A 72,089-nucleotide genomic window follows, 5' to 3' on the forward strand; every position below is an offset into this window, starting at 1 on the left:
AGCAGAGACCTTCCCTAATTTGGGGAAGAAAACAGGGATCAAAATCCAGGAAGCACAGAGAACCCCTCTCAAAATCAATAAAAATAGGTCAACACCCCGACATCTAATAGTAAAACTTACGAGTCTCAGAGACAAAGAGAAAATCCTGAAAGCAGCTCGGGAGAAGAGATATGTAACCTACAATGGTAGAAACATTAGATTGGCAACAGACCTATCCACAGAGACCTGGCAGGCCAGAAAGGACTGGCAGGATATATTCAGAGCACTAAACGAGAAAAATATGCAGCCAAGAATACTATATCCAGCTAGGCTGTCATTGAAAATAGAAGGAGAGATAAAAAGCTTCCAGGACAAACAAAAACTAAAGGAGTTTGCAAACACATAACCAGCCCTACAAGAAATATTGAAAAGGGGTCCTCTAAGCAAAGAGAGAGCCTAAAAGCAACATAGACCAGAAAGGAACACAGACAATATACAGTAACAGTCACCTGACAGGCAATACGATGGCACTAAATTCCTATCTTTCAATAGTTACCCCGAATGTAAATGGGCTAAATGCCCCAATCAAAAGACACAGGCTATCAGATTGGATTAAAAAACAAGACCCATCGATATGCTGTCTGCAAGAGACTCATTTTAGACCCAAAGACACCCCCAGATGGAAAGTGAGGGGGTGGAAAACCATTTACCATGCTAATGGACACCAAAAGAAAGCTGGGGTGGCAATCCTTATATTAGACAAATTAGATTTTAAACCAAAGACTGTAATAAGAGATGAGGAAGGACACTATATCCTACTTAAAGGGTCTATCCAACAAGAAGATCTAACAATTGTAAATATCTATGCCCCTAACATGGGAGCAGCCAATTATATAAGGCAATTAATAACAAAAGCAAAGAAACACATTGACAACAATACAATAATAGTGGGGGACTTTAACACCCCCCTCACTGAAATGGACAGATCATCTAAGCAAAAGATCAACAAGGAAATAGACTTTAAATGACACACTGGGCCAAATGGACTTCACAGACATATTCAGAACATTCTATCCCAAAGCAACGGAATACACATTCTTCTCTAGTGCGCATGGAACATTCTCCAGAATCAATCACATCCTAGGTCTCAAATCCGATCTCAACCGGTACCAAAATAGGGATCATTCCCTGCCTATTTTCAGACCACAATGCTTTGAAACTAGAACTCAATCACAAGAGGAAAGTCAGAAAGAACTCAAATACATGGAGGCTAAAGAGCATCCTACTAAAGAATGAATGGGTCAACCAGGAAATTAAAGAAGAATTTAAAAAATTCATGGAAACCAATGAAAATGAAAACACAACTGTTCAAAATCTTTCGGATGCAGCAAAGCCAGTCCTAAGAGGAAAGTATATAGCAATACAAGGCTTTCTCAAGAAACAAGAAAGGTCTCAAGTACACAACCTAACCCTCCACCTAAAGGAGCTGGAGAAAGAACAGCAAATAAAGCCTAAACCCAGCAGGAGAAGAGAAATAAAAAAGATCAGAGCAGAAATCAATGAAATAGAAACTAAAAGAACAATAGAACAGATCAACGAAACTAGGAGCTGGGTCTTTGAAAGAATTAACAAGATTGATAAACCCCTGGCCAGACTTATCAAAAAGAAAAGAGAAATGACCCAAATCAACAAAATCATGAATGAAAGAGGAGAGATCACAACCAACACCAAAGAAATACAAACAATTATAAGAACATATTATGAGCAACTCTATGCCAGCAAATTAGATAACCTGGAAGAAAAAATGCATTCCTAGAGATGTATCAACTACCAAAACTGAACCAGGAAGAAATAGAAAACCTGAACAGACCTATAAACACTAAGGAAATTGAAGCAGTCATCAAAAATCTCCCAACAAACAAAAGCCCAGGGCCACATGGCTTCCCAGTGGAATTCTACCAAACATTTCAAGAAGAATTAATACCTATTCTTCTGAAACTGTTCCAAAAAATAGAAATGGAAGGAAAACTTCCAAACTCGTTTATGAGGCCACCATTACCTTGATCCCCAAAACAGACAAAGACCCCATCAAAAAGGAGAATTACAGACCAATATCCTTGATGAACATGGATGCAAAAATTCTCACCAAAATACTAGCCAATAGGATCCAACAGTACATTAAAAGGATTATTCACCACGACCAAGTCAGATTTATCCCTGGGCTGCAAGGTTGGTTCAACATCCGCAAATTGATCAACGTGATACAATACATTAACAAAAGAAAGAACAAGAATCATATGATCCTCTCAATAGATGCAGAAAAAGCATTTGACAAAGTACAGCATCCTTTCTTCATCAAAACTCTTCAGAGTATAGGGATCGAGGGTACATACCTCAATATCATAAAAGCCATCTATGAAAAACCTACAGCGAATATCATTCTCAATGGGGAAAAACTGAGAGCTTTCCCCCTAAGGTCAGGAACACGGCAGGGATGTCCACTATCACCACTGCTATTCAACATAGTATTAGAAGTCCTAGCCACAGCAATCAGACAACAAAAAGAAATCAAAGGCATCCAAATCGGCAAAGAAGAAGTCAAACTCTCACTCTTTGCAGATGATATGATACTTTATGTGGAAAACCCAAAAGACTCCACCCCGAAACTGCTAGAACTCATACAGGAATTCAGTCAAGTGGCAGGATATAAAATCAATGCACAGAAATCAGTGGCATTCCTATACACCAAAAACAAGACAGAAAAAAGAGAATTTAAGGAGTCGATCCCATTTACAATTGCACCCAAAACCATCAGATACCTAGGAATAAATCTAACCAAAGAGGCAAAGGATCTGTACTCAGAAAACTATAAAATACTCATGAAAGAAATTGAGGAAGACACAAAGAAATGGAAAAACGTTCCATGCTCATGGATTGGAAGAACAAATATTGTGAAGATGTCAATGCTACCTAGAGCAATCTACACATTCAGTGCAATCCCCATCAAAATACCATCCACTTTTTTCAAAGAAATGGAACAAATAATCCTAAAATGTGTATGGAACCAGAAAAGACCCCGCATAGCCAGAGGAATGTTGAAAAAGAAAAGCAAAGCTGGCGGCATCACAATTCCGGACTTCCAGCTCTATTACAAAGCTGTCATCATCAAGACAGTATGGTACAGGCATGAAAACAGACACATAGATCAATGGAACAGAAGAGAGAGCCCAGAAATGGACCCTCAACTCTATGGTCAAGTAATCTTCAACAAAGCAGGAAAGAATGTCCAATGGCCAACAGACAGTCTCTTCAACAAATGGTGTTGGGAAAATTGGACAGCCATATGCAGAAGAATGAAACTGGACCATTTCCTTACACCACACACAAAAATAGACTCCAAATGGTTGAAAGACCTCAATGTGAGACAGGAGTCCATCCAAATCCTAAAGGAGAACACAGGCAGCAACCTCTTCGACCTCAGCCACAGCAACTTCTTCCTAGAAACATCGCCAAAGGCAAGGGAAGCAAGGGCAAAAATGAACTATTGGGACTTCATCAAGATAAAAAGCTTTTGCACAGCAAAAGAAACAGTCAACAAAACCAAAAGACAACCAACAGAATGGGAGAAGATATTTGCAAATGACATATCAGATAAAGGGCTAGTATCCAAAATCTATAAAGAACTTATCAAACTCAACACCCTAAGAACAAAGAATCCAATCAAGAAATGGGCGGAAGACATGAACCGACTTTTTTCCAAAGAAGACATCCAAATGGCCAACAGACACATGAAAAAGTGCTCAACATCACTCAGCATCAGGGAAATCCAAATCAAAACCTCAATGAGATAGCACCTCACACCAGTCAGAATGGCTAAAATTAACAAGTCAGGAAATGACAGATGTTGGTGGGGATGCGGAGAAAGGGGAACCCTCCTACACTGTTGGTGGGAATGCAAGCTGGTGCAACCACTCTGGAAAACAGTATGGAGGTTCCTCAAAAAGTTGAAAATAGAGCTACCCTACGATCCACCAATTGCACTACTGGGTATTTACCCCAAAGATACAAATGTAGGGATCCGAAGGGGTACGTGCACCCCGATGTTTATAGCAGCAATGTCCACAATAGCCAAACTGTGGAAAGAGCCAAGTTGTTCGTCGACAGATGAATGGATAAAGAAGATGTGGTATATATATACAATGGAATATTATGCAGCCATCAAAAGGAATGAGATCTTGCCATTTGCAACAACGTGGATGGAACTGGAGGGTATTATGCTGAGCGAAATAAGTCAAACAGAGAAAGACATGTATCATATGACCTCACTGATATGAGGAATTCTTAATCTTGAAAACAAACTGAGGGTTGCTAGAGTGGGGGGTGGGGTGGGAGGGATGGGGTGACTGGGTGATGGACACTGGGGAGGGTATGTGCTCTGGTGAGTGCTGTGAATTGTGCAAGACTGTTGAATCTCAGATCTGTACCTCTGAAACAAATAATGCAATATATGTTAATAAAAGAAAAAAAATAGAAGAAGATAGCAGCAGGGGAAGAATGAAGGGGGGGAAATCGGAGGGGGAGATGAACCATGAGAGACGATGGACTCTGAAAAACAAACTGAGGGTTCTAGAGGGGAGGGTGGTGGGAGGATGGGTTAGCCTGGTGATGGGTATTAAAAAGGGCATGTTCTGCATGGAGCACTCGTTGTTATGCACAAACAATGAATCATGGAACACTACATCAAAAACTAATGATGTAATGTATGGTGATTAACATAACAATAAAAAATTAATAAAAAAAAAAGAAAGAAAAGGAGAGATCACAACCAATACCGAAGAAATACAAACAATTAAAAGAACATATTATGAGCAACTCTATGCCAACGAATTAGGCAATGTGGAAGAAATGGATGCATTCCTAGAGTTGTACAAACTACCAAAACTGAAGCAGGAAGAAATAGAAAATCTGAACAGACCCATAACCAGAAGGAAATTGAAGCAATAATCCAAAACCTCCCAAAATACAAGAGCTTCCCAGGGGAATTCTACCAAACATTATAAAACATTATAAAAAATAATACCTATTCTACTGAAGCTGTTTCAAAAAACAGAAATGGAAATAAAACTTCCAAACTCCATGAGGCCAGCATTACCTTGATCCTAAAACCAGACAAAGACCCCACCAAGAAGGAAAATTACAGACTAATATCCCTGATGAACATGGATGCAAAAATTCTCACCAAAATACTAGCCAATAGGATCCAACAGTACATTAAAAGGATTATTCACCATAACCAGTGGGATTTAATCCTGGGCTGCAAGGGTGGTTCAACACCCACAAATCAATCAATGTGATACACTACATTAGTAAAAGAAAGGGCAAGTACCATATGATCCTCTCAATAGATACAGAAAAAGCATTTGACAAAGTACAGCATCCTTTCTTGATTAAAACTCTTCACAATGTAGAGACAGAAGGAACATACCTCAGTATCATAAAAGCAATATATGAAGAGCACACAATGAATATCATTCTCAAGGGAAAAACTGACAGCTTTTCCCCTAAGGTCAGGAACATGACTGGGCTGTCCACTACAACCACTGCTGTTCAACATACTATTATAAGTCCTAGCCTCAGCAATCAGACAAGAAAAAGAAATAAAAGGCATCTGAATTGGCAAAGAAGATGATAAATTCTCACTCTCTGCAGATGATATGATACTCTATGTGGAAAACCCAAAAGACTCCACCCCAAAATTGCTAGAACTCATACAGGAATTCAGCAAAGTGGCAGGATATAAAATCAATGCACAGAAATCAGTTGCATTTTATACACTAACAGTGAGACAGAAGAAAGAGAAATTAAGGAATCAATTCCATTTACAACTGCACCCAAAACCATAAGATATCTAGGAATAAACCTAACCAAAGAGGCAAAGGATCTGTACTGAGAAAACTATAGAACACTCATGAAAGAAACTGAGGAAGACATAAAGGAATGGAAAAACTTCCATGCTCATGGATTGGAAGAACAAATATTGTTAAAATGTCTATGATCCCTAGAGCAATCTATACATTCAGTGCAATCCCTATCAAAATACCATCAACTTTTTTCACAGAGCTGGAACAAATCATCCTAAAATTTGTATGGAACCAGAAAAGTCCCCGAATAGCCAAAGGAATGTTGAAAAAGAAAAGCAAAGCTGGTGGCATCACAATTCGGACTTCAAGCTGTATTACAAAGTTGTAATCGTCAAGGCATATGGTACTGGCACAAAAACAGACACATAGGTCAATGGAACAGAATAGAGAACTGAGAAATGGACCCTCAACTCTATGGTCAACTAGTCTTAGACAGAGCAGGAAAGAATATCCAGTGGAAAAAAGATAGTCTCTTCAACAAATGGTATTGGGAAAATTGGATGGCCACATGCAGAAGAATGAAACTGGACTATTTCCTTACACCACACACAAAAATAGACTCAAAATGGATGAAAGACCTAAATGTGAGACAGGAATCCATCAAAGTCCTAGAGGAGAACACAGGTAGCAACCTCTGTGACCTCAGCCACAGCAACTTCTTCCTAGACACATCTCCAAATGCAACAGAAACAAAGGCAAAAATGAACTATTGCGACTTCATCAAGATTAAAAGCTTTTGCACAGCAAAGGAAACAGTCAACAAAACCAAAAGACAACCAACAGAATGGGAGACGATATTTGCAAATGACATATCAGATTTCAAAATCTATAAATATCAGACGACAAAATCTATAAAGAACTTATCAAACTCAACACCTAAAGACCAAAAATTCCAGTCAAGAAATGGGCAGAAGACATGAACAAACACTTCTCCAAAGAAGACATACAAATGGCCAACAGACACATGAAAAAATCCTCAACATCACTCGGCATCAGAGAAATACAAATCAAAACCACAATGGGATACCACCTCACATCAGTTAGAATGGCTAAAAATAACAAATCAGGAAAGGACAAATGTCAGTGAGGATGCAGAGAAAGAGGAACCCTCATGCACTGTTGGTGGGAATGCAAGCTGGTGCAGCCACTCTGGAAAACAATATGGAGGTTCCTCAGGAAGTTGAAAATAGAGCTACCCTACGACCCAGCAATTGCACTACTGGGTATTTACCTCAAAGATACAAATGTATTGATCTGAAGGGGCACCTATACCCCAATGTTTATAACAGCAATGTCCACAATAGCCGTACTATGGAAAGAACCCAGATGTCCATTGACAGTTAAATGGATAAAGAAGAGATGGTATATATACACAATGGAATACTACTTAGCCATCAAAAAATGAAATGTTGCCATTAGCAACAAGGTGGATGGAACTAGAGGGTATTATGCTAAGTGAAATAAGTCAATCAGAGAAAGACAATTATCATTTGATCTCACTGATATGTGGAATTTAAGAAACAAAACAGAGGATCATAGTGGAAGGGAGGAAAACATAAAACAAGATGAAATTAGAGAAGGAGACAAACCATAGGAGACTCTTAGTCATAGGAAACAAACTGAGGGTTGCTGGAGGGGAGGGGGGTTGAGGAGATGGGGTAACTGGGTGATGGACACCAAGTGATGTAATAATACTGGGTATTATATAAGACTGATAAATCACTGACCTCTACCTCTGAAACCAATAATATGCTAATTAATGGAATTTAAATTAAAAAAGAAAAGGAAAAAAATAAAATGGTTTAGATAGAAAAAAACAAAAAACAAAACAAAACAAAAACAAAAAGGAAATGTTAGCTTCCCTTGGCTATTAATCCTACCTATTGAGGACCTCTTCTCTTTGCCTCTGAACCCACTTATGCCCACTTCTTATCAACCTGGCTCTCTTTGTGTGTTCTAGATAGATAGAAGAGGTGCAAAACTATAGTACAATCATCAAAACTAAGAAATTAGCCCTTGGTATACTACTTTTAACCAAAGTGTAGAATATACTCAGATTTTGCCTCTTTTCCCACTAAGTCTTTTTCTATTCCAAGATCCCACACTGCATTTACTTGTCATGTCTCCTTAATCTCCTCCAGTTTGCAATAGTCCCTTCAGACTTCCATGTCCTTATTAACTTTGAAGAACACTGGGCTATTGCCTTACTGAATGGCCCTCAATTTGGGAATGTCTAATGTTTTCTCATGATTTCTCATGAAATTTTGCATTATTTGGAAGAATAGCACAGAGGTGATGCTTTTGAGAGTATCTTATCAAGAGGTACATCATGTTGATATGTATTATTGGAGGTACTGACTTTGATAATTTGTCTAAGGTGGTGAATTGTAGGATTTGCCCCTTGAAATGTACTATTTTTCCCTTCATAATTACTAAATATTTCAGGGTAGGAAATCTTAAGACTATGCATATATCCTGTTTTGTCTTCAACTTTTACCTGTTCTTTTAGCTTCCCTCCACAGATTTTGCCTATGGCAATTCCAATGATGATTTTATACTTTTCTCATTCCTTATATATTTATTAATTAGAATTTTCCTCAGGGAATATTTTTTTCATTCCTCCCTCATTTATTCAGTTATTTATATGGACTCATGTATACTTATTCTATTTGGTTTACAATCCATGACTATATTTATTTTGTTGCTCAAGTTGTTCTAGCTTTGGCAATTGAGAGCTCTTTAAGATTAGTCTTTTAGCTCTTTTAATGCACCTCCATTTTAATACAAATTGATCTGGTATTTACAGCTAAGCTATACTGTTCTCCTGTTGGCAGAAACGTTCTTACAAATAACTACTTCAGGCAGTTACTGCACAAACCACAAAATACAAAACATCCCCTCACTCACTAAGTGAATAACTACTACTTCTTTACCAATTTCAACTTAAACTTATTCTTTCCTCCCCTTTCTATAAGACAAGATTTATTGAGATTCCCAATCATAAAATCACCCCTCTTTCCTACTACACCTAGTCTAGAGTGAACCTCCCCTTTCTTAGACTCTCCCCAGAATTACCCAACCAAAGGCCATATCATGTAAGTTCGTTCTAACATCCTTGTACTCAGATACCTCACAGTTCCCTGGAGGTAAGTATTCTCCTTAATTCAATGAATAATAAAGCCAACTTGTTCAACTGCAAATATGTTCCTGCTATCTTTGGGTGAAGGCACTGACAGTCTCATCACTGGTTGAAGGGCATCTGGATTTGTTCCCAATTTTTGGTGATTATGAATAAAGCTGCTGTAAACATTTGCATAGACGTTGTTATATAGACATGTTTCCATTTCTCTTGGGAATATTTCTAGGAGCGGGATATAGTAGGTGTATGTATGTTTAACTTTATAAGGAACTGTCAAACCATTTTCAAAGTGAATGTGCCATTTGACCTTCCCGTCTGCAATGTCTGAGTGTTCCAAAAGCTCACTAGTATTTGGCATAGTGAGTTTAATTTTTCATTTTGGACATTCTTATAAGTATGTAATAGCATCTCAATCTGGTGTTAAGTTGTGCTTGTGTAATTATTCATGATATTGAATATTTTTTCATATGCTTATTTTTCATCTCACATCTTTTGTTAAGTGTCTATTCAAATCTTTCACCAATTTTTAAAATTGGATTATTTGTTTTCTCTTTAGCCTTGAAAATTCTTCCCATATTCTAGATACAAATACTTTCTCAGAAACATAATTTGCAAATATTTTCTCTTACTTTGTGGCTTGTCTTTTCAGTCCCTTACACAAATTAACTTCTGCAATTCTTAAGCTATTTTTATAGTTTTTGCACATATCTGAATAATTGTATTTCTTTAACAAAAACAATCTAGACTAAACATTTACAGAACCCATACCTTCCCAGGATAGTTGTTTTTTGTTGTTGTTGTTGTTGTTGTTTTTAAGTCACAGCCACGGGGTGCCTGGGTGCCTCAGTTGGTTAAGCCTCTGCCTTCAGCTCAGGTCATGATCCCAGGGTCCTGGGATCGAGCCCTGCATCAGGCTCCCTGCTCAGCGAGGAGACTGCTTCTCCCTCACCCTCACCCTCTCCCGTTCCCTCTGCTTATGATCTTTCTCTCTCTGTCAAATAAAATCTTAAAAAAAAAAGTCATAGCCAGAAAAATCAGTGGGGACACCTACGGTGAGAAAAATAAGGATGGAAGTTAGACAGGAATGAAGATTAATAAATTAGTGTAAAATAACCACCACCAACTCAACAACACAACACACCAATGACCTCCAATAGCTTACCATTGCTCTCAGAGGAAAATCCAAATTCACACTGTAGATCTCTCTGCTGTCCTCTGTCACTATTTACAGACATATTACCCTTGATCTTGTCTCTCATACAAGATTAAAGGTGTTGGGGCCTTTCCTCTGGCCTTTAGTTCTGTGTAGAAGACGACATCCCCAAGCCTACTTCTTGCTGTCACTTAATTGTCAGTACTTCTGCCACCTTGTCAGATGCACCTTTCTTGACATCCCAACAAGAAGCACCTGCACCTGCTTTTCACTCCTGTTCACATCATCTTGTTTTGTTAGCTTCATAGTACATATCACCATTTGAAATCTTGTTCCTTTGGTGACCTTCTCATTGTCTTGCTCCCTACATCTATGCTCACCAGAATAATAGCTCCTCAAGAGTAAGGAAGCATGTCTGTTTGAAGCACTATTGCAATCCAGACACAAAACTCAGCACCATCTCATAATAAACACTCAGTAAATATTTTTTAATGAGTAAATAACCGAATGAATGATTAAGTGATTTAAAAACACCCATTATAATGCTGCATCATTTCCTAATTTTCTGAACAGAACTCTAATAACGGATATTAGAATATGCATGTATTAGCTCTTACTAAGAATTGTGAGCATCTACATTCCAAAATTTCAACTGCTCAATTATTCTTGTTGTTAAAGTAATATATTAACCACTGTAGTAATTAAATGAATATATATGATAACATTTTGGTATCTGACTTATTAAGTGCTAGCTTTAAGCAATCCATACATACTATCTGGGTGCATTTTACTTCTTTGAAACATCAAAGTTCCTATTTTCCTTAAGTTTTATGTAGCTGTTCTAGTATAAGAAGCCTTAAAACTCAGCGATCTAAGGTAGTCAGTTAACATTTCATGAATGTATAACAGAGTTGGGATTGAAATTTATTCTTTTGGATCAAGAGATTGAGCCTCTCTTTCAGTCATTCTCTTTGAACTGTTTTAGTTCAGTTCTCTGTAGTGGCAAGTAATTCAAGATAACCAGTTAACTGTGAGGCAAATACATTTGGTATATAAATGCATTTGGGGATACTTTAAACCATATTTTGACAGTGCTGATAAATATTTCCTTTAAAAAACACAATTTGGGGGCGCCTGGGTGGCTCAGTCATTAAGCATCGGCCTTCAGCTCAGATCATGATCCCGGGGTCCTGGGATAGAGCCCCGCATTGGGCTCCCTGCTCAGCAGGTAGCCTGCTTCTCCCTCTCCCACTCCCCCTTGCTTGTGTTCTTTCTCTCACTGTGTCTCTCTCTGTCAAAAAAATAAATAAAATCTTCAAAAATAAAATTTAAAAATAAAATTTAGAAAATAGTTTTAAAAGTTTTCACTAGGGCTCAATGAATTCATTTTTATACCATAAAATTGATAGGCTATCAACATTTGTTCTAAGAAATATGATGTCAATTATTCACTTATTCACTATACATACACACACACATAAAGGCAAAAGGCACCTGGATGCCTGATATTATTTTATACACAGTTTCTTTCTTCTTGTCTAGTTATACCTTCTTTATCTACCGCAATGTAATCTTGTTTGTGACAGAACAAATCCAAAGCTCAATTAGTAAAACTTATGTCGCTGCCTGAACAACCTTGAGGTAATTAATTCACTTCATTCTAATCCTCGTGTCAATGTTAATCTTCATTCAATCTTTGACAACATTGCACATGATCATTTCAATTTGCTGTAGCCCTCTGATCTGGTAATTCCATATTTAGGGTTCTACACTGAGGATTTTTAAAAAGTTGGGAACTAGCATTTAATTTTTTTTTTTTTTAAGATTTTATTTATTTGCGAGAGAGACAATGAGAGACAGAGAGCATGAGAGGGAGGAGGGTCAGAGGGAGAAGCAGACTCCCTGCTGAGCAGGGAGCCTGATGTGGGACTCGATCCCGGGACTCCAGGATCATGACCTGAGCCGAAGGCAGTAGCTTAACCAACTGAGCCACCCAGGCGCCCGGAACTAGCATTTATATACAAGGATATTTATCTCAGTCTTTCTATTTGCTATTGTGAAAAATTAGAAGTAGATGATAAAAATAGCAGTTAATTATGCTTTTTCATACACAAAAATGAAATCAAATGACAAAATTGTATTTTCTTTTTGTTTGTTTGTTTTTTGTTTGTTTGTTTTTTGGCTTCAAACAAAAGACATTTATTCTCTCACAGTTCTGGAGGCTAGAAGTCCAAAATCACTTTCAAACAATTTTTAATGACATAGGAAATACTCATAATATTTTAAGTAAAAAAAAATATCAAAATAAACAGCAAAATGGAATGTGATACAAACCTAATCAGACGGATAATTTGTATATTTAGAATATGAATATATATATATGCATGTATATATACACACATACACAACTTACCAAAAAAATGTTAAAAGTAAATTAAAAATGTTAATACAGTTTTTGCTCTAGATAGTGGGGTTATAAATGATTTTAAAATATTTCTGTTTTGCATATTGCATACTCTGAGTTTTTAATTACTCAGATTTTCTACCTTTAGAATTAAAAATAAAATAACTTTAAGGTTCTCTGAATCACAAAATTAATCCACTGCTCCAGTCTTTACTCATGTCATTGTGGTTTGAATTAGATCTACATAATATGACCTAGTTCATTTCTGGAGATATTTTTAAATACTGATTCCAGGGCCTCATCCCTGATGTAATGAATCACCCTCTTTAGGGATGGAGACTGAGAACCAATGTTTAACTAAGCTCCCAGAGGTTTCGATTAACAAGCTGATTTTTAGAATTGTGATCTAAATAACAGATGCAAATGCCTCATGCCCTAATCATGGAACACCAGTGCTGGCAGGGATATTAGATGCCATCTATTACAGAAACCACAATGTATCAGAAATGGAAATTAAGCCACACAGGTAAATAATCACACAGTTAGGACATCACCCCAGGTCTCCTAATTTCAAATACTCACTGCTTTCAATATCACACATTCTTAAGCCATTTAGTCCATAACTCTTTATAAAAGCATTTATAATTTGGCTCCTTTCCTAAAACAGCAAAGACGTTTGCCCATTTTTTGCAGCCATAAGTGTTCTTTGAAGGATGGAATAGAAACAAAACCTCACAGCATTTCAAGCAGTTCCAGTCATCAGACAGTAATGACTCTTACGAGTGTTGTCTCCTTGAGTCAAACCCAGTTGTCTGGAAGTAAAAAGGCTCTTGCCTACATAGACATTCAAAACACAGTTAAAAGCAAAGTGTGAAATAACTAAAAATGAGCTTCATATATTTAATGTATTATTTATGCCCTATAAAGTGTATTTGTAGAAAAAATTAAAAGCCTCTATCAAAATTAAAATTTTTAAATACTATTTTCTATTTTAACCAATAGTGAATTGAGAGTGACATCCCTGGCCTCTCTGCATTACTTCACTTGCTTTCCATATAAGAAAAGTCTCTCTGATTGGAAAGCTTGGCAGAAGGATGCCTAACAGGCTCACCTCCTGCCCTTCTTTTGGGATCAGATTGCCTGCCTGCTTGCTGAGAGTATTCTTTTTGGTGTTCTATGCCACAGTTGTATAGGTCTGCCAATGTTCTTCATGACTGCATACTGATTCCCTAATATAAAATATAAGATAATATAAAATAAGACTACTTAGCTAAGATACCAAGTTGTATTTTCTAACCTTATCTTTAAAAGCAAAACATATAATATTTTGATCTCCACATATCTGACTACATTTATCTCTCAACTGGTTTTAAGTTGGTTGTGTGATGTAATAATAATATATGTAATATATATATAATATTAATCTAACATTTGATTTTAAGTGTCACTTTTTTTGTATCTCACACTGTATTAAAAAATCATTAGACTCTACTGTGTCTATGTTATTCATTGTTTAATAGACAAAGGACGGCACAGAGGGTGAATAGATACAGAAAGAGCACCTAACACTGACCTGGAGGGTGAGAGAATGTTCTGCAGAAGAAAGAAATCTTAATTAATGGACAGACAAGGGTGAAAGCAAAGGGACTGCATATAATGCAAAGTCTTCAAGGTCCAAAAGATAGTCTCTTCCAAGGAAAGATGGTGGAGCAGGAGGATCCTAAGTTCACCTCATCCCACTGACACACCTAGATAATACCCACATCAGTGTAAATAACCCAGAAAAGACCCAAAGACTGGCAGAACAGACTCTCCACAGCTAAATGTAGAAAAAAGGACACACCCAAAAGGGTAGGAAGGGCAGAGATGCAGTCAGAAATCAAACTGACCTCTGAGACTATCTGAGGGAGGTGAGATATCACAGTTTTTTGAAGGGAGAGGAGCAGACCATACACCAGGCATCCCAGGAACAGGGGACCCACACTAGGAAGACTAATCCTGATAACATCTGGCTTTGAAAACCAGTGGGGCTTAACTTCACAAGTTCTCACAATCTCACAGTTAAGCTCACAGTGGAGCTTAACACCTGGAATTTTAAAAATCAGTGGGCTCTGCTCTGGGAGAGCTGGAGGGCTATAGGAAACTGAGTTCCCACACTTAAAGAGAGAGCATAACAGCCCTGCTGAGAGCATAGAAGCAGCAGTTTGAAAACTGCCTGGGGTATACAGGAAGAAGGTTTATTCATTAATCTCAGAATATGTGGTGGAAGGGCAGGGATCTTTAGGAAATTTCCCTAAAACCAAAAGAGCTGGTGGGTATCATTTCCTCTCCCACTCCCCTGTCTGGATATAGGGATACCTACAAAAAACAGCACAGTACAAACACTCTCCACCTCACATGCTAACAGTATGCCCTGCCCCGACACTCTTCTGCAAACCCACCCTTTCCTACCAGCCCTCAGAAGTTCTCCAAAGCAATTACAGGTCCCATCCTCCCACAGTGGACTAGAACACACCTTGCGAACATGGTATGTCCTATCCCTATGCTCTCCTATGGACATGCCTTCCACAGTTCTCCAAACAACTGAGGGACCAAACCCTGCCCACAACAAGCAAAAAGCCATTGCAGATGTCTGGACTGAAGGCAAATGCAGCTCAGCCACAACAGTAGGGTCACACAATACACATATAGGACACACCCTGGAAGTGCCAGGTTCTGGGGAATAAGGAACGCTGCACTACAGGGCACTACAGGACCTCTTCATTATAGGGCCACTACTTGCAAGAGCAGGAGACTTAGCTGACTTTCCTAACACAGAGAAACATACACAGGGAGTTAGACAAAATGAGGATACAGAGGAATACATCCCAAATGAAAGAAGAGGACAAAAATCACAGCAAGAGACCTAAGGGAAAGGGAGATAAATAATATGCCTGACAGAATTTAAAGTAATGGTCATAAAGATACTCACTGGACTTGAGAAAAGATGGAGGATCTCAGTGAGACCCTCAACAAAGAGACAGAAAACATAAAAAAGAACAATTTGGAGATAAAGAACTCAGTAACTGAAATTAAAAATACACTAGATGTAAAGAATATTAGAGTAGAGGAAGCAGAACAGATGAGAGACCTGGAGGACAGAGTAATGGAAAGCAATCAAGCTGAACAGGAGAGAAAAATAATAATAACAAATGAGAATAGATTAAGGGAACTCAGCTACATCATTAAGCATAATAATATTCACATTATAGGGATCCCAGAAGGAAAAGAGTAGAGAAAAGGGGCAGAACATTTATTTGAAGAAATAATAGCTGAAAATTTCCCAAATCTGGAGAAGGAAACAGAAATCCAGATCCAGGAGACACAAAAAGCCCCAAACAAAATCAATCTAAGAAAGTCCACATCAAGACACATAGTAATTAAAATGGCAAAATCTAGTGATAAAGAAAAAAATTTTAGAGCAGCAAGAGAAAAGAAAATAGTTATATATAAGGGAAACCTCAAAAAGGCTATGAGCTGATTTTTCAGCACAAACTTTGCAGAAGGGGTTGGCATGATATTCAAAGCACTGAAAGAAAAAAAAAATGTTAAAGGAGATTCTTCGAGTGGAAAGGAAAGACCATAATCAGGACTATGAAAAGCAGGAAGCACAAAAGCAGTAAAATTAAGTATATCTATAAAAATAAGTCAAGGGATTCACAAAATAAAAGAATGTAAAAGTATGACACCATATACCTAAAACATGGGGGGAGAGGAGTAAAAATTTAGCTTGTAGAACGGATTCAAATGTAAGCAACCATCAACTTAACATACACTGCTGTATACAAAAGATGTTATATATAAACCTAAAGGTAACCACAAATCAAAAACCAGTAATAAATATGTAAAAAATAAAGAGAAAGTAATCCAAGTATATCACTAAAAAAGACAATAAACCATGAGAGAAGAGAACAAGAGAAGAAAAGAGCAAGAGATGAACTATAAAAAACGATCATAAAACAAGTAACATCATGACAAAAAGTACATACCTATCAATAATTTTCTCTGAATGAAAATGACTAAACACCCCAATTAAAAGACACAGGGTGGCAATATGGAATAAAAAGCAAGACCCATCTACATGCTGTCTGTAAGAGACTCATTTTTTACTTAAAGACACCTGCAAATTGAAAGTGAGGGGATAGAAAAGCCTTTATCATGCAAATGGAAGTTAAGAGAAAGCCAGGATAGCAATATGTATATTGGACAAAATAGACTTTAAAACAAAGACTGTAAGAAGAGGCACTATATAATAAAGAAAACAACCAACAAGAAGTCATAATAATTGTAAATATTTATGCACCCAACATGGGAGCACCCAAATATATAAAACACCTATTATGAAACATGAAGGAAATAACAGTAATACAACAATAATAGGAGATTTTAACATCCCTCTTACATCAATGGATAAATTGTCCAAACAGAAAATCAAAAAGGAAACAGTGGCTTTGAATGACATACTGGCCAGATGGATCTAAAAAATATATTCAGAACATTACATCCTAAAACAGCAAATGAGGGGTACCTGGGTGGCTCAGTCATTAAGCGTCTGCCTTCAGCCCAGGTCATGATCCCAGGGTCCTGGGATCGAGCCCCGCATCGGGCTCCCTGCTCTGCAGGAAGCCTGCTTCTCCCTCTTCTACTCCCCCTGCTTGTGTTCCCTCTCTCGCTGTGTCTCTCTCTGTCAAATAAATAAATATAATCTTTAAAAAAAAAAAAAAAACAGCAAATGAACATTCTTTTCAAGTGCACAGGGAATATTGTCCAGAATAGATCACAAAATAGGCCACAAAACAAGCCTCAACAGATTCAAAAAGACTGAAGTCATGCCATGCATCTTTTCTGACCACAATGCTACAAAACTAGAATCAACCACAAAAAAAAAAAAAAAAAATCTGGAAAGAATACAAATATATGAAGGTTAAATAACGTTACTAAACAATGAATGGGGCAACCAAGAAATCAAAGAGGCAATCAATACATACATGGAGACAAAGGAAAATGAAAACTCAACCGTCCAAAATCTTTGGGATGAAGCAAAAGCTATTGTAAGAAGGAAGTTTATAGCAATACAGGCCTACCTTAAGAAGCAAGAAAAATCTCAAATAAACAACCTAATCTTACACCTAAAGGAGCTGGGAAAAGAAGAACAAACAAAACCCCAAACCAGTAGGATGGATAAAAGATTATAGCATAAATAAATGAAACAGACATCAAAAAGCCAATAGAACAATGACACCAGGAGATGGTTCTTTGAAAAGATCAACAAAATTGATAAACCTCTAGCCAGACTCATAAGAAAGGACTCAAATAAACAAAATCACAAATGAAAGATGAGAAATAACAACTGATACCACAGAAATATAAACAATTGTAAAAGAATATTTTGAAAAATTATATGCCAACCAATAATTGGACAACCTAGAAGAAAGGGATAAATTCCTAGAAACATATAACCTCCCAAAATTGAATGAAGAAGAAGTAGAAAATTTGGGGGCACCTGGGTGGCTCAGTTGGTTAAGCAACTGCCTTCAGCTCAGGTCATGATCCCAGAGTCCCAGGATCGAGTCCTGCATCGGGCTCCCTGCTCAGTGGGGAGTCTGCTTCTCCCTCTAACCCTCTCCCCTCTCAGCTCTCTCTCGCTCCCCCTCTCTCTCAAATAAATAGATAAAATAAATAAAAATAAAAATAAAATAAGTAGAAAATTTGAACAGACCAATAACCATCAATGAAAGTAAATCAGAAATAATAAAAAAAAAAAAAAAAAACTCCCAACAAACAAAAGTCCAGGACCAGATGGCTTCACAGGTAAATTCTACCAAACATTTAAAGAAGAGTTAATACCAAATTGAAAAACCACATAAAGATACCACAAAAAAAAGAGAACTACAGGCCAATATTTCTGATGAACATAGATGCAAAAATTCCTCAACAAAAATTCCTCAACAAAATATTAACAAACCAAATTGAACAATACATTAAAAAATCATTCACCATGACCAAGTGAGATTTATCCCTGGGATGCAAGGGTGGTTCAATATTCCAAATCAATCAATGTAATATATCACATCAATTAAAGAGAGGATAAGAACTATATGATTATTTCAATAAATGCAGAAACAGCATTTGACAAAGTACAACATCCATTCATGATAAAATCCTTAGAGGGAACATACCTCAACATAAAAAAGGTCAAATATGAAAAACTCACAGGTAACATCATACTCAGTGGTGAAAACTGAGATATTTTTCCCCAACATCACGAACAAGACAGGTATGTCTCCTCTCACCACTGTATTCAACACAGTACTGGAAGTCACAGCCACAGCAATCAGACAAGAAAAAGAAATAAAAGGTATCCAAGTGGTAAGGAAGAAGTAAAACTTCCACTATTTGCAGATGACAGATACTGTATGTAGAAAACCTTAAAGTCTCCACCAAAATACTACTAGAACTTATAAGTGAATTCAGTAAAGTCCCAGTATACAAAATCAATATACAGAAGTCTGCTGCATTTCTATACTTTAATAAGTAGCAGAAGGAGAAATTAAGAAAAACAATCCCATTTACAACTGCACCAAAATCAATAAAATACCTAGAAATAAACTCAACCAAGGAGGTGAAAGACCTATACTCTGAAAAATATAAAACACTGATGAGAGAAACTGAAGACAATACAGACAAATGGAAAGATATTCCAACCCCATGGATTGGTAGAATGGATATTGTTAAATGTCCATACTACCCAAAGCAATCTACAGATTTACTGCAATCGCCATCAAAATACCAATAGCATAGAATTAGAATAAATAATCCTAAATTTGTCTGGAACCATAAAAGACCATGAGTAGCCAAAGCAATCTTGAAAAAGAACAACAAAACTCATACTCATACTCATACTCACAATCTCATACTTCAAGTTATATTACAAAGCATAGTAATCAAAACAGTATGGTTCTGGCACACACAAAGGCACAAAGATCAAGTGCACAGAATAGAGAGCCCAGAAATAAACCCATGATTTTATGGTCAATTAATCTTTGACAAAGGAGGCAAGAATATGCATTGGAAGAAAGTCTCTTCAACAAATGGTGCTGGGAAAACTAGGCGGCTACATGCAAAAAAAAAAAAAAAGAAAGAAAGAAAGAAACTGGGTCATTTTCTTACACCATACACAAAAATAAGCTCAAAATGGATTAAAGACCTAAATGTGAGACCTGAATCCATAAAAATCCTAGAAGAGAGCATAAACAGTAATTTCTCTGACATCAGCTGTAGCTACATTTTTCTAAATATGTCTTCTCAGGCAATGGAAACAAAAGCAAAAGTAAACTACTGGGACTACATCAAAATAAAAAAGCTTTTGCACAGCAAAGAGGCCATCAACAAAACAAAAAGACAACCTACTGAATGGGAGAATATATTTGCAAATAATATATCTGATAAGGGGTTAGTATCCAAAATATATAAAGAACTTATACAACTCAACACCAAAAAAACAAATAATCCAATTAAAAATGGGAGAAGACAGGGCACCTGGGTGGCTCAGTCGTTAAGCATCTGCCTTTGGCTCAGGTCATGATCCCAGGGTCCTGGGATCAAGCCCCACATCGGGCTCCCTGCTCAGCAAGAAGCCTGCTTCTCTCTCTCCCACTCCCCCTGCTTGTGTTCCCTCTCTTGCTGTGTCTCTCTCTGTCAAATAAATAAATAAAATCTTTAAAAACTAAATAAATAAAAATGGGAGAGGACATGAACAGATATTTCTCCAAAAAGACATACAGACACGTGGCCACCAGACACGTCAAAAGATGCTCAACATCATAATCATCAGGGAATTGCAAATTAAAACCACAATGCGGTATCACCTCACACCTGTCAGAATAGCTAAAATAAAAAACATGAGAAACAACAAGTGCTGGTGAGAATGTGAAGAAATAGGAATATTTGTGCCCTGTTGGTGGTAATGCAAACTAGTGCAACCATTTCAGAAATACTGAACCTCTACTGGGTAGTTTCTTCAAAAAATTATAAATAGAAATACCATATGATCCAGTAATTCCACTAGCGGTTATTTACCCAAAGAAAATGAAAACAATAATGTGGAAAGATATATATACCCCTATGTTTATAGCCTAATTATTTACAATAGCCAAATTATGGAAGCAACCCGTGTCCATCCATAGATGAATGGATAAACACATATATACACACACACACACACAATGGAATATTACTCAGCCACAACAATGAATGAAATTTGGCCTTTTGCAACAAGATGGATGGATCTAGAGGGTATAATGCTAAGTGAAATAAGTCAGTCAGAGAAAGATGAATACTATACGATTTCATTCATATGTGGAATATAAGAAACAAAACAAATGAACAAAGAAAAAAAGAGACCAACAACAACAAATCCAGACTCTTAAATATAGAGAAGAAACTGGTTGTTACCAGAGAGGATGTGGGTTAGGAGGATGGGTGAAATAGGTGAATGGGATTAAGAGTACACTTATTGTGATGAGCACTGAGAAATGTATAGAATTGTTGAATCACTATATTTTACACCTGAAACTAATATAACACTATAGGTTAATTACACTGGAATTTTAAAAAATTTAAAAATTAAAAATTGTAATTATGAAAAAAAAGTCTGTATGATCATGATATATTGTCTCTGTCTGACGAGATGCTAGAGCAAAAGGGGTCTGGCAAGGGATGAGGATATGGAGAGAAGTAGGGGCTAGACCAAGAAGTAATTTGTGAACCATGTTTAGGAGTTTTAGCTTAAACCCTAGCAGACAGGAAGCCATTAAACATATTTTTTTTTTTTAAGATTTTATTTATTTGACAGAGACAGTGAGAGCAGGAACACAGCAGGGGGAGTGGGAGAGGGAGAGGCAGGCCCCCTGCGGAGCGGGGAGCCCGATGCGGGCCTCGATCCCAGGACCCTGGGATCATGACCTGAGCCGAAGGCAGATGCTTAACGACTGAGCCACCCAGGCGCCCCTGCCATTAAACATATTTTTATGCAAGGTGGTGAAATTATTATATTTGCATTTCATCAAAAAGATCCACTTGGCTAAGGTAAGGAAGAGAAAGAGAAAAAAAAAAAAAAAAAAACCCAACCAGTCCAGTCAGAAGACTGCTGTCTAGGGACGCCTGGGTGGCTCAGTCGGTTAAGCATCTGCCTTCAGCTCAGGTCATGATCTCAGGGTCCTGGGATCCAGCCCCACTCTCTGCTCAGTGGGAAGTCTGCATCTCCCTCTCCCCCCCCACCCTCTGCTCATGCTCTCTCTCTCTTTCTCTCAAGTAAATAAAATCTTCAAAAAAATAAAAATAAAAAATAAAAAGAAGACTGCTGCCTTGGCTGGATAGAGGATGAAGGGGCCCAAACAGGGTGGTAGCAGTGGGATACACAGACATGGAAGGAGTCTTAACACACTTAGGAAGTAAAATTAACAAGGCTTAGGAGACATGGTGAAGTAGTAAAAATGATACCCAGGTTTCTGGATGTATGGGGCCACTATCCATGGAGATGAAACATACAGGAGGATTCCACTGGGAAGAATAGGGTATCGGGGAATTCTGGGAGCTCATGGCTTCTGTTTTGGGTTAAGCTTTAAGTGTCTTTATGACACTTTATTGACTATGACAGAAAAGTACTAGGATATTAATTTCTATTCAGCAATGATCTTTCAAGCAGCTGCTATGTATTACACTCTGTGCTAGACACTGTGGATACAGAATAGGGAGTAAGATAAGGAGATGCAGAATAATAAAATCAGGCATGCTATTTACTTATTTTTTGAGAGAGAGAGAGAGAGAATGGGTAGGCAGGGGCAGAAAGAGAGAGAGAAAGAGAATCTTGAGCAGGGAGCCCAAGGCGGGGCTCTTTCTTACAACCCTGAGATCATGACCTGAGCCGAAATCAAGAGTCAGACACTTAACCTACTGAGCCACCTAAGCACCCCAAAATAAGGCATGCTTTTCATCTGCCCTCAAGATTCTTACGATCTAGGAAGGTTGATATAAGTAGAATGACTAATCACAAGTGTACTGATAAATGCTATAAAAGCTGAAGTATAAAAAGGTGCAGGAGATGTAACCTAATTTGAAGGTGTCAAGCCTCCTTAAAAATTGATATGAAACAAAAAATATATCTTAAATTATAAATAAATGTCATGCCCACTTGTTTTATTTTAAATTTATTTTCATATCATGACCCATCAAACTAGTGAGATATTAAGCTTTGAAAGATGCTATAGTTCATAAGCCTGGTGGCAAGAAACCTAAAGGCATGGGTATGGGTATAAGCTAATTTACTTCCTGTAATTTAACAATTTCCTAAGCTTTTATGTATCAAATGTATTTTTGAATGACTCTTATGAGCCAGTTGTATAATTCTGATGGAGTATCAGAGATGTTATACAAGTAGTTAAGAGATAAGATTGATTGGAGCTAAATTCTTTGAGCTTTGCTTTAGAATTTAAGTCACTGATTTGGTCAGATAGAGACTGTGGAGTCATGGAAAATTTGTGAGCTGGTAATTGTCATGGTCACAGCTCTGACATAGAAAGATTAACTTGCAAAAGCTTTCCTGACAATCACTTACTAGCATTACAGTGTTTTGGTATGTTTTAAAGCTGTATCCATCTCACACTATATAGTCTAATACTGTTCTTGTGGCACGTGGTACAAAATTTTAAGTATAATTATACTTCCACATTCCTTACAAATTTGATCACTGATTTCAGAAAATTTATTAACAGTACTTATCATGAAGGCATATATTTAATTTTATTTCAATATTCATGCAGAGGTCTAATAATAAAATACAACACGGGGTGTGCTGGAAGGGGCTGTTACAAAGTCTTCAAACTTTTCCTCCCCAGTTCAATGCTCATTAGAATTTCAGGCAAAATAATGTGCTTTCTCATTTTATGCCCAGCTAACTAACTAGAGTTCCTCTCTTAAAAAGCACACATAGGACTTTCAAGTCAGTTATAGCACCTCTGTAAACAGGCCAGAGATGATGGGAAAGGTGAAGATTCTGCATTTCTTCATAGTGGCATACAAAGGAATGACTTTCAGGATTTGTCACGAAGTCCTTAAGAGGTCTAGTTCAGAATCTTGAGGACTTATACATGGTGCCAAAGGGCACAAAGTGCAGTAACTTGTTAGTATCAGCAAGGATCAGAGACCTCTCAGACAAGAATGACAGCTGTCAGCACTTTATCAATAATCACATGGGTAGGGTGGAGAAAGTATGGATGTAGTATTAACAGTGAGACTGTATAGGTGAAGAAGACCTGGGAACTTCGGAATCATATAAACCTCATGAAATTCTTGTTCTCTAACTGGGTTAGACCTGACCACTTCTTGACCTAATCCAATGGCCTAGAGGACAATTTAGAGCAAACTTATATCTCTTAACCTCCTGTATTCTTTCTTCTTTTTTTAAAAGATTTATTTATTTATTTCAGAGAGAGAGAGCACTCGAGCATGTGAGCACGGGGAGGGAAAGAGGGAGAGAAACTCAAGCAGACTCTGTGCTGAGTGGGGAGCCAGACACGGGGCTCGATCCCATGACCCGGAGATCATGACCTGCACTGAAATCAAGAGTCAGATGCTTAACCAACTGAGCCACCCAGGTGCCCCTTAACCTCCTATATTCTATATCTAATTATCCAGGACAGGAGAAGACCTGGTTATAGGAAAATTGGCTCTCTAACCATGGGAGTAGGGAGATTTCTATTTTTGTCACCTGTCTTATTCATTTAAATTTTGTACAATGAACTTATTATGCTTCTTTTATAAACAGGGGAGAGATTAATTCATTTAAGATTCCCTCTCTCACTTAGCATATATAAATATCTCAACAGACTCAAAATTATCTACAAGTCACTTAAGGCTACTATAATGTTAATAAATTCCTAGGGAGCAACATTTTATTTTTTGAATAGTACAAAATTAAAACCTGGACAGAGCATACTGTGACTAATACAAATGAAATAACAAGCATTTTGGAGGCATTATTAATAGAATTTTTTACCTTGGAGGGAAAAGAAGAAAAATGCCTGAGAAACAAAATCAAATGGTAGTATACATCATCATCCAGTTGTACTCTCATTTGATTGAAATTCTAAAATTTTGTGTTCTAAAATGTGATAAATTACCTTGCTATCCAGAGACTCACCCAAACTATGCAATGAAACAGTTACTAGACAATGAACTTAAAGATCCATGATTAACAGAAGTGGTTTCTCTGTTTTGAGAAGAGAATGAAAACAGCATAGTTTGTACATTTGTAACAATAATGATATTATTTTTATGAACTTACAAAGGTCTAATCATTATCCCTAGCACAGATTTTAGGCCTCATCTCATTTAATCTTCACTACAATCATATGAAGAGGTTTTTTACCCCCTCCCTATTTTACAGATGTCGAAACCAAGGCTTAAAATGAATGAATAAGTTGCCCAAAGTTACACAAATAGTTAAGGAGTACAAAAGGGTTTTGAACCAAGCTCTGCCTAATTCTTGACCCCATTATCTAAACCACTATTATCACTTAAATGTGTAGAGGGCATTAGTGGATCAAAAAAGTGTAAGTTTATTTACCATTATTTGGGATAAAAAAATCCATAATTAAACTGGTGACATTTCAGTGACTGATAAATTGGAATACCTCTGTAATTTATATGTTTACATATAAAGATATTCATAAATCAATCATTTGCATATGTTCTCTATTCAAGTCACATTTCTTGTGTGACTTATCCTGGTGTTCCATTATTCTTCCATATCTTACAGAACAGCTCAAACCAGGAGTTCTTAAAATTTATTTGGAAACAGACCTGTCTTAAAGTTGTGTAAAGCTCTGGGTGTTCTCCATGAATCCCTAGATATACATACAACATAAAAACACAGTGCTTAGAATATTCCAGGGGGTTCACACCTCCCCTGAAATGAGGGTGAGCATATAACTGCTTTGCCCAGAACAGTCCCAATCTACTACTGTTGCCAGTTTCCCAAATGATGTGAACTCCCTACCTAAAAACTACTCAGGTTAAAAATACATATCCATTCTTCATTTTAATTTTCTTCCTGGTCAAGACTGTGTTTGCCTTTCTTCTCATGTTATTGCTGTCCATTGGTATAAAGTGAAGATGTGAACAATGGACAAACATTAATGAAGGTGAAGAAATAAGTATTTAAGGTCATCACCCTTGTTGCCAGACTCTTCTTCAAAATGTGCCCTTACCTTGTCAATTTTCTGAGAATCTTAATATTATGAGCTGACTTGTGTCCACCCAAAATTTATATGTTGAGTCCTAATCTCCAGCCCCTCAAAATGTGACTGTATTTGGAGATAGGGTCTTTAAAGAGGTAATTAAGTTAAAATAAGGTAATTAGGGTGGATCCTAATCCAAAATGACTTGGTGTCCTTACAAGAAGAGAAAATTTGGACACAGCCTAATGCAGAGAAAAGACAATGTGAAGAAACAAAGATGGAGAAGATACCATCTATAGGAGAAGGAGAGGAGCCTCAGAAGAAACCAACTCTACTAACAACTTAATCTTGGACTTCTCAAAATTGTGAGTAAATAAATTTTTGTTATTTAAATGCCACCCAGTCTGTGATGGCAGCCCCAGCAAACTAATACACTTAACAATTGATCTTTATGTCTCCCACTGTGAATGCAATTATGAAAAATCTTTATTTGTATAACCAAAGCTCAGCACTGAACTAGATAATAAAAATTTGGTAGTTGTATTTTTTTTGCATTAAAGGATGACTATACTTCCCTCATTTCCTAGGCCTCAGATCTTGTACATGATATGATATTGAGCCTGAAGTATTTAAGATTGTAATAAGCATCAGCTGCTGAAATGCTTAATACTACTACAGAGAAAGTGTCATGGAAGGGCATTTTTCAGTGCTAATTTCAAATAGGAAGCAAATTTTTCCCACAAAAGATTTTTAAAGAGGACTATCATCAACCTGTGGGCAGAGGATGCTGGTGAGGGCAGAGAAAACCCAGCTGGCCAAGAGTACAGAGAGAAACAAATTAAGGCTTCATGCAGACATTCTTGACATCAGCCAAAGAGCAGGCAACCAGAATTTTGAAAATTGTATTGGAATGTAGCAAAAACCTTTCTTACAAACTCATCTCAAAAGTTGTGCTAGAAGAAAAATTTGCTGTAGTAATTGTCTTTAGGTAAGTTATCTAAGTATAAACAAAGTTTTGCCCTCTCATAAAGGACTAGCAGATAAACACGGACACCTAGGTAGTATTGAACATGACGATGTCTCTAATTCACAAGAGACTTAAGATAAATCTAGTTCAGTTTGGACATATTTCCTTAATAACACTGGTTAAGGGGTATCATCTAATTTTAAGTGAGGAATAACAGACTTATCACAAAATCCATTATATATCCTTGATGTGCTATTACATATATAACTGAGTTTTGAGTTTTAAATAATATATAATTATCATTAAAGAGGATGGCAAAATTATTTTCAGAAACTCTTCTCACATATTCTTAAAATCCCAAGACACCTTTCAACTATCATAAGAAGATGTCAACATTCTGTATTGACCATGAAGGCTTGTGCCCATATATGGCAAATCAGATAAGTAGACTTCTTCATGGGTTCATATCTTGACAAAGTTTATTTCTGAGTTTGACAGAGAGTTAAAGACTGTGTCGTCTACTGGATACCATACAAAGCTGGTTCCTTGTAAAACAGGGCAATAATCAGGTATTTAGATGACATGTTCAGTGCATAATTTTCACTTTTCTTATATATTTATGATTGTGTAGAAATACATTTACAGAAACACACACATACTTACATAGGAATATGATGCGTTTCAAAGACCTTGACTGAGCAACATTGGCTGCTACATTCTTCTGCCAATTATACATATATTACTACTTTAATCATGGCAAACACATTTGATCTAACCAATTTCTGAAGAATAAGATCCTACACTGAATACAGGAGAAAACCCAATAACTCTGCAAAGAGTTTAGGGCCCATGCTTGCTGCAAAAGAACTTACAATGAGAAAAGGCAGGGGTAAAATCACTAAATGCCTGAATATTCCTCTGTAGAAAGAACCACTGTCAACTTCATAGAGAAATGGCCCTGTATATTATAGAGGTGATTTTAAATAATAAATTTATTTTCCTTAAAGTTAACAAATAACTTTGAGAAGCACAGTTTACTCTCCTGTCTCAGAAAATAATCCCCCTTAATGTGCATCATTGCATATTCTGGCTTCACTTAACGTGTTGTGCTGTTGAACCTTTTTTCAACTTTTCACAGCAGAAGGTCTCTACAGTGGAAAACCTGATCGAGTTTCAGTGCAGTAACCAAGTTCTCCCATTGTGATCATTTCACCTTGTTCCCAGATGCACTTTCAACTCACTTCTAACTGCATACAAAAATCCCACATTTTCTCCCAATACATTTGTGTTTAATCACAATCATGTCATTGTTAGGCCTCTTAAAAAATCCAATTTGTGGTTTCTTTTTAAGTTTCTTACAAATACAGAGAGAATAATAACTTGAATTAACCTTCAAAATATGATTTAAACATTTCTAGAGTACTCTTAGTTTATTTTGTTTTTTTATACATTTGAATGCGACACAATGACATTTTAGACAAAGCTTGAGCAAGCATTTGGGCATAAATATTTTACAGCCAGCCTGAATTTATTAAACATTTCAACTATCTCGACCTTGAAGCTGAGAATTTCCCTGCCCAACATCTTATGAATGTAGTTCTGTGCAAATTTAAGGGAAAATGAGTAACAAATTTTTACCAACAGCCAAAGGAGAAGGAGGAGGTGGAGGAGGATGGGAAAACAGTGACTGACACATATTTTGTATTTATTGCATGCTAAATATTATTCTAAGCATTTATAAATATTAACCCATTCATTCCTCTCAACAGCCCTATGATTCGAGTAACTTCAGTATTCTCCTTTTAGAAATGAGGAAACTGAAGGAAACAAAGGCTTAATAGCTTACCTAAGTTCACAGTAAGAATAGAACCAGAAATCCTCTCTACTCCCAAGAAAATCTCTCTCCAGTGCCCTGAGATATCCTCTCTTCTGCCTCTTCTGACAGGATCTGCTCTTGGGCAAACTCACTTCACTTAGGGTAATGGTAACATCAAATCCCCTTGCTACTAAAAGATCATTAATTGTAGAGTGAATCATAAAGGTAATGAGTTTTTCAAGAAACAAAATAAGAGAAATGGCTAGCAAGTTTTCTTTGACAACAATTTTAAAATAATCTTGGTTTAAGAAAATTTTAAATGTGAAACAGTGTGCAAAAAATGGTGCAAGTCACATTTTGTATTTCCAGATTTGTGAGAAAAATATGGGAAATTGTTGCTCTACTAGTTATTTGAATTAAACTGCCATTTTGATTAATCATGAAATTTCCAATTTCTTAGTACTTATTAAAAAGGGCAGGATAAAATGGCAGAGAAGAGGAAAGGAGGAAGAAAAAGAAGAGGGTAGGAAGAAGAGGAAAACACTCAAGTTCCCAGGGACTTCCCATTTCTGTTGAAAACAATCAAATTACATTATAATTTTCAGCATCATAAAGAAACAATGACAACAGTAACAATATCTGGGAACTATTTTGGTGATGGACTCAAAACTGTAACAAAAATAACCCTTAAGATGGATATACTTGGGGCGCCTGGGTGGCTCAGATGGTTAAGCGTCTGCCTTGGGCTCAGGTCATGATCTCAGGGTCCTGGGACTGAGCCCTGAGGTGGGCTCCCTGCTTAGCAAGGAACCTGCTTCTCCCTCTCCCTCTACTGCTCCCCCTGCTTGGCTCTCTCGCTCTCTCTGTCAAATAAATAAATAAAATCTTAAAAAAAAAAAAAAAAGATATCCTCATGACGAAATCAAGCATTGGGCTACCATATTCTGTTATCACTGGGGGTGTGAGTATGTGTTTTCATAATTAAGCCAATATTTTCCTGTGAATTCTCCAGATCCTCTCAGAGACATGATCTCACAGATCAGTAAAACCTAATTTTACTAAACTTTGCTGAAACCAACTTTGGTTGGGGAGGCTACTTGGAGAACTCATACTTTATCTGAGCTTTAGTGTTCAGGAAAGGTGTTAATGATAACAGGTTATCTTATTCTACCCAACTTCTTTTCCTAACCAGGCAACTTCAAAACCATTCTCAAACTCCACCCCCACCTCCCCTAACACACACACATACTCACTGATTTCTTTTGGGGAACTTCTTCTCCCACATCATCCATACTTATGTAATTCTGGCAGGGTTTCTAATCATTTTATCATATTCATTAGCCATGATAATTATTCCGAGTTTGGACTGATGTCTCAAGCAAGACCATTTACACCCCTTACCCCACATTTTTTATACTGATTCTCAGAAAGATGTTTTCTGTCTATGCTCTGAGATTACTTAACTGTAATAATGCAAGCCTGGAGCTGTCTGCATCCAATTTCTCCCTTCCACATGCTTCATATAGGAATAATCTGTCTTCAATAGAGAAGTTAAAGGCTGCAAAGAGTTTAGGGGCAAAAGAGTTAATCAACTGCCCCAAGTTAGAGGGCACATAGCCCTCCACAAAACTACCTTCATTCTTGATGCCAACTGCAAATTCTAGTAGTTTCCAAAACCACCCACATTTTTGAGTATGCACAGAACTCACTGATAGCTATTATTCTAACAGTTATAGTTTACTGTGGGAAAAGGAGGCTGATTAATATCAGCTAAGGAAGAAGTGCATAGGACAGAGTCCAGAAAGGTTACAAATGAAGGGTTTCTGTTGTCCTAACCCCCTGGAATCAGGATGCATTACTCTCTTGGCATTGATGTTTGACAATATGCACAGCATACTGCCAGCCACGGAAGCTCACCTGAGCTTCAGTATTCAGTTATTATTGGAGCTCCACTATGTAGGCATGATTGATTGTCCATGTGGCTGATCTCAGTCTCTAAGTAGACTAATACCTTATTACCTAAAGCTCACCACCAACACACACCCCAACTCACATTGTTGGTCATCTTGGCATGGCCACCCCCACCCTAAAACTATACAGGTGTGGTCCACCTCCACCCTAAATCACATTTTTAAGACAACACATATGACCCAAGGCCCCCAGACAAACAAAGATATTCCTATCAGGAATACATCCAAGAGCCCAGATATTACTTCCCGGAAACTGAGGGCAAAGGCCAGACCTTCTCTTTGGGCAAGGCTAAGTTCTTTATTACGGAGACGCCCATATACAGTGAAGAAAAAGAGAGAAAGAGCGCATTTTTTGAGTTCTGTATCTCACAGTGCTTAAAGACTGTACTACTTCTATCTCCCCAAGTTACATGTCAATAAATTCCCTAAACAAATCTCAGTTGGGTTTCTTTTATTTTTAAACAAAAAGAAAGGGAAAGGAAAAAGTAGAGGAGGAGGATATTTCAATTTTAACAAAAGGTTACTGTGACATCCCTAGCCAATAATGGTATTTTAATAACTTTTCACAAAGTTATTGTATGGTTGTCTGACATACAAATAGCCATAACCATAAAAGCAGTTAAGAAATATGTTTCATCCAAGTTAAAAACTGAAACAGAAATAAACTCCATAGATTTCCTCTCATTATATACACAAAAAAAGTAAAGATTTCCCATGAATGTTATAGGGTCCTTTCATGCTCTCAAGAACTGAACAACTGAAAGAATCCTAACCTCTGGTTGCATCATTAGCCAGGTAGCTCTTTATTTTTACTCTTATCGTCATCACAATGATGAAATGTGGGATTGAAAAAGGAGCAAAGGACCTTAAAGCCTTTCCAACTAGAGTGCCTTAGAATAAAAAGTCCACTTTTAATCAGGGTTGTATGTGTCAATCACCTGAGAAGGTTTTTTAATGTATATATTCTTTAGGTCCCACTCCAGACTTTATGAGTCTATGAACATATGTATGTTGGTAAAGCTGTCCACCTCAAGAACACCTGCCCTGTGCCAAAGCAGCTTAATGTACCTGTGTTTTTAGGTACATTAGTTCCTAAATTTTTAGTTCCATAAAATTTGTTTTGATTTCTGACTTTCACAACTGTAAGATAATAAGCTTGTGTTGTTTGAAGCTCTTAGTTTGTGATAATCTGTTTCAAAAGCAATTTAATCTGCATGCACAATTTCGGTCTTTAGAACAAAAGGCGTGAAGTAGTATTCCATAATTTGAGGAAGCCCTAGGATCTCTGTCACCCTGCCAGAGTCATATGGGCCATGACTGGCACTCATTCATATCACTTGTAGGAAAATAACACCCTTCCAGTTACACCACTTCTACCTCCTTCGTTCCCTATTTTTTTCTATTAGGCAAAGCAGCAGAACAGTGAACAGCTTATGTTTGGTTTGTTTTGTGGTGTTGTTTTGCCCACCATTCATTGCCCATTCTTTATTTTTATCTTCTTTAAGGGAAGCACTCCTCTTCAACTTCTATCTACGTTCTCAAGCTGTGGCAAATCCTGCTATAAAGCTCCAGGGATGGGCACATGATGCCACATCTATATAATTAAAACATTCTGTACCTTTGACTACAATGATTCGTTCAGGAATAAGCATATAACCCAAGTTAGTCCAGGGAGAATCAGCCTTAGACTTTTAGCTGGTGCCAAAGGTTGAATGCACTGCTCGAGTTGCTCGTGACTTTCTTTGTCCCTGCAATGAAGGTTCCTTTCTGAGAAATGAAGGTCATGCAGGGAAAAGCATGGGAAAGAGCTGGAGAGCACGAGACAGAGAAACAGAGAGAGACTGAAGCTCTGGTGCCAGCTGTGTCCAAACAAGACCAAATCTTCGAACTTCAAGTTATGAACCTCAAAATTCAATTCCTTTATTGGCTTAAACAAGCTCTGAATGTAGGTTTTGTAATTTGCATAGCTGGAATCCTGACTAACACAAGTATTACAAGTGCACCCAGATCACAGCAACATGAGGCAGGTTCAGGGCCCAGGTGTATCTCAGGAAGTGCAAAAGATGCCAGTTTCTCCATCTTTGGCTTCACAGAGTTCACGGAAATACTCACACACCTTCAGCGAATGACTAAGCATCCCTCACCTATTCACTGATGCCTGAGATTTCTTTATAGAAAGAAAGTTTTCACTAAACTAGAGATAAAGTCTTATAATTTAATACTGTGAAAGGGGAGAGGTTTATGGCTGATTTCATTAGTGTCACAAACATGACTTTATCATTCAAACTTGGACACTCTGAAAATGAAAAGAGGCACTAGTAATAATTATGGCAAGGCAGTAGGCACAGGTGATGACTGTCCCAGTCAAGACAAGCTATCTGGTCATCCTACCCAGAAGGATTATGGCATGCAAATTGGTTTTTGTGTCAGAGGCTTGAGTTCAAATGCTGCCTCTATCACTATAGGGTTCTGGGCACTTTAGAACTTGGGGTTTTTGTTCACTCATTTTAAAGAAGTTGAGACAAAACTACCTCAAATGGTTGGTGTGAGGATCAAAAGCTCTAAAGAATACTTAAGTGCTTACCAACCACAAAGCCCTGTGCTGATTAGCTTTCTCCTTACTTATTAGAACCTGATTTTGTTAGAAGGGAAGGAAAAGGGGTACTTCAGAGATGAAATGAGACAACAAAAGACAAAAGATGAAAGGCGATCAAGGGCAGCTCTAAACACCTGTTCAGAGTTTACACTTCTTGCCCATAGTCAGTCCTGACCTCTCTTGAGGGCAGAGGGCGCCACCTAGAGGCCTCACAGGTACATTAAGCTGCTTTGGCACAGCCACCGCGTCCCCATAATGGGGCATTTTGTAGCAATCCCATCAAAGGAATTGATCCTTGAAACACTGGCAGTGTGCTCAGCTGCACAAACTAGAGTGAACTCTGGCACTATTCTGATCCATTTAAATATGATGTGATCATCTTAAGAAAGCACTTCTCAGCAAATCTCTGATTGCACTTCCATCCACTTAACTGAGATGCAAGCCCCAGCTCTCCAGTCGGTGAGCTGTAAAACATGGTTTCCTAAAATAAGGGCATATCAGAACTGTTAGCAGAATATACTCTGCATTCCAACTTTAATTCAACATCTGGCTCCCTAATTAGCCTGAGAAAATTATTCGCCCTTAAAATCTTTGTTTCCTCAGCTGTAAGATGAAAATAACAATAGTACCTATCTCATAAATTGTTATGAGGATTAAATGAGATCCTATGTATAATGCATGCACCACACCACCTGGCTAATGGAATCCATGCTTGATACCTGATTATTCTTTTTCCTAGGTCCCTCCCAGCCAAAACTTTCTACAGTTAAAATAATTTCATCTAAGCTAATACAGCGGAATTTATCTAGCGTTTAAAATGTGGTCAGGGCGCCTGGGTGGCTCAGTCGTTAGGCATCTACCTTTGGCTCAAGTCACGATCCCAGGATCCTGGGATCGAGCCCCGCACGGGCTCCTTGCTCAGTGGGAAGCCCGCTTCTCTCTCTCCCACTCCCTCTGCTTGTGTTCCCTCCCTCGCTGTGTCTCTGTCAAATAAATAAATAAAATCTTTTTTAAAAAAATGTATGTGGTCATTGGCTTAACAAGCCCAGCTTCCTAAACATAGAGTACTCTTTTTATTCCCTTCTTGGCTGACTTGTAGATGCGCTAGCTTGTCAACTGCTAATGCAGAGACTCATGATCTGCACCCCTCAGGATAACTATTTAGCACTGGAGCAAACCTAATTAAACAACTAACCTCAAATAAAACATCCAAGGAGAAGCCCATCTGCCTCCAAATAATCTCTGCCTCTTAATTTCATGCAGATTGGAATTTACAATGGAAATGAGATCAGTGCCATGTGTATTTTTAGTTCAGAATATCCAAGTGGGCATATTTCTTTAGATATAGCATATACAGTATTTTAAACAACAGTTGTTTGATAAAAGAGTTCATACAATGTAGCTGTTGCTTTCAGTTGCTGGGAGATAAGAAATTTTAATTATATGATGAAACATTTTCATTAGGAGCTTCTTAAAAATATCTTTTCCAGCATAAAAGTTGTCCATTTGTGCTATTTTATCTCAGTTCTCACTATTGAAAATTATTTGAAGTCCAATACAAGTTAAATAGCTTAAAATAGATTAAAATACTGAGTCAAAAAATGTGAGGACGAAATTCAAGCTATTTAAAAATTCAGTCCTTTTTGTTCTAGCCCACGCTACTTCATCAACTCAACACTGACTGAGCAAGTAATTGTGTTCAGTCTTACAGAGCTAGGCCTGCATGATTCCTCACAAGCATATAGGGTTTCTTTTAAAAAGTGGGAAGGAGAAAACAAATAAGAAATGTCAGCACTATTTCTGTCTTTTCTGTTCCATTTACTATACAGAGCAAACCCAGTGATCACAATTTACTCAAAAAATGAAAGAATTTCTGTAGTGTTTTTAAAAGTGTAGAGACAAATGCTAGTCTTTTAAAATAAACTAAAAAAGAGAAAGATCAGAGAACAGTTTGTCTCTTGAGAGAGAGAAGTCCTGGGGCACCTGGGTGGCTCAGTTGTTAAGCATCTGCCTTCAGCTCAGGTCATGATCTCAGGGTCCTGGGATCAAGTCCCACATCAAGCTCCCTGCTCGGCGGGAAGCCTGCTTCTCCCCTCCACTCCCTTCCACTCACCCTGCATGTGTCCCCTCTCTCAATTTCAGAAACCCATACAAAAAACAGAGAAGATCTGAAATTTTGAAAACTAACTCAGGCTAAGGATGCATTTTTTTCCTACGTTAATTATTTCTTTTTTTCTCAGATATGTTTAAAAGCTAAATATACACTGTTTAAATGTACCGTGCAGTGCGTGAAAGTAGTTTTCATATATGTCCATCTGATTATGTATTATTGTACATCCACCCCAAACCTCACACTGACCTAAAAAAGATGAAACTATGGTGGTCAAAGTAAAAAACCCAACTGATCAAGAAATTGGTGGAACTAGCATCTAATTAGAGACCTTAAAGGACAGAAACAATGGTGATGCAAGCTTGATGCGAAGTCTATGAAGGCATAGCAATGCAGACAAGAGTCTACTGAGCCCTACAATCACGTATGAAGACAATTGTCATTTGACCATTTGGAGAACACTTGGTATTACAAAAGGCACTGATTCTGAAATCAAGTTAGGGTTACACTCCTAAGGCTCAGATTAATTAGAAGTGTATTCTAAACAAGTTAACTTTGTTTGACCTCAGATACCACATACATCAGACAAGGTAGTTTTCTTCAAATTTGAACTCAAAGAACAAAGAGGGGCTTTATGTCCATGAAATCTGGTGAAGGAGCAGGGTCTAGAGAAGTATGTAACTCCCTAAGGTCTAAGAACTATTTTTTTATTAAATAATTCTTATGATCTATTTCAGTCTTGACACTAACTACATCAACCCTATAAAAATATTTGAAGAGTGTTCAGCATGTTAGCAAAATTATGCTACTAAACTCATTAATGACAAATATACATAATTCAAAGAGAAAAGGCAGGGGTATTCCAAGTCCATTTATAACCTCTCTAGATGACGTAAATAAGAGCAAATGTGCCATTCCACAATGGATCCCATGGTGGTTCTCTAATAAACTGTTCAGTCTAGCAAATCATATGTATTGATTAGGATGGAAAATGAATATACAAGTCATGGATATGAACATTTTGTGAAAACAGTGGGCACTCCCAAAGAGATTTCCCCAGATTTTTAGAATAATTTTTAGTTAATCTGTCATAAGAAAACTGACCTATACTTGTAAAACATATGAGCAGATACAACTTAGTGCTCAGAAGAATTCTAGTGTCCACTGTGACACTTGTCATTTTTAAGCTTGTATATCTCATGACACCCCTGCTGTTTCCCATAGGAGCCTTTTTGACTATTTGGATGAGGCTCAAATTCAATTAGGCCTCCAAATAGCTGCCCAATGAATATATCTGAAGAAGAAAAATCCTGCAAAATCATTTCTAAACAACTGGCTGATATAAAACACAAAATTCCCACTCTTCTGATTTAAATTAGAATTTCTATGACATTGTTCTCAACATATAATTTCCAGGTTTTAACTATTATCTGTCGAAGCTTTAAAATATACCTTACTTTTCTCGTATATCATCTAGGACTTAGTTATGCCATCATTAAGAAAAGGAGAGTATGTGAATGTGGCTATATACTTCATATTTGAAAGTTGCCAGGAGACTAAATCTTAAAAGTTTCTCACCAAAAGAACAAAATGTATGCAATTCTGTATGGTGAGAGATGTTAATGAGACATTATGATAATCATTTTGCAATATTTACAAATATCAGATCATTTTATTATACATCTGACACTAATCTACTGTTATATGTCAATTACACCTCAAGTAAAAAAAAAATCAGTAAAGTTGGCTTGAGCACACCCTTCCCATTGCTTCATTGCTCAGCAGTTACCCTTTTGGCTCATTGGAGCCAGCACACTGCATGTCAGTGTCCCTGATGAAGAAATAACCATTAGCGGCAATACAACAACTGAGAAGGTGACTTATCCCATTTCGATTAAAAAAAAAAAAACTGTCTTTCATGGGTGCTTGGGTGGCTCAGTCATTAAGCATCTGCCTTGGGCTCAGGTCATGAGATCAGGGTCCTAGGATAGAGTCCGCAGTGGGCTCCCTGCTCAGTGGGAAGTCTGCCTCTCCCTTTGCTACTCCCCCCTGCTCCTGTGCTTACATGCTCTCTCTCTCTCTTTCCCCCTATCAAATAAACAAATAAAATCTTAAAAAAAAAAAAAAACTGTCTTTTAAGCAGATCAGTTTTTCTCAGAAATATTTTTTTAAAGGCCCTGAAAGAAAAAAGTTATTGAATAAGGGAAACTAAAGTAATGAAAAACAGCTTGAAGAGTAAGGAGGATAGAGTGTTAGTTCCCCTTCCCCAACTGGTTTAATTCTTTCCTTCATTCTATATATTCCTACTCCCAGGTCAAAAAGAAAAAAAAAAAAAAAAAAAGGTTCCTCATTACTTAAAGATAACCTTATTAATCTAATAAACAAAATATTCCAGGAAATCTATCTTCCCAGAGCCATGTTTTCTGAAGAAACACTACATTTTTTTAGTTTAATGAAAGAAAAAATGAGTGAACAAAATTTTCCAGTTCCTCTATCACAATGATAATATGACATTGCACATAATTGCCCTTTCATGCTCTGTTCCTTAAATATCTAAATTCCTCTACTACCATGTCCATGAGCAAAGACCATCATCTTTCAGGACTCAGAACATTCGAAATCTCTTCTAGAAATTAGTTCAACACTCCATCATTTTTTTCTAGTGCAATAAACTGACCATGTCCCCCCAAAATTCATATGTTAAATCCCCATACCCAATGTGATGGCATTTGGATGTGGGACTTTTGAGAGGTGATTAGGTTATGAGGGCAGAGGTCTCATGAATAGATTCAGTGCCCTTATAAAAGAGGCCACAGAGAGCTCCCTCGCCACTTCTGCCCTGTGAAGACCCAGCAGAAAGGTAGCTGTCTATGAATCAGGAAGAGGACCTCACCACACAGCAAATCTCCAGGCACCTTGATTTTTGGTCTAGCCTCCAGAGTGAAAACTAAATTTCTTGTTCATAAACCACCTAATCTATGGTATTTTGTTATAGCAACCTGAACAGACTGAGACCATCAGTGAGAACAGAACTATTCATTTGTGCATCTTCAATCATAGCATTTGTATTATTTTATTACAGTAATAAATTTATTGTTATCTCTCCAACTAGATTATAAACTCTTGAGGAAAAGTTTATCTTACTCATTTTTCTCTCCTGGAGTTTTACACAATACCTGACATAGAGTTGGTATTCCATGATTGTAGAATAAATTATACCAAAAAATGCAATGAAATAATGAGCAAACCAATTATCAGCTTTTTAAAAATATTTTTCAAAACTCATAAATTATAAACATTGTCAAGGTCCTCTAGTTCTATCCCCTTGTGTTACACATAAGAAATTTGAGGCCAAGAAAATGTACATGATTTGCTAACGGAATACCCACGTTTTGGACTGATCTCCATTAACTCCTATATCACACTTTCTTCCCATTTGTCATTAGATTTGGAAAATCATTAAAATACTATGGAAATTAAAATCCTTTTGTCATTTTTTTATAAATACTTTCTCATTAAAAATGATTTTTTGAGAGCTTATGAAGAGCAAGGTACTAAATTAATCCCTAAGAAGTGAATGAAAAAGTATAATCCATTGTCCCTGAGCTCAAAGAAGTAGTCATTATTGTGGCTGAATGAAAATTCTTTGACTTGTATGCTAGTTTCTCTTTATAGCCATTACAATAGTAACTAAGGGAGATAACTTGGGTATTTCTTCTCATGACATCCTTAAATCAATGTCATCATGTTTATGTGTAATAAATGACATAGCTATTTATCATTTCATATTATAGAGAAAGGATGGAATGAAGGGAAGGAGGGAGGAAAAGATGGAGGAAGGTAGGAAGGAAAAGACAGTTCTTTCTTTCAAGTCTTAAAATAAAGACCTGGCAGGGTGCCTGGGTGGCTCAGTTGGTTAAGCATCTGCCTTTGGCTCAGGTCATGATCCTAGGGTCCTGGGATCAAGCCCTAAGTCTGACTCCCCACTAGCGGGGAGCCTGCTTCTCCCTCTCCCCCTGCCCTTCCCCCTGCTCATGCTCACACACTCTCTCTCTCAAATAAATAACTAAAATCTTAAAAAAAGAGAGAGAGACCTGGCATAGAAATTTAGTTTTTTTGTTTTAATCTGTTTGGTTCTTTTTTTTATTAGGTTCTTTTCCTATTCCCCTACCTCTTAATTAATTTATTTTTCTTTTGGGAATCACAGGTGATTATATTGCTACCCATACTATCAAAATTTGTATACTTTTCCCCCCATTTGGAACTTTAGAGTAAATAAAATTACTTCCTCTTATTCATGTTTATTGTAGTAGCTCATTTATATGCATATTTCCTCAAATTATTTTCTTGCCTGAGATTTGGGGAACAATTAGGTTACATTAGTTTAAATCAACAAATATTATTAAAAGAATAATTACAGAATATATTGATGACAACCCTTCCCTAAGAAACCTAAGTGCTATTTATCATCCAACTAATCATCCCAGAGAAATAAGTCATTGGATTCCAAAATCTCCAAATTATAGAGGAAAGAGAATATAAAAATAATAGGATGGACTTGGAGGAAATCAGTTAGCATAACATAGTCAAAATGAGAAGAATAATTTAAAAATCTATGGCTTTTGTAATAAGTACATTAAAGTACATTAAAATGCCATAACTTTTATTGATTTTAGTGTGAAATATGAGAATGATTAACATAGGAAAATAATTTTTCAAGTTCTCTTGAAATCACATTTATTATATACATAGTAAGCCCTTTTTTTACTACATATTATGCACAAAATTAACCCTTACAGAAATATGGAAGGCCTATGAACTATTGAAATCCTTTTAAAAAATATTTAAAATAGTTGGCTTAAAAGTTCCTTGACCATAAATTATAGTTAAGGAATATATAATGTAATAAAACAGATATAACTGTCAGTGAGAAATGGCACACTATTTCTGTTCTATACTATTCTCAAGTTCCCTCTTTCAAAACCGAAAGGACACAACAATGTGGATGGAACTAAAGGGTATTATGCTAAGTGAAATAAGTCAATCAGAGAAAGATAAGTATCATATGATCTCACTGATACGAGGATTTTGAGAAACAAGACAGAGGATCATAGGGAAAGGGAAGGAAAAATGAAACAAGATGAAACCAGAGAGGGAGACAAACCATAAGTGACTCTTAATCTCAGGAAACAAACTGAGGGTTGCTGGAGTGGAGGGGGGTGGGAGGGATGGGGTGGCTGAGTCATGGACATTGGGGAGGGTATGTGCTATGGTCAGCGCTGTGAATTGTGTAAGACTGATGAATCACAGACCTGTACCCCTGAAACAAATAATACGTTATATGTTAATAAAAAAAATTTTAAAAAAAACTGAAAGGACAATGCCCAGAGTAAGAGGACACCAATATGTGAGACAATAACGTTGCTGAATAATATATTTCACTGGAAACAGAAGCCTGCGACCGTGATAATGCAACCACCTCGGGCAATGCTGTTTTGCTCTTCTATGAAAATTCTTAAGATAAAATATGATGTTAAAATTAACAAATCAACAAGATGAGAGATTATTTCCTAGAATCATAGTTATGTATAATATATTACAACAGCATATTTTTCTTTATATTTTAAAAACTGTGTAAAAATACCACCTTGACACCCTGTGTGACCTTAGATAAATGGGATGAACTTTTAACAACTCTGCTCCATTTCTAAATGGGCACCAACTTTTTACAGGCAGGAAAAGCTGAGAAAACTGCTCAGAGAGCAGTGATGCCCTATTCAACAGTGGTCAAAAAGCAGGGAAAACAGTACATCCCAGAGGATGAAGCAAAGAGCTATAGGAAACAATGGGCTGGTTAGCTACTCCCGAACAGCAGAACTGGGTCTTCTCAAGGGACAGTCTCTAATCCCAGAGTAGGAAGACTTAGCAGCATTTGTCCAGCTAGATTTCAGAATTACTATGCGGTTTTCTTTCTTCCCTTTTTTGAATGGATATGTCTTTTGTGATTATACTGCCCTGGTTTAACCCATATGTTGGGTGTATGTGGTATTAACAAACTTGTTCATAGGTGTCTGGATTGAGAAGAACACATCCTGACTTAAAATATACCATAAAAAACTGGACTCTTAGCCTGATGCTGTAATTGGATGAGATTCTGTGAGGACTTGAAGGGAATGAATGTATTCTGCATTTGGGAAGCAGTAATTTTGAACAAAAGACAGACTATGGAAGATTGACTGCTTAAAGCCATCAATTAATGTTGTCCCTATATCCATATGCTTTGACCTATAAATTCATAATCCCTGCCTTTTCTGACTCTGAGATCAGCCTGTGAGTTGCTCTGGCCAATGAGATGTTAGCAAATGTACTGTAATCAGAAAATTAAAAAGCTCATGTCCATTTCCATTTGCTATTTTACACAGTGATGCTTGCTCTGTCTCTTGACCTCTGCCATCATCATAGGAACAAACAAGCCTGCCAGAGGTGTATGAGAAGCCCTTGGAAAAAAGTTGAGGTCATTCTAGACAAGCCAACAGTCAGCAGACTCCAAAACATGTGAGACAACACAGCCAAGACCAGTTAATCTCAGCCCAGATCAGCCCAGTACATTATGCCAAGCTAATACATAGATTTGTGAGGAATAATAAAAATGGTTGTTTTAAGCCACTAAGCTTTGGTATAGTTTGTTAAGTAATCATAACTAACTCATATATCTTCACTGGCATGATCTCGGACTAAAGTTCCAAGTCCTATGGCTGACCAGGATTAATTATTAGACTATAGCCAGTTTCCATGGAGCTTTGTTGATCAATTCCTTGTCTGGGGAGATAGACTTTAGGGAGAATTATTGTTGGGCATATCAACCCTGACCTCTCAGTCCACTACACTGATTACAAAATGTGTCCTCTAAGCAAAATAACCCATTCCATTATCAATCCCCTAAGAGCTGTGAGAGTAAAAACTGAATTTTCAAAAAAAGATACTACAGGATTGCTAGCAATGCCTGACAACCACCCTGAGGATGCAGATTATTTCCCCTAAGAAAGATGGGATAATAGCATGGAGGGTATTAGGAGAAGGAAGGGAAAAATGAAGGGGGGTGGAAATCGGAGGGAGAGATGAACCATGAGAGACCATGGACTCTAAGAAACAAACTGAGGGTTTTAGAGGGGAGGGGGGTGGGGGGATGGGTTAGCCCGGTGATGGGTATTAAGGAGGGCATATACTGCATGGAGCACTGGGTGTTATACGAAAACAATGAATCGTGGATCACTACATCAAAAACTAATGATGTATTGTATGGTGACTAACATAACATAATAAAATTTAAAAAAAGAAAAGAAAGATGGGATAAGACCATTGTTTGGGCAGTCCAAAAGGCATACACTACCTAGTATGGAAAGTATTAACAAGGCTGTGATTCACAGATAAAGCATGAAGGTTGAGAACAGTCTTCTGAAGATTTCTAAGATTTTTTCCCAAGCATCCTGCAATGATCTCTATCATTTTGGAGAAAGAGGGAGCCATTCCAAATGACTTTCCCTTAAACCCTGGGATCTAACATCCACTGCTGACAATCACTTTCACTTGTCAATACTATTATATGATATATAGATCAAGTTTGCTAGGAAGTTTTAGGAGCAGAGTAAGCGTGTTAGTAGGTGCTAGAAGTGTTCTCTCTCCTCCCCTTGTTGAAAAGATCAGAGACAGATGAACAAAAAAAGTCACCACCCATGAAAATTTCAAGAATTTGGGATGGCCTCATGGGAATTCTGGAGAAATCCAAGGGCAAGACAGTGTGTGCCCATTCTAGCCTCCAATGAATTCAGTGATCCCATCTTACTAGGCAAGGATCTTTTTCTTCTTTAGAATGTATCCATAGCCTCATTCCCATGCCAAGAGCAGTCACCTACATGGGGACCGGCGGTTTCCTTATTATTCTTCTTGCTCTCTCTTTGACCTCTGCCATCATCATAGGAACAAGCAAGCCTTCCAGAATCATGTATGAGGCACCTGGAAAAAAGCTGAGGTTATTCTAGACAAGCCAGCAGACACCAAAACATGTGAGAGAACAGTGCCAAGACCAATTAATCTCAGCCCAGATCAGCTAACGCATTCCTATGTTCCTGATGTACTTGAAATACACTAATTTGTACTCATACTGGAGTGAGACAAACCAGTATCATGCTTACATGGCATAATGTTTGGACCTAGAAACAAATTATCATATAAAACAGGACAGAGGTATGGGCACATCCTTAATGAGTATATTCCATCCGGGGGATCGTCAGAAGTGTTTCTGATTATAGAAGTACCTTTAGTCTCCATCTATCTACTCGATGGCCCAGGGTGCAGCCAGACTTCTGTCACATAATAAAGGTCTCCAGAGACAAGGCTCTGACGAGACATATTACCATTGTTTCTTAGTCACTAATTACACCAGAGGGGCTGGTGCTTCCCTAATCATAACCTAAAATTCCACTGCCAAATGGTTAGAGTGCCTCTTGCCAAGTCTGATTTCCACCCCAGCCTGAATTCTTGGCACTGGCCTAGAATTCAATGATCAGCAGGAGGCACACACATTTCTGTTATGCTGTCTCCATAAATTTTCCCTGATAAACACTGTTACAGCACATTTAGTATGTATGTGCTCTTGCCATTTCCCCTCATTTGTATGAAATTTAACAAGGTGAGATGTATATCTGGGCAAGCATTCATCATGGCTTTCTAGAAGTGGGCTGAGAGTCCATTAAAGGAGGGAAAAGTCCCATTTCAGCCAAATCAGAGTCCAAATCATCCAGCCTTTGGGATATGTGGTCAATGGATGCTCATAAGAACCAACCCCACTTAATTTCTAAAAATAGGAGACTGAGACCACTAGGATCACCTGAAATAAAATTCCTTCAAGCTGTGATCAACTGCTAAGGGAAGTCCTTCTGAAAACCTTGTGTGTGCATGCAAATGTTTCTGTGTGTACACCAGCAAAGAGGGTGTTCAGGCAATGGTGACTAAAGGATAGGTACACTCAAATTGACTACTTTGTACCTAACAGACTATCCGGAAGTGAGGCTCATGAAGAGATCTTAAAATTGCACAATTACTCTATGAGACTAGGATAATACAGTGATGAATCTGAAAGTATAGTCTCTATGGTTTCACTATCCCATCACCTCTGCATACCTAAAGTTATTCCATAATCCAAACGCTAAAGGAAAGTCAATGTCTCTCCAATGACATACTCTGCTGCACATGAATACAGGAAGGGTAATTCATACCATATATCATTCAATCAACCAATGAAAGGCCCTTTAGTGCCCAAGAAACCCAACATTAAGTATGTCTTTATGGGATTAATAGTTTTTCCTTGTCCCTTACCACATGAATAATAAGCATATAGAAGACCAGTCTAAGCTAGGTGTTTTCTTCCCTCCCTCCATTTCTCTTTCCCTACCTCCTTCCTTTCTCTTTCTCTTTTCCCTCCACCCCACCTTCAATTATGTTCTCCCTGAATGCTCTATGCTTTCAATGATTTTTTGCTTGTTTTCTTTGCCTTCCATATGTGAGGTTTCTTCAAATGTCTGGTAATCTTTGCTTACCTACTTCTATATAAGTGGGTCAATGAAAAGTAGATTAGAATTTCTATGTCCATGGTGGGGGTGTCTTGATTATGAGCTTTGGGTTTTTTTAAAGATTTATTTACTCAAATAAATAAATAAAGAGACAGAGAGAGAGAGAGCATGAGAGGGAAGGGCAGAGGAAGAGGAGAGAGAATTTCAAGCAGACTTCCCACTGAGCAGGGAGCCCAACATGGGGCTCAATCTCACAATCCTGAGATCACAACCTGAGCCAAAGCCAAGAGTCGGACACTTAACCAACTATGCCACCCAGGTACCCCTGTTATGAGCTTTTTTTAAAAACCCACCTCACCAATGGTAATCAGTTTGATCTCTATAGTTAAGAGACTGTTTCTTTGTTTCTCTCTCTCTCTTTTTCCTTTGCTCATTTATTTCTTAAATTCCACATATGAGTGAAATCATATGGTATTTGTCTTTCTCTGACTGACTTATTTCACTTGGCATAATACTCTCAAGCTCCATCCATGTCATTGCAAATGGCAAGATTTCATTCCTCTTTATGGCTGAGCAATATTCCATTATAGATATATATATCCATTATAGATATATAGATATCACATCTTCCTTATCCATTCATCAGTCCATGGGCACTTGGACTGCTTCCATAATTTGGCTATTGTAAATAATGTTGCAGTAAACATAGGGGTGTGTGTATCCCTTTGAATTAGTGTTGTTGTATTTTTTGGGTAAATACCCAGTTGAATTAGTGTTGTATTATTTGGGTAAATACCCAGTCATTACTGAATCATAGGGTAGTTCTATTTTTAACTTTTTGAGGAACCTCTGCACTGTCTTCCACAGTGGCTGTACCAATTTGCATTCCCACAGACAGTGCACAAAGGTTCCTTTTTCTCCGCATCCTCACCAACATGTGTTGTTTCCTGTGTTTTTTACTTTAGCCATTCTGACCAGTATAAGGTGGTATCTCTTTGTAGTTTTGATTTGTATTTCCCTGATAATGAGTGATGGTGACCATCTTTTCATGTGTCCGTTGGCCATTTGTGTGTCTTCTTTGGAGAAATATCTGTTAACATCTTCTACCCATTTTAATTGGATTATTTGTGTTTCTTTGGTGTTGAGTTGTATTCGTTTTTTATATATTTTAGATACTAACCCTTCATCGGATATAACTTTTGCAAATATCTTTGCCCATTCAGTAGCTTCTCTTTTAGTTTTGTTGACTGTTTCCTTCACTGTGCAGAAGCTTTTTATTTTGATGTAGTTCCAAAAGTTTATTTTTGATTTTATTTTCCTTGCCTCCTTCCTTTATCTACAAAAATCTTCTTTATCTACAAAAATGTTGCTATGGCCAATGTCAGAGAAATTACTGCCTGTGCTGTCTTCTAAGATTTTTATGGTTTCTGGTCTCACATTCAAGTCTTCAATCCATTTTGAGTTTATTTTTGTATATGGTATAAGAAGCTGGTCCCCTTACATTCTTTTCCATGTTGCTGTCCAGTTTTCCCAACACCATTTGTTGAAGAGATTGCCTTTTTCTTATTGGATATTCTTTTCTCCTTTTTGAAGATTAATTAACCAAAAAATTGTGGGTTTATTTCTGGGTTTTCTATTCCATTGATCTATATGTCTATTTTTGTACCAGTACCATACTGTTTTGATTAATACAACCTTATATAACTTAAGTCTGGAATTACAATGCCTCCAGTTTTGTTCTTCTTTTTCAAGATTGCTTTGACTATTCAGGGTCTTCTGTGGTTCCATACAAATTTTAGGGTTGTTTGTTCTAGGTCTGTGAAAAATGCTATTGGTATTTTTATAGGGATTGCATTAATTTTTTGGACTAGTTTGAGAAAAATAGGTACTCTTCTTTAAATGTTCGGTAGAATTTGCCTATGCCAAGCCCTATCTCCTTGGACTCTGGCAGGACTGCCCTTCTCAGTCAAGCTTGCTTCAGTAGTACTGCAGCAGGCTCCTCCTCCAGAAGATCAGAACAAGCCCCCACCCACACCATGTCTCTAAAGTCTGCAGTTTTAAAGGTTAGCAGGCTTGGCTGGGATAGAGCCCAGAGGGCACTGCTCCGCTCCTGGAGAGAAGGCAGGCAAACAACCCATAGGCAGACAGTATGAAACAGCAATCTGAAACGCTTAGGAAACACAGTGGGAAGATCATTCGCTCTTCTCAGAGTGCTTCCCTGAAAGGCAGCATTCAGGGAGATGCCTCTCCAGGGACAAAGGAGCTGGCTCACATCATTTCACTTCCTCACCCCTCAGCATAAACACAAAGCCACCTACAGGAAGCAGCACAGTGCCAACACAGGCTGCCTAACTTGTTTACACCAAGTCCCACACCCCTGAGCTCTAGGGGAACTTCCCTTCTCAATCAAACTTGCCTCAGCCCCAGTGTGATGGGCTTCTTCCCCAGAAGACGAGTAGAAACCCCTGCCCACACACCACATCTCCCAACCAAAGAGTTCTTCAGGGCTTCAGTTCTAGGGGAAGTAGTCAGGTCTCATTTAACAAGCACACCAGAGCACACCTAGTTGAAACCAGTCACATTCTGTTCAAGGACAAAACAGTGCCCACTGCGGGCAAGGAGAATTTCTGCACATGACAGGCCTGAAGGACAGAGCAGCCACAGCACAACAGCAGAGGACATGCAACACACACTGGACATACTCCCTGAAGTACCAGGCCCTGGATACTACATGACCTCTTCTTCATAAAGCCATTACTTTCAAGAACAGGAAACATAACTGGTTTTTCTAACACAGAGAAAAAGGCAGAGACTTAGACAAAAACGCCAAATAGACAAATTCAACCCAACTGAAAGAACAAGATAAGGCCATGGCCAGAAATCTAAGCAAAACAGATATAAGTAACATACTTAATGGAGAATTTAAAGCAACAAACATAGGATACTCAGTGGGCTTAACAAAAGAATGGAAGACATCAGGGAGACTCTTACCACAGAGATAATAATTTTAAAAAATCAGAGGCAAGGAATGCAATAACAGGCTTGAAGCAATGAACAGTAGGCTGGAAGAAGCAGGGGAATGAATTAGTGACCTAGAGGACAAAATAATGGAAAATAATGAAGCTGAACAAAAGAGAGAAAGAAGAATCATGGAACATGAGAATAGACTTAGGGAACTCAGTGACTCCATCATATGTAATAACATTCATATTATAAGAGTACCAGAAGAAGAAGAGGGGGTGGGGGGCTTATTTGAAAAAATAATAGCTGAAAACTTCCCTAATCTGAGGAAGGAAACAAACATCCAGATCCAGGAAGCATAGAGAACTCCCATCAAAATCAACAACAGCAGGCCCACACCAAGATATATTGTAATTAAATTTGCAAAATATAGGGATAAAGAAAAAATCTTAAAAACAGCAAGACAAAAGAAGTCCTTGATGTACAAGGGGAGATCCATAAGGCTCGCTGGAGTTTTCTCAACAGAAACTTGGCAGGCCAGAAGAAAGTGGTGTGATATATTCAAAGTGCTGAACAGAACAAATCTGCAGCCAAGAATAAAATATCCAGCAAGGCTATGATCCAGAATACAAGGAGTGATAAAGAGTTTCCCAGACAAACAAAAACTAAAAGTTCATGACCACTAAACCAACCCTGCAAGATATATTAAAGGGGAATCTCTGAGTGGAAAGAAAAGACCAAAAATGACAAAGACAAGAAAGGATCAGAGAAAATCTACAGAAACAATGACAAAACAAGTAATAAAATGGCACTAAATACATACCTATCAATAATTACTCTGAATGTAAATGGACTAAATGTTCCAATCAAAAGATACATGGTGTCAGAAAGGATTTTAAAAAAATTAAAAAGACCCATCTATATGCTGCTTATAAGAGACTCATTTTAGACGTAAAGACACCTGCAAATTGGCAGTGAGGGGATGGAGAAACACTTAATCATGCAAATGGACATCAAAAGAAAGCCAGAGTAGCAACAATTATATAGGACAAGCTAAACTTTAAAACAAAGATTGTAACAATAGATGAAGAAGGGCATTCTATCATAATAAAAGGGACAATCCAACAAAAAGATCTAACAACTCTAAATATTTATGCCTACAGCATGGGAGCACTCAAACAAATATACAAAGCAATTAATTGCAAACATAAAGAAACTAACTGATAATAATACAAGAGTACTAGGGGCCTTCACACCCCACTTACATCAATGGACAGATCATCTAAGCAGAAAATCAACAAGGAAACAATAGCTTTCAATGGCACACTGGACCAGCTGGACTTTACAAATTTATTCAAATATTCCATCCTAAAACAGCAGCATACACATTCTTTTCAAGTGCACATGGAACATTCTCCAAAATAGATCATATATTAGGTCACAAATCAGGCCTCAAAATACAAAAAGACTGAAACATACTATGCATATTTTCTGACCACAATGCTATGAAATTTGAAGTTAACTACAAGAAAAAAATTTTGGAGAAGACCACAAATATATGAAGGTTAAACATGCTATTAAACAATGAATGGGTCAACCAGGAAATCAAAGAAGAAATAAAACAGCACATGGAAACAAATGAAAATGAAAACACAATGATCCAAAACCTTTGGGATACAACAAAAGCACTTCTAAAAAGAAAGTATATAGCAATACAGGCCTACCATAAAAAATAAGAAAAATCTCAAACAAACTAACCTTAAACCCAAAGGAGCTAGAAAAAGAAAACAAATGAAAAGATTAGAGCAGAAAAAAATTATATATAAACTAAAAAAACAATAGAACTGATCAATGAAACCAGGAGCTGGTTCTATGAAAGAATTAATAAAACTGATAGACTTCTAGCCAGACTTATCAAAAAGAAAAGAGAAAGGACCCAAATAAATAAAATCAATGAGAGAGGAGAAATAACCAACACCACAGAAATACAAATGATTATAAGAGAATATTATGAAAAACTATATGCCAACAAATTAGACAACCTAAAAGAAATGGATAAATTCCTAGAAACAAAAACTACCAAAACTGAAACAGGAAGAAATAGAAAAGTTGAACAGACTTATAATCACCAAAGAAATTGAATCAATAATCAAAACTTTCCCAACAAACAAAAGCCAGGACCAGATGGCTTCACAGGTGAATTCTACCAAACATTTAAAGAAGAGTTAATACCTATTCTTCTCAAGAAATAGAAAAGGAAGAAAAACTTCCAAATTCACTCTATGTGGCAGCATTGCCCTGATACCAAAACCAGATAAAGACTCCACTAAAAAAGTGAACTAGAGGCCAATATTCCTGATAAACATGGATACGAATATTCTCAGTAAAATACTAAGCAAACTGAATCCAATAGTACATTAAAAGAATCATTCACCACAATTATGTGGGATTTATTCCTAGTCTGCAAAGGGTGGTTCAATATTTGCAAATCCATCAATGTGCTATACCACATTAATAAAAGAAAGGATAAGAACAATACAATCATTTCAATAGATGCAGAAAAAGCATCTGACAAAGTATAACCACGATTCATGATAAAAAAATAAATAAATCCTCAACAAACTAGGATTAGAGAGAACATACCTCAACATAATAAAGGCCATCTATGGAAATCCCACAGCTAATATCATCCTCAATGGGGAAAACTGAGAGCTTTTCCTCTACAATCAGGAACAAGACAGGGATGTACATTCTCACCACTGTTGTTTAACATAGTACTGGAAGTCCTAGCTACAGCAATCAGACAACAAAAAGAAATAAAAGGCATCCAAATCAGCAAAGAAGAAGCCAAACTTTCACTCTTTCCAGATGACATGATACTTTATGTAGAAAATCCAAAAAAACTCCACCAAAAAACCGCTAGAACTGATACATGAATTCAGTAAAGTCACAGGATACAAAACCAACATACAGAAATCTGCTGCATTTCTATGCACCAATAATGAAGCAGCAGAAAAAGAAATCAAAGAATAAACTCCATTTACACTTGCCACAAAAACCATAAGATACCTAGGAATAAACCTAACCAAAGAGATAAAAGATCTGTACTCTGAAAACTATTAAACACTGATGAAAGAAATTGAAAATGGCAAAGAAATGGAAAAACATTCCATACTCATGGATTAGAAGAACCAATATTGTTAAAATGTCTACACTACCCAGGGCAATCTACAAGGAAGGAAACAATCAACAAACTAAAAGGCAACTAACTGAAAGGGTTAGCATCCAAAATCTATAAAGAATTTATGAAACTCAACACCCATAAAAAAAATAATAAATGGGCAGAAAACATGAATAAACATTTTTCTAAAGAAGACATACAGATGGCCACCAGACACATGAAAAGATGCTTAACATCACTTATCATCAGAGAAATACAAATCCAAATATTAATCCATCAATACAAAACCATAATGAGGTATCACCTCACACCTGTCAGATTCACTAAAATTAACAACACAGGAACAACAGATGTTGGCAAGGATGTGGAGCAGGGGAACCCTCTTACACCGTTGGTGGGAATGCAAACTGGTGCAACCACTCTGGAAAACAGTATGGAGGTTCCTCAAAAAGTTAAAATAAAACTACCCTATAATACAGCAATTGTACTAGTAGGTATTTACCCAAAGTATATAAAAATACTAATTCAGAGGGATACAATACACCCCAATGTTTATAGCAACATTATCAACAATAGCCAAATTATGGAAAGAGCCCAAATGCCCATCAACTGATGAATGAATGGATAAAAAAGATGTAGTATATATATAGAATAGAATATTACTCAGTCATAAAAGTGAATGAAATCTTGCCATTTGCAAGGACATGGACAGAGGAAGTATTCTTCTAAGTGAAATAAGACAGACAAAGACAAATACCATATGATTTCACTCATATGTGAAATTTAAGAAAAAAACAAACTAGCAGAGGGAAAAAAAAGAGGGGGGGGGCAAGCCAAGAAACAGACTCTTAACTACAGAGAACAAACTGATGGTCACCAGAGGGGACATGGGTGGGGGAATGAGTAAATAGATGATGGGGATTAAGGAGTGCACTTGTTGTGATGAGCACCAGGTGTTGTATGGAACTGTTGAATCACTAAATTGTACAACTGAAACTAATATAACACAGTATATGTTATATGTTGTATGTAATATAAATATACATATGTTAGTTAATATATATAACATATATATTACTTTATATATATAATATTAACTAATATATTACATATATCTTTAACTAACTGTAATTTAAATAAAAACTTAAAAAAGAAAGGAACCTGTAAAGCCATCTGTTCCTCGACTTTAGTTTGGTTGGGAGTTATTTTTATTACAGATTCAGTATCCTTGCTGGTAATCAATCTGTTCTAATTTTCTATTTCTTCCTATATCAGTTTTGATAGTTTTTTTCTAGGAATTTATCCATTTCTTCTAGGTTGTCCAGTTCGATGGCATACAATATTTCATAACATTCTCTTAAAATTGTTTGTATTTCTGTGTTGTTAGTTGTTATTTCTCCTCACTCATTTTGTGATTTTTGTTTGAGTCCTTTCTCTCTCTCTCTTTTTTCCTTTTGGTGAGTCTGGCTAGAAGTTTATCAATTTTGTTGATCTTTTCAAAGAATCATCTCCTGGTGTCATTTATCTGTTCTATTGTTTTTTTAGTTTCTATTTCATTTATTTATGCTCCAATCATTGTTATTTCTTTCCTTCTGCTGGTTTTGGGTTTTGTTTTTCTTCTTTTACTAGCTTATTCAGGTGTAAAGTTAGGTTATTTCAGATTTTTCTTGCTTCTTCAGGTAGGCCTGTATTACTATAAACTTCCCTGTTAGTACAACTTTTGCTGCATCACAACAATTTGGGATAATTGTGTTTCCATCTTCATTTGTTTCCACTAATTTTGATTTCTTCTTTTGACTTCTTGGTTGACCCATTCATTGTTCAGTAACACGTTATTTAACTTCCATAAATTTGTGGTCTTTTCAGATTTTTTTCTTATGCATGATTTCTATTTTCATAGTGATCTGGTAAGAAAAGATGCAAGGTATGACTTCAATCTTTTTGAATTTGTTAAGACTTGTCTTGTGACCTAATATGTGGTCTATTCTGGACAATGTTCAATATGCACTTGAAAAGAATGTGTATGCTGCTGTTTTAGGGTTGAATGTTCTGAATATAAGTTAAAGCCATCTGGTCATTCACAGCCACTATTTCCTTATTGATTTTATGTTTGGATGATGTAAGTGGGGTGATGTGAGTGGGGTGATAAAGCCCCACTATTGTTGTATAACTAATGATTCATTCTTTCATGTTTGTTATTAACTGTTTTGTGTATCTGGGTGCTCCCAATGTTGGGTACATAAATATTTACAATTGTTATATCTTCTTGTTGGATTATCTCCCTTTTTTATTATATAGTGTCCTTTTCTCTTGTTACAGTCTTTGTTTTTAAGTCTATTTTGAATGGATAAATAACTGAACTCTACATCTGAAACTAATGATACACTATATGCTAACTAATTGAATTTAAATAAAAGAAGTTTAAAAAAACAGAAAGAAGAAAAGAAAAGAAAGTCACATTGGGATATCACCTTACACCTGTCAGAATGGCTGTTATCAAAAAGATAAGAAATAACAAGTATTGGCAAGGATAGAGAAAAGGGAACACCCTCACACGGTTGGTGGAAATGCAAACTGGTGCAGCCACGATGGAAAATAGTATTGATGTTTCTCAAAAAAATTAAAAATAGAACTTCCATATGATCCAGCAATTCCACTTCTAGGTCTATCTGAAGAAAATAAAATCTATTTTGTTTGATATAAGCATTGCTATTCTGGCTTTCTTTTGACATCCACTTGCATGATTAATGTTTCTCTATCCCCTCACTTACAATCTGCAGGTGTCTGCAGGTCTGAAGAAGTCTCTTGTAGGCAGCAGATAGATGGGTCTTGTTTTGTTGTTGTTGTTGTTGTTGTTGTTGTTGTTGTTGTTAACCACTCTATCACCCTATTTCTTTTGATTGGAATGTTTAGTCCATTTATATTCAAAGTAATTATTGACAGATATCTACTTATTGCCATTTTGTTGTTTTGGGGGGTTTTTTTGTTTTGTTTTTTGCTTTTACTTTCTCTCTGATCCTTTTCTTGCTCTCCTTCATGGTTTGCAGGCTTTCTTTAGTGATATGCTTAGATTCCTTTCTCTTTATTCTTTGTATATCTATTGCTTTTGTTTGATTTGTGATTGCCATCAGATTTGTATATAACATTTTCTGCAGATAGCAGTCTATATGAAATTGATATTCACTTAAGCTTGAACTCATTCTTTCCTCCTCTTACCCCACCCCAAGTTTTAGATATACAGTGTAATATTTTATATCCTTTTATTTTGTGAAACCCTTGACAGATCTTTACAGATATACTTATTTTTACTGCTTTTTTACTTCCAACTTTTTATACTCTTACCTTTCCAATCAAAGAGTTTCTTTGATATTTCTTGCAGGGCTGGTTTAGTGGTCATGAACTCCTTTAGTTTTTGTTTGTCTGAGAAACTCTTTCTCTCTCCTTCTATTCTGAATGATAGCCTTGCTGGATAGAGTATTCTTGACTGCAGATTTATTCCTTTCAGCACTTTGAAGGTATCATGCCACTTCTTTCTGACCAGCAAAATTTCTGAAAAGTCAGCTGATACCCTTATAGGATTTTCCTTGTAACTGTCTTCTTTGCTCTTTCCGCTTGTAAAATATTTTCTTTATCGCTACTTTTTGCCATTTTAATTACTCTGTGTCTTAGCGTGGACCTCCTTGCATTGATTTTGTTGGGGGATCTGTGCCTCCTGGATATGGATGTCTGTTTCCTTCCCCAGATTAGGGAAGTTTTCAGGTTTTATTTCTTTAAAGAAGTTTTCTACCCCCTTTTCATTCTTCTTCTTCTTCTGGGATTCCTATAATGCACGTGTTATTATGCTTGATGGAGTCACTGAGTTGCCTAAGTCTATTCGCATTTTGCATATTTTTTTCTCTCACCTGCTAAGTTTGATTAATTTCCATTATTCTGTCTTTCAGGTCATTAAATCATTCTTCTGCTTCCTCTAGCCTGCTATTTATCCCATCAAGTATATTTTTAATTTCATTTATTGTGTTTTTCAACTCTGATTGGTTCTTTTTTATCTCTTTGTTAAGGATCTCACTGATGTCCTCCACTCTTTTCTCATTTCCAGTGAGTATCTTTATGATCATTACTTTAAATTCTCTATCCAGCATATTGCGTATATCCATCTTGCTTAGGTCCCTTGCTGTGGTTTTGTCCTATTCTTTCATTTGGGACAAATTCCTCTCTCTTCTCATTTTGTCTAACTCTCTGTGTCTGTTCCTGTGTGTACAGAAAGTCAGCTACATCTCCTATTCTTGAAGGTAATGGCTTTATGAAAAAGAGATCCTGTAGTGCCCTGCAGTGCAGTGCTCCCTGTTCCTCAGGACCTGGCAGTTCAGGGAGTGTCTACTATGTGTGTTGCATGTGCCTTGCTGAGGAATCCTGGCCATCTTTCCTTTGGTCCTGAAGAGACTCTCTGCCTGCTGTGGACAGTGTTTGGTCCCCGGCTGGGTGGGGTGCATTTTAACAAGGTATGCACTGGTCTGCTTGCAAAATGAGACCTGCTGCCACCAGAATTTCTTCATTGTGGTGTCTTCTCTGCCTTTAGTTGTGGAGTTTGTTCTGCCAGTCTTTGGTTGTTTCCTGAATTATTTACACTGATGTGAGTGTTATCTAGTTTTATCCAAGGGAGTAGGAGAGCTTAGGGTCCTCCTACTCTGCCATCTTCCCAGACTCCCCTGATTATGAGCTTTGCTGAAATATTCTGATTCATTGGGGAACTCCAATCTCAGCACTCACTGTTAAGTCTTTTCTTCTTAAAGTGATAAGATACTCCATCCCAAATTATTTTATTATCCTATTTGGATGATATAACTTTTACTTCCAGTTTTCTAGAAATCAAATGAGCAAGGACACAGAGTCTCCATATTCACTATGTAAACTTTCACTTTATCCCCATGTCTAGTATGTAACCTGTACCTTCCATTTTGCCTTTTGCTCTCAGTCTAGAGACCTGTTTATGCTCTTCAGCTAAATCTCAATAATGAATCTTTATAACTTTGCCAGGATACAGCATTGCAGTCATTTAGGTTTCAGAGTAGGGATAGCATATGGGTCTTGTAAACAGACCTTAAAACAATACTCCTATCATTAGTCCTACCTTATCCATCCTTTACATCGGTCTTGAATTCTAGCAATTCCTGGCCTTTGGGGGATTCTATGGGGCACACAATCTGACTTTACCCACTGCCAGGTTAGAATCCAACTTTCTTAGACATGCTAAATCATCACAGTCATCATCTTCCTTCTGAATTTCCAAATTTGTATTGCTATTCTCTCTTCTTGTACTCTGTCATTGTCAAGATAAGCATCTTAAAAATCCTTTTCTCTCACTTTAGTGGGATTTCATGAGAGAAAAGGCATAAATGTGTTTGTTCAAACCACTATTTTAAACAAAGTCTCAACCCAACTTATCTTAGAAAAAAGTCCCACCACGTTGGCAAAAATATTGTGTCTTAAGCTCAGAGAAATGGTGTGATTGTAGTCAGGCATTTCCCAAAGTGTCAAGTGGGACAGCAGGAAATATAATCATTTCAAAGATGCTCCTGAAATCCTTCCACAAAAAAATCTATTCGTTGGATCTGTTCATCTGTAATATTTCCCAGAAGCCCTAGTAAATGCAGAGTCCACAGATTTTTTTCATACCAGAAGAGTTAACTCAGAGGGGAAAAGCTTCAGTTATAGGAATAGTGATTAAATCCTGTGCCATACAATTCTAGTGTCTTGAAAATTGAAATTATGAAGTACCAGCTGTTGGCTCTAATTTATTTCTCATAAATGCAAAAGTATACATTAATATCTCTGCAATATAAAATGATATAAGATGTAGGACAGCACTGGCAGTGAATATATATGCATGGCATTTCATTCAGTGCCAACAGACACTTCTTGTTAATTAAGTACATATAACATATTTCTTAGGTAACTCTATGTTGTGGTCAATATGAATGCTTTGAAGTTATACATTTTAGATGAACTTTAAATATTTTGTTAGCGGGATTTCTTACCACAGGACTGAAAAGTAAAACTGCGTTCTAGTTGTATGATCTTTAAATCCTGTCCAATTCCATCAAACAGTAGTTATTTCAACGGAAAAAAACTCAAGTCCCTTTTTTTTTTTTTTCCAGCATTTAAAGCAACATCTGTTTGAACTTTTTAAAATTTAATTTTAAATTGATTTCTCTGATTTCATGAAAACAGCAAACCATACTTTTCCAATCCTCAGTCCACAGGGGTCAGACCTTCAAATTATACTTGTTTCTAGCTGCCAATAAGTATTAAGTCAGCAAGAAGCCAGGTAATAAAGATGAAATACTAGAGATGTTGCTTTTTTGAGTATTGCTTTCTAGTAGGATCTACACTGGATCTACTATTTATGAAAATAAATAATAAAAGATAAATAAAAAGTGGCTAAACACAACTTTCCCACTGTTTTTAGAAATTAAATACAGTTGCTATAGGGCAAAGTCTTTACAAACTGAAAACAACATCAGATTAATGATACTATAATTAATCTTTATAAAGGTGGAATTATAATAAAAATATACATACATAATACAACTATAGGAACTAAAGAAATCACTTCAGCAGGAATCCACTTTATAGTCTTTGATGATTACAACAGATTATAAATGTGATTCAAGTTAAGTTACAGGTAAATAAACCAAATATTAGCCATCCGTATCATCCATAAATAGTCTGATGTTTTGATAAGGTTGTATAATATATAACAAGTTTAAAAGTAAGGCTTTTCAAAAATTTAACATTATCAATATTGCTGACTCTATCCTCCATCTAGATCTTAATTACCACATCCTTTTTTATATGCTCTTTGCTTGTCTTTGTTGGGGTTTTAACACTCACCTTTATTAATTTTATCCTGAATGCCATACAAAGTGTTCTAGATCAAAAGCAGATGATCACTGTACACTTAAAAATAATGACCACATGATTCCTCACACCCAAATTCTTACCCCGAAGGTGATACAATGAAAGCCAGGTCAGATATCTTACACACACAAATTTTATAGTCTATATTACAGGGCAGGATTGGAGAAAATTGATTTTTATCAGCTTATCTACAGGAGAAAGAGGCAATTACCTCCCCTAATCCCTTGAAAGGAGGGAGAGAAACCTTTGCTCTTTGGAGACAGGATGAAAAGGATCTTAAGATCTCACTCTAAACTTTTGGGATATAAATATATATCTTCAAGGACCAGATAAAACCAGTGTCTCTGGCTTTTCTGACCTACAGATGTCTCCAAAATTCTGAGCCTTATCTTCCCTTGACAGGTAAGTATATACCTCTGGAGTTAGGAAAATCTATCTGGAGTTCTCTCACTATCTATACAGTTGTGAATTAACTTCCCACATCTTGCTCTTAGCCCAGCCTCCCAAGATTTCAGCAAATTTATTCAAAAAGCTCCAAGTCTACAGAAACACCAAAAAATATTTCCTCACATCTCACACTCTTGCTAGCTCCAATTATTGGCACTATGAACTTTCTTTGAGGACTACCAGTAGTATTTCTCACATAAGTAATAACCAAGTGTATATAGCCCTTCCCTTAGAAAATTCATATGTATAACATACCATTAACAAAATGTCATTTTTAACCTAATAAATAAAAGTTATCATTATCTTATCTTACAGGATTTCCAGACTTCAGAAAGAAATTTGTGAAATAATGAATAATGTTACAAAAGAGACCTTTTTAAACTTCCACCAGCAGGTTTCCCTCACTTTGAATCAGTTAATTTCTTCCTTTCACATGAATTTGACAATGACATGCCTTTTCTCTTTTTCTTTATTATAATTAACTTATTTCTGAATTTGTCATAACTATGACATTTTTGGAACAACTAACATATCCTTTCTTTAATTAAGACTTGAAGGATTATTCCTGCTCTTTTTAGCAGTTCATTCCATTATCTTTTTCAAATTTCTGTGTGTCTAAAAATTATATTTTCTAAGTTTCATAAAACTAAATTTACATTTAAATACAACTCATTTTGCAAAGAAAAGGACAATCCTTTAAAAGGGTGGTTTAGCCTAGCTTCAAATGTAGAGTTACAAGATTATGTCAAATATATAAAATGGAGCATTTATATTAAATGCAATATATTTCTGCATAATGCTAACCAAGCTAATCAAGTGATTACCTCTAACTCATGATTTAGCATACTATGCCAGACTAGTCTTTGAGAATGACTCAGTGCCAATAATAAGAAAAAAATAATATCATACAGTTTGTCAGAAAAGGTTATATTTCACAGAAGGCAAAGAAGATACTGAATTATGCAGTCTATAGAAAACAATAGATACTTGGCCATTACTTCTGCAAATTTACCTATCTTAATTCTAATTTTATCTTTAGCTACAACATTTGAAAACAATTAAGAGCCTTGCTGTATACTTAATTAGTCTGATTCTAATGCCTTACATAAATATACCAGTTGAAACTAATAATTTTTCTATAGTCTTACCTGGAAATATAATCAGTGGGATCAAAGACATGGACCCAGGTAAGTTTTCTTTGTCATACATCTATTATATAAATGTGATCATGATAGAAAACAACATTTAGAAACAAGCAATAATATAAGCCAATTATAGCAAATCAAATATAATACATAATCCCCAAATAAATTAAACATAAAAGTTTGCTATTTTCTCCCAAATGAATGGTATGCTGACATTTACTTTTGTAAAATGAGGATATCTTAGTTTGTAAGGAAGACATGCACAAACACTTATTTCTATTAAATGGAGACTTGTAAGGATTTGGAAATATAGGAGACCATTAAGATGGTGGAGGAGTAGGGGACCCTAATTTCATCTGGTCCCTGGAATTTGGCTAGATAGTTATAAAATCATTCTGAACACCTGCAAAATCAACTGGAAATCTGAGAAAAGAACTGCTACAGTTCTACAAACAGAATTTGCAATACCTTTTTGCAAGGTGGGAGGTAGGGAGATGTGAATCCAAGGAGATGTATAGGAAGATCAACCACAGGGTTTTTTTGCAAGGTAGGAGGTAGGGAGACGTGAATCCAAGGAGATGTATAGGAAGATAAACCACGGGGGAGATAGCCTCTGTAAGCCAGTACCACAAAGTGTTATAAGCAGCAGGGCGCAAAATCAGAACTTTTAGAGGTTTGCCTGAAAGGAGCCCAGGAGGTGAAGCAGGGTGGAATCCCAGGTGGGAAAGCATGGTCTCAGGATCTCTGGGGTAACAAAAAGAATGTGGGTGCCTGAGTAAGGCAGAATTCCCAAGCATTGGTGCGGAAGCCATCTGAAAACAGCAAGCCCAGGTGCCCACTTTCTGCTTGGTGTTGCCATAAAGCACTATGGGCTGCACAGTCAGGCAACTGCTCTCCCAGCAGAGGCCCACCAAAAGGCAGAAGCGGGGAGAGACCTCTCTTCTTTCCCAAGGAGGAATGGCCTGGGTTTGCACCACAGAAGCCCTTAAAGTTTGGAGACTCAAAACAGGATCACCTGCCTGAGATAAAAACTCCATCACAGGCTGGGTGAACACAGAGTTTGGATGGAAACCAGGGAGAAAAGAGTGATTCACTGCTTTTCTGTGAGGGCTCACTAAAGAGTGGGGGTGCAAACTTTCAGCTCTGGGGCTAGAGATCGGGGCGCTGCCATTTTCATCCCCACACCAGCTCTGGAGCAGCTTATACTGAGCCTGGCCGCCTGGCAAGGGTGATGCAATTCCACCAGGCAAAGACACCTGAGAAACAGCACAACAGGCCCCGCCCCCAGAAGACCAGCAGGAACTTCCAGTGAATACCAAGTTTACCGATCGTAAAGAACTGCAAAACTCCAGCTCTTAGGGAAAGGAAGAAATAGCATTCATGGCTTTTTCTTATTATTCTTTAGTCCTTCAGTTTTATATTTCATTTTCCTTTTTTAGCTATTTTCTTATTTTATCAATTTTTTTGCACTTTAACCCATATTCCCTTTTTTTTAATTAACATATAATGTATTATTTGTTTCAGGGGTACAAGTCTGTGATTCATCAGTCTTACACAATTCACAGTGCTCACCATAGCACATACTCACCCCAAGTCCATCACCCAGCCACCCCATCCCTCCCACCCCCCTCCACTCCAGCAACCCTCAGTTTGTTTCCTGAGATAAAGAGTCTCTTATAGTTTGTCTCCCTCTCTGGTTTTGTCTTGTTTCATTTGTCCCTCCCTTCCCCTATGATCCTCTGCCTTCTTTCTCAATTCTTTTTTAAGTATTTTTTAATTTTCATTTTTGTACTTACATTTTATATATATTTTTTTTTCATTTTTGGTTTCCTTTCATTGTATTCAACTTCATTTGTGTGTGTTGCTTTCTTTCATATTTTGGAATCTAGTTTCTTCCAACAAACAGACCAAAATATACCCAGGATCTAGTTTATTGTTTTGTTCAACTTGTTTCATTTTATTCTCATTTTTTTCTGTTTTTCCTTTTCTTTTCTTTTTGCTTTCTGTTCTCTCCTGATTTGTGTAGTATATATTTTTCTGGTGTCCTTGTTGCTATTTTTGTATTTTTCCTGTACTTCAACTATTCTGGACATAATGACAAGATTGAAGAACTCACCCCACAAAAGAGAACAAGAAGCAGTACTCACTACCAGGGATTTAATAAATATGGATATAAGTAAGATGTTGGAAATAGAATTCAAAACAACAATTATAAAGATACTAGCTGGGCTTGAAAAAAGCATAGAAGACACTACAGAATCCCTTACTAGAGAAATAAAAGAACTAAAATCTAATCAAGATGAAATAAAAAAGGCTATTACTGAGATGCAATCAAAAATGGAAGCTCTAACTGCCTGGATAAATGAGGCAGAAGAGAGAGTCCATGAAACAGAAGACAAAATGATGGAGAATAAGGAAGCTGAGAAAAGAAGAGATAAACAACTACTGGATTGTGAGGGGAGAATTCAAGAGATCAGTGATACCCTAAAGCAAAACAATATTAGAATTATTGGGGTCCCAGAGAAAGCAGAAGGGGGGGCAGAAGGTTTATTTGAACAATTTATAGCTGAGAGCTTCCCTAATCTGCGGAAGGAAAAAGGCATTCAAGTCCAAGAGGCACAGAGAACCACCTTCAAAATCAATAAAAATAGGTCAACACCTCAACATATAATAGTGAAGCCTACAAATCTCAGAGACAAAGAAAAAGTCCTGAAAGCAGTTCTGGACAAGAGGTCCTTAACCTACAAGGTTTATATACGGCTGGCAGCAGACATGTCCACAGAGACCTGGCAGGCCAGAAAGGATGGGCATGATACATTCAAGGTGCTAAATGAGAAAAATATGCAGCCAAGAATACTTTATCCAGCAAGGCTGTCATTCAAAATAGGAGGAGAGATAAAGAGGTGCCAGGACAAACAGAAACTAAAAGAATTTGTGATCACTAAACCAGCCCTGCAAGAAATATTAAAAGAGATCTTTTAAGGAAAGAGAGAGCCCAAAAGTAACACAGACCAGAAAGGAACAGAGATAATATTCAGAAACAGTGACTTTACAGGTAAAACAATGGCACTAAATTCATATATTTCAATAATTACTCTGAATGCAAATGGACTAAATGCTCCAAATGACACAAGGGATCAGATTGGATAAAAAAACAAGACCCTTTGATATGCTGCCTAGAGACTCATTTTAGACCCCAAAATACCTCCAGATTGAAAGTGAGGGGGTGGAGGGGCGCCTGGGTGGCTCAGTCGTTAAGTGTCTGCCTTTGGCTCAGGTCATGATCCCAGGGTCCTGGGATCGAGCCCCACATCAGGCTCCCTGCTCGGCCGGGAGCCTGCTTCTCCCTCTCCCACTCCCCCTGCTCGTGTTCCCTCTCTAGCTGCCTCTCTGTCAAATAAATAAATAAAATCTTTAAAAAAAAAAAAAAAAGAAAGAAAGAAAGTGAGGGGGTGGAGAACCACTTATCATGCTAACGGACATCAAAAGAAAGCTGGTATAGCAAATGAAAGAGGCATAACTGTACATTCAAGTCCAGTTCTGTTGTCCATTGAGTTTTAGTACCAAACTTATGAGATATCTAGGCTTGATTTTCAAGTTTATGTATGTATGAAAGTATAGACATGTAAGTTATAATTTGGAAAGTAAAGAAGAAATACAGTGCTACAAAGCAATCCCATAACTAAAGTGGGAGAATAAGAGGGTTAGCTTTTGCATGTTCTAAAAATCATGAGGAAAAATTGGATGCTCATGCAACAGCACAGGCATACAACACTGTTCCTACTTTTATGTTATCAAGAAACTATGCCATTCCATTTCCTTCAATTCATAATCCTAATAAGCATACACACAAACCCACATACAAAAAACATAAAAAATATGTATACACTTTGCCACACAATAGCTCTCATTGATTTGAAATGTAATACTCATGTATTTAGATTCTTTAAACATTTGGATTTCTAGGTCTTGTTTAAGAGGTTATCAGTATTTTATGAAAGGAAACAGACTGTTTAACAATTTTTATACTCCTGAAATTAATGTCTAAATTTTAGAACATACTGCCTTCAAAATACCATCATTGCAAACCTCCTGCTATTGCAGAATGACAGCACATAAATTTTTAAGAAAAAGCATGTTATGATGGAAAGTACATTGAAGTAAGATTGGGTTCTCACATTTTATCCTTAAGACTGCCACTGACTAGCCATGTGATCCTTCTCTGAGCAATTCAGATAATAGTACGATTTCATTTTATTAAAAAGGAAACTTGCTTACAAAACATAATAAAATATAGTGTTATGATTACTAAAGTAATGGAGGACATTTGGAGAATATATAAGAGTATAAGCTAAACCATTTTTAATAAAACAGAAGCCCCAGATGATCAATAGAAAAATACAGTACAAAAATATTTTTATGTATCTATCTTAACTCAGTTGCCAAAACAAAATACCATAGACCAGATGTCTAAAACAAAAGGAATTTCTTATCACAGTTCTGGAGACTGAGAAGACCAAGGACAACATGCAAGCTGATTGGGTTCCCTGGTCAGGGCACTCTTCCGGGCTTGCTGATGGCCACCTTCTCACTATGTCCTCACATGGTGGAAAGAAAGAGGAAGAGACCTTGCTGGTATGTTTTCTTATAAAGACACTTATCCTATCATGACAGCCCCACCCTCATGACCTCATCTAAACCTAATTATCTTCCAATGCATCTCCAAATGCCGTCACATTGGGGGTTAAGGCGTCAACATATGAATTTTGAGGAACACAATTCAGTCCACAGTATTCTGCCTCTGACCACCCAAGTTCATGTCCTTCTTACATGCAAAATACATTAATTCCATCCCAATATCCACAAAAGTCAACTCATTCCAGCATCAACTCTAAAGTCTAAAGCCCAAAGTCTCATCTAAATAAAACCTAAATCATGTAAAATGAGTGAGAGTCCAGGTATGATTCACCCTGAGACAAAATTCCTCTCCAGTGGTGAACCTGTGAACAGTACAAGTTTTGTGCTTCTAAAATATAATGGTGGGGCAGAAATTCTACTTCAAAATGGAAAAATAGGAAAGAAGGAGGGGTGATAAGTCTCAAGCAAGTCCAAAACAAGGTAAATTCTGTTAGATCTTAAAGCTTGAAAATAATCCTCTTTGGTTCTGTGCTATACTTCCAGACCCATTGGAGCAGGGGTTGTTTGCTGAAGGCTCTGCTAGACTATGGTCAAGCTCCTAAGACTCCAAGGAACCCACCACCCAATGTTCCAAGTGGTGACCACCACCTTACATAGCTATTGAAATTGAAACAGCTTCCCTCTTCCTGTTTCTTTCTTTCTCTCTCTCTCTCATACACAACACACACACACACACACAGACACACACACACACACACACACACTTTTGAAACCAAGGAGGCAGCTCCAATTATCTCTGAATTTCTTGGGTCATTTTTCCCTTGTCTTGAAGAATAGCACACAATCACAGCCAAATAGCTCTATGGTCCAGCCCTGTAGTATCTAGGAAGTCTGACAGCCTTCCTTCATTTCATCCTATCTCTGTCCCATTTAGTTCAAATGCACAGTATTTCTGATGGTATGATTCCATAATCTGTTTATCAAGTGACAATCCAACCACATCCTTGGTGCTGTCTTCCAAAACACGCTTTCTCATTTTTCACAACATAAATATATTGAATGTATTCCAATTTTTTTTTAAGTTCTGGTTCCTTTTTGTTTAGTGATTCCTTCTTCAATTCATTTTTTTCTTATTGTATTTTACTAAAAACATTTAGGAGGAACCAAATGATTTCTTTAACACTTGGCTTAGAAATGTCCTCAGCTAAATATCCAATTTTATTGCCTACAAATTCTACCTCCAGTAAAACATTAGAACATGACCATAATTTAGCCAACCAAGTTCTTTGCCACTTTATACCAAAGACCATTTTTCCTCCAGTTTCCAATAACATGTTCCTCACTTCTGTCTGAGATCTCACCAGAATTACCTTTAACATCCATATTTCTAGCATGCATTTCAAAACTCTTCATTACCTAGTTCCAAAGTCACTTCCACACATTTAGGTATTTGTTACAGCACTGCCCCATTTCTCAGTACCAATATTTAAGTCCGCTCAGGCTGCTGTAACAAAATACCACAGACTGAGTGGCTTAAAAAACAGGAATTCATTTCTGGAGGTTGGGATGGCTTAAGACCAAGATGCTGGCCAATTCAGTTCCCCAGTGAGGAAGCTCTTGTAGAACTGCAGAAAGCAACCTTCTTGTGTTCTCTCATAGCAGAGAGAGAGAGAGAGAGAGGAAGAAAGCTCTTTGGTGTCCCTCCTTACAAGTGCAGTAATCAATCCCACCCTGAAGTCCCCATGCTCATGATCTCATTTAAATCCAATTACCTCCCAAAGGCCTCATCTCCAAATAATATCACACTATGGTTACACCTTCAACATAAAAATGTGGGAGACAAAATTCAGTCCATAGCAATGTCTAACAGGTCTTTCTTTTGTTTTCTTTTTTGTTTTGTTTTGTTTTAAAACTTAATTTTACTTCATTATAAACACATATTTACATTCAATTTTACATAATACAGAGGTATAAAATTTTTAGAAAGTCAGTGGTATTCCTTAGCCCCTTCAATCCCACTGTAATTAAGTTAACAGGCTGGACTGTTTTTTGTTCCATGGTTTTTCTATATTTTCACTAACAAAGAATTATGAATACACTTATGCAGAATATTTAATTTTTAATGGACTCATAATTTACATAATTTCTATAACAGGTCCATCTTCCGTACATGTAGTTCTACCTCATTCTTTTTAATAGATGAATGATAATCCTTAGTGTGAAGGCAGTAAAACTGTTCAATCTTTCTCCTTCTCCATTTAAAAGAATTTCAAATTGTTTTCAGTGTATTGCTATACTAAAATTCCTTATACACAATAAAAATCTTCATATACATGTTTATATTACAAGAATATTTTAAGCCATATGAATATGCCTTACTCTTGTATTTCATGTACTTAATCTTTTCCCCAGTAATCAAGACGTATTTATCTCCTGATGGAAAGGGTTAGGGGGTGAAAGAATTATTCAAACAAGAATTCAAAGAGGGAGAATTACTATTCAGTTTCTGTTTTCCAATATAAAACTGTTGAATCCTCAGCAAAGTAATAGATTTGAAAGACATTTAATTCCCTCTTTATAGAGACAGACTAGAGGATTACAGAGTTCCACTATACCCCCAGAATTCAAAGGAGGAAAATATGAAATGTAGAGATGGAAAACTCAAAGCTCTCCTCTTATGCCTCATTTTTATTGTGGAGAGAAGAGGGAAAGAGAGGAACAGCGAGGTCAGAGTTCCCTCTCACCCTGGGGCTGAGCTTCCAGGCTGGGAGATAGTGAGATTTATTCTATCACATACAGATAGGTATGGGACAGTCCAAATGGTTGGGTCTAATGGCAGACTTGACTGGATTTGGTAGGGGGAGCCTGTAAGCTTTTGAAAAAACAACTGTGGCTATTTCACAAATGACCTAAGGCATTGGCACACCAGCCATGGTAGAACAGGTGAAATGGAAGCAGTGTTCCTAAATTCTCAGGGGCCATATAGATCAAAAGACCTAGACGTAACTAACTGCATCAGTAAAGAAACCCAGAGGTATGGGAGGCCCATGAACCTCAGAAGCCTAGAGTTAGTATGAAGAAGCCACTTTAAAATGGGAGTCAATGCCCGGACCATCCAAATGTCTTTCAATAGGTAAATGGATAAACAAGCTGTGGTCTACCTTTTAGTTCCTAAAATTCTAACACTCTTTTCTGAATCACCTCTCCTATAGCTTTACTAAGCTACAAGACTTGTAAGTCAACCTATGCTTACCCACTCTGCAGTAGCTCAAATGCACCCTCTCTGCCTCTGTATTTTATTAAAGCCACATTAATAGCAACATTCAATGAATTAGCAAGAATCACTTTCATCCCTCATTCCTACCTGCACAGTATTTTACATGGCCATGACTGAACTGCTCTGGCTGCTACTTCTTCCCACATAATACAACTGATATGGCTGACTCTGATATTTTACCTGCTCTCCCAGCTGTCTGATGGTGATAACACAGCAGTCTCAGATCTCAACATAAAACCACACATCCACTCACTTGCTTCAGAAGAAGAAAAATCACTTTATATCTCAAAGACCAAGAAAATAAACGTTTCTTTCTTAATAGAAAAGCTTATACATTGCTACTAAGTAGCAAGTACTGGGTTGCAAAAGGATTTTAATTTATGAGACAACTGACTTTTAGGATCTACACTTATTGCACCAACAAATTGAAGTATGCTTTTAAAAGCATTAATTGTTAATTATCAAGGCCTAATATGTTAAGATAAAATGCGTCTTAAAAAATTTATTGCCAATCACAGTATTATATATATATTATATATATATTATAATTCTCAATATTGTACTGTCAAAGGTGCTCAAGTTCAATATGGTGATATATTTAATTAGAAACAAATATTTTAGGTTCCCAGAGGTTGAATCAAAGATATATTATTTATTTTCCTCAACTGAAAATTTTGTATTTTCTAATTTCCCACTGTCTTTCTAAATTACCAATCGTTACTCAGGAAAAAAATTACAGTTTCTTTAAAATGAAATATCAGCATACTTTAAGGCTTAGCTATTATTGAATATAGCTATTATTGAATCAGCCCAGTGTGGATCCCAACACAGGGCTAGATCTCACAACCCTGAGGTCATGACCTGAGCTGAAATCAAGAGTCAGATGGTTAACTGACTGAGTCACCCAGGTGCCCAACAAAGTTTAATTATTTATAATTTTCAAAATGCTAGTATCTGCAGAAAGACTTTATTACCACCAGATGATGCATTACATACAAGTGTAACAGACATAGTTTTTAACTTGACATATACTTCTTCCTGTGTTGCTTGTTATTTGTTGCTGGTTGCTGCTTGAGAAACAGTGGGAATCTGTGCTTAAAAAACAAAGAATTTCTTATAAAAGAAGTAATCGTAACATCCAAACCACTTTTTTTTTCCCCCAGAGTTCAATGTTATAGAACTTCTTTGAGAGCTTAAGATAGTCCAAAATGGAATCATTACACACAGGAAAGGACTGGGATGCCTCCTCCCCTCTGTTCCCAAGAAAGGGAAACACCAGCACGCAGGGCCTGTTACAAACTTATATTGCTGAGGTTGCAAAGCTCTCCTCTTCAAACCTTGGCACTGATGGCAAGCCCAGGGCTCTCCCTGATGCTAGACTATTAAGTACAGAGCTGTGACTTCTGGGATGTCATGCCTATAGGGCTGTAGATCAAACTTAGCTGAGTCTGAACCTTTTTTACTTGTTTTAAAACTTAATTTTACTTTACTAAAGACATGTTTCCATTCAATTTCACACAGTGCAGAGATATACAATTTCTAGGAAGCCAACAGTGTTCCTCAAACCCTCAAACCCATACCTCTCAGGTAACTAAAGTTAAGAGGTTGGGTGAGGGGTGACCTTTTTTCTTCCTTCCCCTTCCTACACGACTCAAATCACTGATGCCAGCAGAGACCGCATCTCAGCAGATGTCAGACACTATCTCCATCTGGACATCTCTGATTCTTTTCAACAGCAGTTCTCCCTGGCAGCAACAAAATCCCCTAGTTCTCTTTCTCCAAGTCTTCTTCTGTGAAGGACACTTAACATTGCATCAATGTTCTCTCTCATGACTAAGTTCTAAGAAGCCCTGACGGTGGTGTTAGGGGTAGATGGAAGGGGTCCCTGCTTATTTTCTACTTGGCAGTAGCAAGACTCTGGCCAAAAACTTGGCCAGGGGTCCTTTTAGAAGCAAATATGCATAAGATGGCAGCTGTAGCACCTACTCCAATGGATAGGAAGGAAAATTTTTTTTTTTTAAAGATTTTATTTATTTATTTGAGAGAGAGAGTGAGAGAGACAGCACATGAGAGGAGGGAGGGTCAGAGGGAGAAGCAGACTCCCTGCTGAGCAGGGAGCCCAATGCGGGACTTGATCCAGGGACTCCAGGATCATGACCTGAGTCGAAGGCAGTCGCTTAACCAACTGAGCCACCCAGGCGCCCCAGGAAGGAAAATTTAAGAGTGAAATATTGGGCTCAGGAAACTAGAAGATTATTATCCCAGACAGGCTGGCCATGCTACAAGAGAATATTCTCCCAGGGAGAGGTTAAAAGTATGGAGACGCTGATAATATTATTAATATAAATGGGATTTCATTCTTACCCCAAGCTGGTACATGGGACATAAGTTTATAATACTATCTCTAAACTCTAACTCTGCCCCATAATAAAGATACTAGGAAAATTTCTTGGCAGACAATTCACTGAAAAACAAGAAAATTAAAATAATGTTTTAAAATATGTAAGTACAGTATAATAAATTGAAAAAGGATACAGACATGGAATCAGAAAGACCATGTTTAAATCTCAATTTTACTGATGACTCAGAATGAGACTTGAGCAAATCACTTAAACTCTTTAAGCTCAAATTCTTGGCCAATAAAATGTGCATATGAGTAACTATCCTGAACGTTTTTTATGTTATAACTATAAAATTATGTTATAGGTTTTTATAATGAGATATTCAGCTCTTGAAATATATATTAGTTTTCTTATCTCATAGTACAACCATACTGTACTTCAAAATTATCAGCACATTTTTTTTTTACATTTCACATAGCATCAGTAAGGAAAAGCAAATAAATAAAATCTTTAAATAAATAAATAAATAAATAAACAAATAAATAAATTTTAACAGCAGAGTTGGGGCCAGAATTACCTGGATACACCTACCATATTTATCAATGAAAACCTTAACTCCTACTTTGGTCCAGATTCAATCACAATCTGAAGCAACACTGTAGACTGAACTCCTTCATGCTAAAAGCACCCATAGTAGCATTGAGTCAAAGAGCTGCAAATCTTTTTTTTTTTTTTTTAAGATTTTTATTTATTTATTATTATTTGACAGGGAGAGAGAGACAGTGAGAGAGGGAACACAAGCAGGGGGAGTAGGAGAGGGAAAAGCAGGCTTCCCGCTGAGCAGGGAGCCCGATGCAGGGCTCGATCTCAGGACCCTGGGATCATGACCTGAGCCGAAGGCAGACACATAACGACTGAGCCACCCAGGTGCCCCAAGCGCTGAAAATCTTATAAAATGCCATTAAAACCAAAATCTATGTAAAATCAAGAAGTCATTGGTACAACCACTCCCAGTACCACCATGATAGAGCCCAAATTGATTTTTAGGGAGGAAACTAAAATTTCCCATAGAGTTGGGGATTTTAGACTTCAGCTCAGATTTAGACTGGCTCAGATGAAAATGTGTCATATGCTCAGTGACCTGCACAAAAAAAAATGTGCCTTCTTCACTTCAAGGGTGAGGGAACTTAATTAAGGTTATCTTTTAATCCTTTGAGTTCCAGCAATGGGTGGGAAACATGGAGAGAGCCCAAACATGGAGAGAGCCCAGCCTGAATCAAGCTCTCCATCCCCGCTCACACATGCACACACATGTTCTCACGCCAACCCAAAACAGGAAATAGGTCTGCTATCTGACCTGTTGGCTTTACATGCAATTGTAAGGGGAAAGGTGGTTAGAAAAGAAGAGAAACAGTGTGACAGATAATAGATAGATAGATAGATAGATAGATAGATAGATAGATAGATAGATGATATAGAGTATCCGCAAATATGCTTTCTTCTACTTCAGACCTTTGATCATCATCCCCCCCATCATATTCAGATAAAGGATACTGACACAGCACCTAAACTTGTATTAGCACAACTTTCAAAGGGTATTTATTATATTTATCTTTTAAAGGAAGATACTGAAAACATGCATAGTGAAAAAATATTGATATAAAATTTAAAATGACAATGTCCCTCTGTAATAAAGATACTTGCTTTTTCTATGAATCTTCTATAATTCCCTTTTTAAAATCCCTTTTCATTCCTGGTTTATCATTTAGCAATGCTATCCTTAATAAAACCTGTTTAATTTTCCACTAAACAATATGTTGTAAAAATAATTTATCTACCAGAGTTTTTTAAACAATGACTGTTCTATGAGAACTGTTTTGCCAAGTTATGCCAGTCTGTAGTTTGCTCACTTTTATACAACGAGCAACTGGTAAAGTGCCTAGCATAGAGTTTTCTTGGATGGATGGATGGATGGATGGATGGATGGATGGATGGATGATGGATCATAATATACGACCATTATAACCACATTATATTTTCTATGTTTGGACCCCCACTCACAGGATTTTGGGGCCTCCCCTCCAAATAGGTTTCTGAAGTTCCCAGAGGCCTCTCACACAGGTGTTCATGTTGCTCTGCTTTCCATCCTGTTATAATGGAAGAACTGTTGATGTTCCTACGACCTTCTACGCTTGTGTGCCCTCTGACCTTGCTGTCCTGTATCAATGGGTTTTCCATCTTGACCAGATTATTCCTGTCAGTGTAACAACATACTATAT

Source organism: Halichoerus grypus, chromosome 7, assembly GCF_964656455.1.
Source record: "Halichoerus grypus chromosome 7, mHalGry1.hap1.1, whole genome shotgun sequence".
NCBI lineage: Eukaryota > Metazoa > Chordata > Mammalia > Carnivora > Phocidae > Halichoerus > Halichoerus grypus.